The 72,089-nt window shown below is 40.4% G+C and overlaps 3 protein-coding genes across 3 annotated transcripts; all 3 read right to left on the reverse strand.

The window, feature by feature from the left end:
* Nucleotides 1–434: 434 nt before the first annotated feature.
* Nucleotides 435–13,067, reverse strand: tkfc (triokinase/FMN cyclase). Its single transcript, XM_034105603.1, has 17 exons — nucleotides 12,970–13,067; nucleotides 9,025–9,217; nucleotides 8,846–8,950; nucleotides 8,346–8,533; nucleotides 7,706–7,784; nucleotides 6,660–6,749; nucleotides 5,870–5,904; nucleotides 5,701–5,785; nucleotides 5,181–5,270; nucleotides 4,900–5,016; nucleotides 4,036–4,155; nucleotides 3,408–3,545; nucleotides 3,224–3,330; nucleotides 2,723–2,829; nucleotides 2,289–2,322; nucleotides 2,066–2,158; nucleotides 435–1,436 (listed from the first exon to the last, which is right to left on the reverse strand). The coding sequence occupies exons 1-17, from the start codon at nucleotides 12,973–12,975 to the stop codon at nucleotides 1,281–1,283; spliced, it is 1,743 nt and encodes a 580-aa protein (XP_033961494.1). The 5' UTR covers nucleotides 12,976–13,067; the 3' UTR covers nucleotides 435–1,280.
* Nucleotides 13,068–16,859: 3,792 nt separating this feature from the next.
* tmem185 (transmembrane protein 185) lies at nucleotides 16,860–26,808 on the reverse strand. The gene is made up of 7 exons (XM_034106312.2): nucleotides 26,599–26,808; nucleotides 25,400–25,576; nucleotides 23,991–24,198; nucleotides 20,974–21,057; nucleotides 20,448–20,624; nucleotides 19,200–19,323; nucleotides 16,860–17,836 (listed from the first exon to the last, which is right to left on the reverse strand). The coding sequence occupies exons 1-7, from the start codon at nucleotides 26,634–26,636 to the stop codon at nucleotides 17,586–17,588; spliced, it is 1,059 nt and encodes a 352-aa protein (XP_033962203.1). The 5' UTR covers nucleotides 26,637–26,808; the 3' UTR covers nucleotides 16,860–17,585.
* Nucleotides 26,809–29,278: 2,470 nt separating this feature from the next.
* LOC117463865 (myelin-oligodendrocyte glycoprotein-like) lies at nucleotides 29,279–38,962 on the reverse strand. Its single transcript, XM_034106352.2, has 4 exons — nucleotides 38,795–38,962; nucleotides 34,474–34,851; nucleotides 31,599–31,682; nucleotides 29,279–31,126 (listed from the first exon to the last, which is right to left on the reverse strand). Exons 1-4 carry the CDS (start codon nucleotides 38,889–38,891, stop codon nucleotides 30,999–31,001), a joined length of 687 nt encoding a protein of 228 aa, XP_033962243.1. The 5' UTR covers nucleotides 38,892–38,962; the 3' UTR covers nucleotides 29,279–30,998.
* Between the last annotated feature and the right edge of the window lie 33,127 nt (nucleotides 38,963–72,089).

A 72,089-nucleotide genomic window follows, 5' to 3' on the forward strand; every position in this document is an offset into this window, starting at 1 on the left:
TAACCAACACATGCCTAACCCTAAGCCTTACCCTAAACCTTACCAAGTCTTCACCCTGAAATTATTTCCCTGACCTCCATTTTGTCCCCATAAGGGAGGTGAGTCCCCACACGTGACTGTGTAAACAGATCAGGTCCCCACAAGGATAGTAATGCTAATCCACACACAAATGTGGTTTGTTCAAAGTCCAAGAAACACTGCATATACAGTGAGTGAGTGAGTGAGTGAGTGAGTGAGTGAGTGAGTGAGTGAGTGAGTGAGTGAGTGAGTGAGTGAGTGAGTGAGTGAGTGAGTGTGTGTGTGTGTGTGTGTGTGTGTGTCAGGAAGTTGGCGAGACAAATTAAAGTAAGAAAGAAGCGTTGAAAGGGAGAAAAAGATTTGCAGATGTTTTTGTTAAATCATAAAACACACACTTAGTTGTTTATTTACTGTTTATTAGTAATTGTATTCATTAGAATTAACACTGTTGTTTTAAGAAAGTGCATTTGAATTCCATGAACAGCATTTGCTCCACAGAGATTACAAAACATGATAATAAATGTAATGATATTTGACTTTTTTTACTATTTTACACACGTTCATTATGAAGATGGACAACAAACTACCAAGTTGCATCATGGGAAATGTAGGAACTGGTGTTATTTTGTATTTCATTGGTAGTAACAAGGTATGTTAAAGGACTGACTTATACACATATTTTATGTTTCAAAAAGGTCATCTAAATAATAATTAAGATGCATTATAACAATAACTATTTAAGTCTTGCTAAACTTTGATTGTATATACAGCATTTCTGAGCTTGTTAATCACATTTTAAAGGATCATACCAAGGTTTTTAAGATTATTAAATCTTAAATACACAATATTTATATATATCTTTCATTCACTGTGTAAAAGCTATGGAAATGAGCTTGAAAGTGCTTCAGAGACCTCAACATCACAGTATTTGCTCACATAATCCTAGTATTGGCCTGGTGATAGTGATGAAGTAATAATACAGGATTAATACAGATCCATTATTACTACAATTGATTTAATACTTGCCAGACATGATTCTATTTGCAGTATTTCTAAGCTTGTTAAGTAATTGTTAAGGACCACTGGTTTTTTACTAATCTTACATCGCTGCTTTAAGCGAGATGTTCTGTTTATAAAGTACCTTTTTCTCAAGTTCCTGTTCATTCTCTGTTGGAAAGCTATGAAAAATAGCTTTGAATGTGCTTCAGAGAACTCCACATCACTGTATTAGTGATAATCTTCTCCGATACTCTTTGCTGTTTTTACTTCTCCTCCAGGGTCTCCATCACGGTTTTCATGATGGTTGCCACGGCGACGGCTCCGGGGTCGGGCAGCGAGACTCGCTCCGCCGCGATGTAGCTCGCCCGACCTGCCATCGCTGTGAGGTGAAGGGTCGACTCCGCCCCCAAGGACGCTTTCTAGAGAGAGGGACGGAAAAAAGACACGGCATGTAAAAAGTACAAATCAATCTGGTGGCACTGCAGGAAGTCTCTTTTTATTTATTATATCTAATAATTAATATGTTCAAAACTAGCTTTCAGAACCAAGTGCAAAGCCAAAAAAAGGCAGAAATAAACAAATAAAGGAATAATAATAAATAAAAATAGGAAATGAGGTATGGCTTTCTATGTAATCATAATCATCTTTTCTACTGAATACATTTTTGTCGAAGCTCATTATAAAATACACACAACATAGGATTTACTTTCAAATACTTAGATTTGATTTTGTAAAATGTAAAAAATAAGAATATTGTTAAACAAAAAGTCATCCTTATCCATACAAAAATTGCTTTAATTAAAATGTTGCAATCCAAAAGTATATACATCGTACAATAAAGCTTCAGAATGCAGACATTGGATAATATGTTAGATCAAATGTGAATATAATGTTCCACAAAAATCCTAATCATTAGTTTCTACTTGAACATTTTGTTGTAGAAAATCACTTTATGGATACACTAGTAATGGGGAATTTTAAATATGTATTTTTACAGACAGATTTGGGAGAAGGAAGTCTTATAATTAAACATAAATGTGTATGTTACCTTCACAGCATTCTGCAGTACAGCCAGCTGTCCACCGGGTGGAGCTGTTTTCAGCTTCATAAGCTCATCCACAGCAGGACACAAAGCATCCAACTAGCGAGGAGGAAAAGAGATTTAAGAAGCTTTTTAATGACTATCTTGCTGCTGAGGAACGGATAAATAGTATGTCCAGAAAATATGTTTTAAACTAGAAAAGATGCAGAGAAATTAGACGATAACTCACCATCGTTCTGTCTCCAACGTCAGCACCACCATACCTGAAAAGAGTTACAGATGGTTAATCAATTTGCTTTTTGTTGTTGTTGTTTGACCTATCAATTAACTTTATTGTGGTTGTGTTTATTAACGTATTTAATTACAAACATATTGAACACAAGCTTCTAGAGTGCATGGTGAGTTTTAGTTTGGACAAGAAGTTATTTGTGACGTATACTAAGAGGGTTAAAATCCTTAAAACTGAGAAATAAATGTGTTTTCTCGTGAGAAATGATAACCAAAATAAACTAAAATAAATAATTGACTAACTTCTGACATAACATAATAGTGTCTTCAGTACCACAGAGGTGATTATCAGATTATATAATAAGAATATACATACTTTATTGATGTGAAATTGAAAAAATAATGTGTTACAGCAGCATGTAAACAAGGCATTACTTCTTCATGGCCTGTGTCCCAGCATGCATTGCAGTAGCCCAGGCTGCACCGTTGCTCTGCCCTTCGGTCACATGACCTGCTGCCGCCGTCAGGAACAGACTGTACAACTGTAACACACACAAGAAGAAGTGTGTGTGTGTGTGTGTGTGTGTGTGTGTGTGTGTGTGTGTGTGTGTGTGTGTGTGTGTGTGTGTGTGTGTGTGTGTGTGTGTGTGTGTGTGTGTGTGTGTGTGTGTGTGTGAGAGAGGCAGAGTGTTTAATTTCAACTTTATGTCAAAATCTGTTAAAATCTAGATTAATTTATTGATCTCAAATCTGAAAAAACAGTGAAATGAAAATTAAATAGAAAAAATTCAAAAACAGTGAATATATATACACTTCAACAGTAAAAAGATATACATTTATAGAGTATTATCTATCAAATACACAAAAAAATAAGTTATAGAATACACTTAATACGTCAGTTAGCCTTTTTTTTGTAGAATATGTTAGAAAACATACCGCTCCTGAAGACCCGCCCATTTTCTCCTGGACCAATCCAGCGAGGACTGACAACAGTCGCCCAGGGCAACCAGGAACCACATGATCCTTGAGCCACTCCTGAATGGCTGAAAGACCGTTTTAAAACATCTTTATCTCGATTTAAAACACTTGAATGTCATTAAAGCTTCTGTAGATGATGTACCTTTAGCAGCCTGAGCGTGAGTGTTACCGCAATCTCCGTCCCCGGAAGCACGGTCCAACGCATTCAGTTCCTCCTGCTTCTCCAACAGCGTGGAACAAACTTTAACCAACGCTTTACGCATGACGGGACTCAGAGGCCCTGCGGGGAAATAAAAAAAGACAGGCTTAGTTAATAAATCATTTATCCAATTACTCCATGTCATCACTGCAGGTTGTTGTTTCAAATGATCATATAATCATTTAAAACATAATAGTCTTATACTCTGATTGCCTTTTACTCTGTTACACTGTATTTTTAGTCTTGTATGTGTTTAACAGAGACATATGTTAAGGGTTTTCATTTCAGGAGGTAAAAAGGAAGTAAAAGGACAATATGCAAATGTTAAGGACGAGGGGTTTTATGGTTTAATGATGGGATGTAGGACCAGCTGTTTCCTCTCATGGATATATAGTGAGCAGAACTTTGTTATCCTCTGAGGATGAAGTTGCTCTGTTCCTGCATTTGAGATCGATTTCGTATTTTGACTTTCTTTATTACTTTATTAAATATATCAAAAGACAAACTTTGTCCATGAATCATTTATCAGTTTCTCTTAAGAATTTCCTCCAAGGTAACCTTGAATCCTCACCTTCTTTGTGTGTGTGGTCCTGTGGGTGGGGGCTCATCTCTGGAGCTTCTGTGATGAAGCTGCGTCCGCTCACACACACACTGCTGAGGTTCGGCCAGGCGGGGGCGCTGGTCTTAGCATCTATAGGATATACAGTGTACGACAAAATAACAATAAACCTCACAGACATGGAAACAGAAAATGTACAGGTCAAAAACAAGTTAGATTGAAGCCTGGATATACAAAATAATGAAATTAAAGGCGATTTAAATAAAAAAGTTGGCGTTTTTCATGCAAAACTGGCAGAGAATAGTGTTTCAACCATATATATATATCCGAATATTTAACAAACTAAGAAGTTTAAAGATATTTTGAATTTAACAAACTGGGATTGATATTTTTCCCTATTTGTCATTGTATTAAATAAGTATATATATTCTTTTATTTGTAATATTATTAGTAGTATTATTTTATTATTTGTTTTCGGATTTGTCAACTGTTATGTGGTTAATCTTTGTACCTAGATGTGTTTATTTTTGTTATTTATGCTTTGTGTATATGTTCTTAAAATGCAAATAAAAAAATGAATAATAAAAAGTATATAGACACTGGTCATTAGTGAAAGCCCAGTGTGTGCGTGCGTGTGTGTGTGTGTGTGTGTGTGTGTGTGTGTGTGTGTGTGTGTGTGTGTGTGTGTGTGTGTGTGTGTGTGTGTGTGTGTGTGTGTGTGTGTGTGTGTGTGTGTGTGTGTGTGTGTGGCCTAGCATTACTATCCTTGTGGGGACCTACATCTGTGTACACAGTCACATGTGGGGACTGGCTTCCCTTATGGGGACAAAATGGAGGTCCCCATAAGGGCAATCATTAATTTGTGTGTGCGCTCACCAAACAGTCTCAGTGTTTCCTGGTCGACCGTCATCACGGTCAGCGAAACTCCCACCATCTCCAGTGATGTCATAAACGACCCCGACATCACCCTGGCAACCACCACACCGCGACTCTCTGTAACCGTAGAAACACTGGTTATTCAACACATCCTGTATCCATGTTTAGTATTAACGAGAGGTCACAAGGTCAACAAAGGGAATAGAGTGGTGCAGGAATGAGTCCTAAAACCGGGGGAAATTAGCCAGATTTTCTTTAGCACTTCTTGTATCCACGGTTACCCAGACAGACGATGGTTGCTCTGGTAACAACAGCCATCTCCAGACAGGACAACGCTCCGAGGTTGTTCACACACACCACCACACTGTTGCCTGTGTGGAAGAAGAAGAACAAGGAGTGTGAAAAATAAATGTCAGCATGCATTAAAAGTTGTATTACTTCCGATTTGTATTCCATCTTTTATTTCTATGTAAATACTGTTATATATATATTTTTTTTCTTTTCTATTTTATTATATTTTGTATTATTTTTTATATTTTTCTAGTTCTAGATCTGTGTTTTTAATTTGTATGTATGCACCATGACATCAAGTCAAATTCCTCGTACGTGCCAACTTACCTGGTAATAAACCTGTTTCTGATTCTAAATATCATATTCTATTTACGTGTAAAGACTTTTTGCACTATTATTTAATTGAATTTTTGTATTTTATTATATAACTATGTTGCATTGTTGGAGGAGCTCGGGTCAGAAGAATTTCATTGCCATTTTTTGCACTGTAGCTTGATTTGAATAAAATACCTGACTTGAGCGGCAGATGTGATTGGCTCTCATTGTTGGTCATGTGATCTATCATGGTCTTCACCACCTCGTCAGCGGACGCTATCTGATTATGAGGAATAATTAAGACGAATAAGTGAGAATATTAACAGAAAAAGGGTCAAAAGATTCTTATTGTAAACTGACTCACCTTCGATCTCTTGATTCCAGGCTCACCGTGGATCCCTGAAGATAAAAAAAATGTTTAGAAATAACAGAGTTTAATACCATTTATCCCTCTTATTTCAGTTTTGACGCTTTATTTCCCAATTTTCAATGAGTATGTGATGCATTAGCCAGCAGGAAAACAGGCTGCATAGGTTACTTCTCAGGTATCGTCCCAAAATATTGGGACAAAACAATTTCATTCAAAGAGAGCACTAACTGTGAGTAAAAACTAGCCTACTTTTGCAGTAATTAAAACCTCTTATAACTCAATACGAACTTGTCCACCATGGCCTTTCACCCCTAACCTATCACAGTCCCACTACTTCCACTCCTACTTATTACATTTAAAAACATTTATTTTATTATTTGCCCCTTTTGTTTGTTTGTTTACCATGTAAAGTGGCCTTGGGTCCCTTGAAAGGTGCTATACAAATGTAATCTATTATTATGATTATTTGTAAAACACCTAACAGTTTTACACTCTATTTCAAGATGTTAATTAACCTACAGTGGGAGAAGGACATCCAATTGGTACCAACATATTTACTACATTTATATACAGTAAGTAGGGACTATATCAGCAATGAGCACAATATTTGGTAAAGGTATATGGTAAAAAATGGTATATGGTAAAAATATTTGAAAAAATAATGGGTAAAATATCAAATAATAACAATAATAAAAATACAATAAAATAAAGAAAATCAATTAAAATGTCTCTCTTCTTCACATTTCCACCTTTTCTCCTCCTCCATCTCTCCCCCTTTCCTCACCCAACCCAATCTCCATGTCTCCTGGCGGCAGGTCAAAGGAGGGGAGACTGCCGGGGACACTGCATGGAGACAGACTCACCCCCAGAGTCCCTGTAACACACACACACACACTTTTATATCCAACATTAAAGAGGACATTTGTAAACAAAATTTGACTGGCAAGATGGAAACACCACACACAATTTTTTTTTTTTTTAATTAAAACATTCTTTCAAAAATATTATAAATATGATTATTAATAATTAGAAAAATACTATTACAATTATTTTGAAATCTAATAATTATTGTTGTTATGTATTAATTTGTGTTATTATAATTTGTTTTTTATTATTATTAACTAGTATTTATATACTACTATTTATACTTTTATTTTTACAACTTTATTTGTACAACTAATACTTCTAACACTTTGTAGTTTTTCTACTTTAATCCCTAATAAATCCACATGTATTAATAACCTCATGTAGTACCGGTCAGCTCCACAGGGGGCAGCAGAGAGCAGCTCAGATATTCACTGCCTCTGTGGTACACAATAAATATTGCTGTACTTCATATTTATTGTTCACACACACACACACACACACACACACACACACACACCACTTCAGGGGACATTACATTGACTTACATGCAATTCCTGGAGACTTATCCTAACCTTAACCATAACCAACACATGCCTAACTCTAATCCTAACCCTAACCAAGGCTTCACCCTAAAATTAATGATTCCCCTTATGGGGACCTCCATTCTGTCCCCATAAGGGAGGCGAGTCCCCACATGTGACTGTGTAAACAGATGTATGTCCCCACAAGGTTAGTAATGCTAGGCCACACACACACACACACACACACACACACACACACACACACACACACACACACACACACACACACACACACACACACACACACACACACACACACACACACACACACACACACACACACACACCACACACACACACACACACACACACACACACACACACACACACACACACACACACACACACACACACACACACACACAAATTAAAAGAGACTCACCGATCCCCTTCAAAAGCTCCGTCACCTTGGAAACAATCTGGCTCAATGAGCAGCCTTCTTCTGCTAAAGCACCCGCCAGCTGGGAGAAAATGGGAGTGTTTTTTTTAAGAGCATGTAGCATGAGGTGCAACGTTTTCAGAAACAAATAAAGATATATGTGGTCCAGTTGCATGACGGGAAGTAAAACGCTGAAGTAGAACAAGAAACGTAGTTATCCCGGGTAAGTTAGTCAAATCAAATTAAATAGAATACAATTATATTTGTCCACCTGGATATGTGCTTTTGTAAATTGTGTATCTTTAATATGTTGCATATGCCTCTAATTTAATATTTAGCTATTCTTTGTACATCTGTATGTAGTGTACATCTAAAATTCAAATTAAATACAAATAACACAATAAAATGAAATAATAATACAAAAGATTGGTTATAAGAAATACACAGCAAGGAATAAAATAGGTTAAATGATATTAATAAAATATAATGTTTTTATTTTTAACTTCTTATGTTTATATTAATATATTTTATTTTAAATTGGAGCAGAAAACCCAATGTCCCCCAGAAGAATAATGTACTCATTTTAAATTGACCTTGAATTAAGATTATCTCCATGTTGAAGCTTGTTGTTGTGGTGGTTTACCTTGTCTACGAAGATGGTTCCACACAGTCCTCTCCTTCCCGCCTTACTGGGTTGGTTGAAGGCGCAGTCGTCTGCAACTATCACCATGTCGACGTCAACGCCATGGTTACGGGCCTGCTCAGCAGCCAATCCGAAGTTGAGGCGGTCGCCGGTGTAGTTCTTCACGATGAGGAGGACGCCCTGTGCTCCTGAGGAGAGAGAGAGAAATATACTATACTAAATTAGTAGCTGTGTTTCATTTAATTACCCAGTGATGAGAACACACACACACACACACACACACACACACACACACCACACACACACACACACAACACACACACACACACACACACACACACCACACCACACACACACACACACACACACACACACACACACACACACACACCACACACACACACACACACACACACACACACACACACACACACACCACACACACACACACACACACACAATGCCCAGTAAACAAAATAAAAAACTGTGTATTAATTTACCTGCGTTGTGCAAACACAGAATGGCCGCCAGGATGCTGGCAGGAGGAGGAGAAGCAAACACTCCCCCTGCTACAGCTGCTGAGAGCATGCCTACACCAATAAAACCTGCTCACAGGAGAGAGACATTCAATTACATTTAAAAAACATATAAATCTGAGGTAATCACTCCGAGTTCCTACCCCCGTGTGCAGGCTCGTGTCCGGACCCCCCTCCCGACAGCAGAGCCACTTTCCCCCTCAGGAGGTTCAGGTCTGAGCGCAGCAGCACCCTGTGGCCCCCCTCCATCAGAGAGAGGCCCCCGTTGGCCCTCACCAGCCCACACAGAGCCTCGTCCACACAGACCTCTGCAGAGTTGATCAGCTTCTGTTTGGGCTGACACAAACAAACAAGTCAACTGTAATGTCAATCTTTCAGTTTGTGCGTACAGACAGAGAGATCGAAATACCGTTCCCACAATCCCGAATACAAATATATATAAACATATGTATATACCTATATATATATTATACACACAATCAACAGACACATTTATACACATGCACACATTAAGACGTCATTAAAAGCACAACAATCACAATATATACAAAATAACAGTCACTTCAATATCTTTGAGAAATGTACATTAGTGCAAGACTGTCCATAGCAGCGTAACAAGTGTCTGTGTGTGTATGTGTGTGTGTGTGTGTGTGTGTGTGTGTGTGTGTGTGTGTGTGTGTGTGTGTGTGTGTGTGTGGTGTGTGTGTGTGTGTGTGTGTGTGTGTGTGTTGAACTGAAAAGAGACACAAACAAAGGACACACTGGTTCACTGAGAACCTGCACACACTCGTCTGTGTTGGATATGGTGTGTGTGTTACATGTTGTGATCATGGATGTTTCCCCTGTTTTCTGTTATGTGATGTGCTATATGTGAAATGTATGTAGTAACGTGTGTTGTTTGCATTTTACTTTGTATTCCTTTTGCCTATATCTACTTGTCTTTCATCCTTTCTTTATAACTAATGCTGTTGATGTATTTTGATTTTAAAAAGGTGTCAATTATCATATGGCCGGGAGCAACAGCTGGAAATTAGCAATGTTGGCTAAAGATGCCCCATTTACCACGACATAAACGTATAAAACACGTATACAACATATATTATAAGCTATTAATGTCATGTATTAAATCAGAATTATTTATTTATCACGGGGGGAAATTGGGTTTCGTGACAGTTGCGCCTTATGATAATGACATAAAATAGAAGATATTAAATTGAATAAAAAAAACAAGAAGCATAAGAAGTTAAAGTAAAATGTCCAATAAAAAGATAAAATAAAAATGGATATAAACGTGAAACATGAAAGTAGGAATGTACAACAAAATATCAAATTAAATATATAAATATAAGAAGTTAAAGTAAGAATGTGCAATAAAAACGTAAGATAAATATGTTTTGCCCATTGTCCTCTCCAAAAATAGACCACAAATTCACTTTGAAAGTGATATAAAAAAAGATTGAATGTGGTCAACACACAGATCTGTATCCTGCTTGTAAAGTGCCATTTAATTTGAAAAAAGAAAATATAATTTTACTTAAAGTGGACCCATTATGCTATATTGGAAAAATATATGGTAGGGCCATACCTATACAAAACATGTCTGTGACGTTTTTTGCTTAAAATCCCAAACAGATCACCCATTGCAGCCACGCCTCATACTGCTCAAACCCCTCTTTTGCAGCCCTGTTAGAAACGCGGATTTTGGGTCCTTAGCTTGAAAAAAAAAAAAGAGGAGGCGGAGCTAATGCCTGATCAGAATTCTACCGGAGATAAAGTTAAATTCTGCTGTGATAAAACGCCATCCTGTTCTAAACCACATCAAGGATTATTTCTGAAACAGTATGGAGCTCAAATGCTTTTTCTCTTGCAGGTTTATCACAAGGTGAGTTCCTTTCTTTATTTCCTGCTTTTTAAACATGTGCTCTCCAGTACAGGTTAGCTCTGAGTGTTAGCGATGCTAATGTAAACAAAGACGAGATTACGTCCAGGCATTGTTTCTTATAGCAATTTTCTGTGGGTCCGCCGCCGATTTGACATCAGATCGGCAGCAAATCTGTATCCGCTCGTTGTACCCCTGTTTTTAAAAGATTTGGGTACGGAGGAAAAGAGAGAGGGTTTTATTTTCTGATGCTGCGTGAGTTCCCTGACGCACCGGGGACACATTTTTATGGATAAAAGACATCACAAAGTGCATTTTGCATGAGAGGTCCCCTTTAAGATCCTTCAGCCGTTTGAACAAGACTGACAATAACAGAGGAAATGTTGTTGGTGTTGCTGTCCTTTTGTTGCAGGGCTTGTCTATCTGAGTTGCTGTTTAATTTTTGTATTGGCTATACTGCTCATAAAACAGGAACACAATATAGATTCAATAAAACTGTCACAATAATATAATAAAAAAGCGTTACTTATAAAAGTACGTTTTTGTGCTTTCACACAAAAACAGGACACATGGGAGGGGGGGGGGGGCTAGTGGAGCCTCGCAGCGGCGAAACCGTGCTACACTAATTGCGCCAAATAAGCACATAGGTGCGCCGCATTTTCGGCTCAGTTGAGGCACTATGGGCATAGATATGTCTCATAATTATTTGTGTGAACATAAAAAGAATTTGTGTGTAAATATGTGATTTGTAAATGTAAAACACCATCCACAAATGCATTTAAAAGATTTGCAAACTCACAGATACACTTGCAAATGTAAAACGGATCTGCAAATACGCTAAATATTTTTACAAATAAAAAAAAGATCTTTGAATATCTCTTTAACATTTACAACTTTCAATCAGGCATTTGTGAATCCATTTTGTATTTGTCGACCAAAAACGCGCTTGTGGATCTCAAATCCCTGCTCGTGGATCGTCTTTTTAATTTACACACACAGAGTTTTGAGACAAACCTTCCGCCGGTCTCGGCTAAAATCTACTTGTGTCACTCGGTTATTTTCGGAAACCACGTGATGGCCCGCTGATGACGACATTTCCTTATGGTTTTCAAAGTAAGAGAATGATGGTTTGTTTAATGAGCTGTTTTTTTAATATCGGAACATTAGATGCATTCTTTATCACATTCTTTATTTGTGTATTCAGTCAAGCGGGTCAAAGTTACAAAGCACTTCACATCTTATTAATCGGCCTAGTTTTACCTTAAATATATAAGCAGAGGTGGGAGAAATACTCAGATATTGTACTTGAGTAAAAAGTAGAAGTACTCAGATCTTTGAGTAAAAGTAGAAGTACTCAGATCTTTGAGTAAAAGTAGAAGTACTCAGATATTGTACTTGAATAAAAGTAGAAGTACTCAGATCTTGGACTTCAGTAAAAGTAGAAGTACTCAGATATGGTACTAAAGTAAAAGTAGAAGTACTCAGATGTTGTACTTGAGTAAAAGTAGAAGTACTCAGGTCTCGTACTTGAGTAAAAGTAGAAGTACCAGAGTGTAGGAATACTCTGTTACAGTCAAAGTCCTGCATTCAAAAGCTCGGATACAGGAAAGGGGCGGGGTTAGCAACATCTAACCAATCAGAAACGGGCACAAGCTAACTGACAGCTGTGTACGTCATACTCAATACAGTGTTTTCCTGTGATCCAGATGTTGGAAGTACAATTTTGAGGTACTTCTACTTTATATGAGTATTTCCAGTTTATACTACGTTGTACTTATACTCCACAAAAATTCAGAGGTAAATGGTGTACTTTCACTCTAAGAGTTTCATCATTTGGCTTTAAGGTCATTGATCCTTCTTTTATTATTTAACTGTTCAAGGTTATTTAAGTCACTGGTTTACAGGGTGTCTGGACTTTGTTTAAAATACAATTATTTTACTTTATTATATAATTATAAAGTCAAAAGTCAAAGTATCAAACACTTAAATCAACACAAGCTGCACAGTAAACTTGTATCTGCAGCAACAGACTATAAACTGTTTGCTTGTAGCGTTCCTTCAGCTGTTATTATGGGATGGACTTTGATTCTTGGGACAGGTGTGCAGACATGCTAACTGACAGGCTGCAAAAACAAATCACATTTCCAGACTTCTTGCTCGGTGCCTCTCTGTTCTGATGTTTGATAAACTCTTCAGAATGTTTATTTACCTCCATTTCTCCTGTCTTGCTTCCTCTTGCTCCCGACAGCAGGTAGATAATACCGGATTACAAAGAGCAGAGGGAGAAATGTTTCTTCTTTATCTTCTTTTATCAGGGAGAGAGCCATTTGGCAATGATTTGGTGCTTTACCGCCACCTGCTGGACTGGAGTGGGAAGCATAAGCCTGGCATATTAAAGGGTCCATGTCATGCTTTTCCGGTTATTACCCGTCCCCTTGTGTGTTATGAAGGTTTGTATGCATGTAAACGGCCTGCAGAGTCAAAAACCCTCAAAGTACACCCTGTCGGACAGAGTCTATGCTGCCCCAAAACGCCTCGTTGGAGATTTCTCATTTTCCATTGTTTACTTCCTGGGTACTGTGACGTGTGAATACCAGAGGCCACCACCCTCTGCCAGCATTTCACGAAACGAAGCTTCACAAACCTTCCAGCGATTCATGCCGAATATGTACAGAGTAGGGCACTGAAGAACGATGCTGGTCCTACTTTGTTTGGACCAGCGGGAGATTCGTGTACACAACCTGTAAGTATTCATTGTTGTTTGTGTATTTATGATGTTTAAAACAAATAAGGTATCTACCACGACTGTTTAAATGGGTAAACGTTTTTCGGGCTGCTAAGCCATTGACACAGTGCTAACTGGGCTAACTAAGTTGCTAGCGTTTCCATATATCAACTCCAATGTCAGCAGATGGCCTTACATGTATCTCATAGCGGGAGAATATCTGCATTCACACACAAAATACTCATAGACAGTATACTCCGGGTGATTTACCGTACGGTCAGTTGCAAAACTTAATTACATTATAGTTGGTGTTCCCAGCGTGTATGCTACCGAGCTAAAAAATAAGGCTACCAAGAGCTAGACATGAGTTTGCAAGGGAAAACATTGTTTTTATGCCAGCTACAATGAATGACCGAACGTAGCAGACTACCCGTTTAAGATTGCAATTGTAAACATGTTCTTGCTAGCCTAATATGAACCACTAGCTGTTGTTCATAGTAGGTTGGCATATTACACTGAACAACTAGCAAACGTAGATCAGCATATTAATCTAGCTGGCAAGCTAACGAACCTAAAACAACTAAGTTTCGCAGATATTTTGTGATTTGCATTTGATTTCGTCCAGCCAGATCAGGAAACGCGTATCCGGCGGACAACACATGACGGGATCACCACTCTGATGCCTCGTCCTAAAAAGCCCCGGCACCAGCTTACAAAGCTGCGATAGGCAAGATGCCTATAAGGGGAGGAATGGATGATATACCCCCCAGGCGCCGTTAAAATGGCAGCACACTGCTCCTAACACTAGGATGGGTCAAATGTAGAGAAACAATTTCCCCACGGGGATTAATAAAGTATATCAAAATCAAAACATCAAAAATATACATCGTATATGTATATTTACACATTCATTTTGTACATTTCTAAAATAAAGTGGATGGAAATACTTAGTAGCCTTTCTTCCCTGAATTATTTGCTCCTATAACATCGGCTCAAAGCCGAAAAAAGCACTGTGTTAGACATGGGCGGAGCATCTCTGGTGGGTCACTAATCAGAACACGAGCTGACCAATCGGAGCACACTGGGCTCAAAAGGGGGGGGGGGGGGCGGGGGCTCCAACAAGGCGTTTAGGACAGAGAGTGAATACACATACTTTACAGAGATACTGTATGACAAACCAATGTGAGTTTGGAAAATTGCAAAGTATAAATCTATTTTCAATGTATTAGTTTATTAATTATCAGGGCTTTTTTTACATTTTTATAATTTATTTATGTAGGTTCTAAGTTTTTTATTTATGAATGTATTTATTTGTTTCTCCTGTAAAGAAATGTGTTTTGAACAATCTTTTTTTAAAGCAGTTTTTTAAATGATTAAGTCATATATTATGAATTTGCTTTGGCATACTCTATAGACCAGCGGTTCCCAACCTTTATCGACTCAGGGCCCACATAAGAATTAAAAAAAAATGTGCGTCCCGCATTCAACCCATAGACTGCATATATAGATTCAACCATAAACAATACGGAGGCTAAATAAAGTTCTGATTGGTCAATTCAGAACATGTGACACGTTGTAAATCCAGTAGAACAGACCGTTGTCAAGGACTGTAATGACCGTTGCTAAGGAGGATCAAGAAAGAGAAAGGAAAAGAGGTTAAATAAAAAAAATATCTTAATGAAAATGTTTCCACACAAATCATGTTTTGTAAATGATTTGGCAGCAAATATTGAATTTACATTTACACCCTTTAATATTTTATTTGGGCTTTTAGATGAAGACACAAGACGCACAGTTAATAAATACAACTATTCTTCTGGCTAAAATACATATTTTCAAAAGTCAATTTTAGCAGTAATCTTAATTTAAGGTGTTAAGAGTAGATTAAAAATACAATTTATTTTGGAAAACATTGCCACAAAAAATCTAAGGGTGGCTCAACACGCCATGAAATGGGAAATAATGAGCTCTAACGAAGAGTGGGATCAAAGGAACAATACATATGCCATGTTGTGTTTTTGGTGGCATTTGGTCGTCAACCTATTTTTTTTTGAGAAATGTTGAAGTGATCCTACCTTTCTTTATTTCTTCTGTTTTTGTTTAGTTGTTGTCTGAGATGGGAATGTCATCTCCTATATGTTATTGGTATGTCCAGGTTTGTGTCTTTAGCCTGTACAAAAAAAGGAAATTATTTGGTGGCCCACTTGCAATCATTCACGGAGCACTAGGGGTAACCCACAGGTTGGGAACCGCTGCTATAGACAATATCCCAATTGGGATCTTATGGTAACGTTATGTTTGGCTTATTACATGGCTTAGTTGAATACTCGATTCTGATTGGTCAATTGGATGTAGTTGAGTAACAAGTACAAAGATACATAAAATGGAAATAATCCATTCAAGTACAGCAGGTATTTTTGAATGTGTGAGAATTAATTTCCCTGTGAGGGACCTCCTCTTCCTCCTTCAGTAAATGAACCTAATTGCATAGCTTAAAGGTGGGGAAGGTAAGTTTGAGAAACCGGCTCGAGATACACTTGTTATATTCCATGGAATGCTCTGAACATCCCGATAGCAATGAATATCTGAAGTGCTTTGACAACAAATCCATAATAAACATCATCTGTGGAAGCCGTGGCGCTGTAAAAAGCACGACCAATCATCTGAGCCGGCTAAAGTAACTGGATGGCCTACCTGCCTGTCAGCCTTCCATCGGGGCACAAACTGATCTCGTGCCCTCATTGGTCATGTGCGCGTTCGTGTGTGTTGGGGGAGGGGCTCTGTGAGGAAGTGGCAGATTTCTTCCGGCTGTGTATTTTTCAAATTCTAGCGCACTCGAGCTGGTTCCTCCAAAATGACCTACCCCAACTGAATAAACACATAAACTGATGTAACATAATGATGTCATTCTTTCGTAGTTTATTCTAAAATAAATATATAGACAAAACAGCTGAGACTTCTGGGAGTCCCGCAGCTAATACAAGAAGAAAAACCCAGGATTCTGTGGCATTAAAGGAAAGTGTGATGAGGAAATCAGACCAGTTCAATGGAAGAAATTAAAGGACGTCGTCATATCAAAAAAATGTACACACAGCAGTCAGGTTGTGGAAGGAAATCCAAAAAAGTTAAATTGAGGAATTGCTGACAATGTGCAAACGCATACAGGTGTTATATGTACTAGTAAGAAGATTTGGATGTAAATGTATTTAGTTGTTCTTGTGTGAGCCAGGGAAAGCTGTGTAGGATTTGAAATGGTGCACCTAAAGGGGCAATGCAAAGCTTTTTTAATCCTCGACAGTCTGCTATAATAATAATACTGTGAAAGCTGCTAAAGCACGGTAAATCATCCACATAAGAAAACCTAAAAAAAAGGCTTATTTTAAGGTATTTATTTATTCTGTTGACTCTTACAAGTTGAATAAGAATAAAAGGGGGGTGATTGTTCGCAATTTTTTTCTAGTCTTCAACCCTGGGTCCCTAACGTGACATCGTTGGTTATTTACAACAATAAAATAAACAGGAATACAAAAGAAATGTCGGTTCAGACAGGACTCAAGTTGATTAAAAAAGTGCCATTTCTATCATTCTCATCTAAAAGGAGGCTTTTTCAGGTGTGTTTTAAGACAATACTCACACAGAATGATTTAAAGACGAATAATTCTTAACTTGTATACGTGTGTGTGGAAGTATTGAACTAAAACAGACCTGGAAAACATATTTTTTACCTCCACTTCCCTCTTTTTTCTGGTGAGAGACCCCCAATTCAAGCTCTCCAATGGTCCCCATCATGAAGCAAGACAAGCGCCGTCTTTGCTTTCGATTCGCTAACTAAAAAAGTCAAATAAACTAATCCACGTCGATCCGTCGTGTCTCATGAGTAAAAGTTTAAATCCCAGAGAATCTGAAGACTTCCTTCAGGGTCCATATCCTCCACAGATTTAAGCAGGGTGGTCTTAACGTCAAAATATAAGAAGATTCTGGATCCACATTTCCCCCATTTAGGCTCCGATGTGTTGCTCTGGAAAAGAGTTTAGGTAAAGGAGCATCTTCAGGTAAATGTCCTAGCTCCATGAGTCCCAGAAGTGTTCGCTTAAATGAGTTTAGTCGGGCATGTCGATGCAGAGTTTAGGCGGCGGGACGAAGTACTTCCCGGGGCTCTGAGTGATCACCACGCCCGTCTTTTTGTGGAACATGGGGGCGATTTTGGGCGGCGGCTCGGGGACGGGCAGGTCCTCCGCCGCCTCGGGGTCCTCGCTGCGCTGCAGGTCGTAGGACACGTTGCCGTACTCACGCAGGAAGGGGAGGAGCTCCAGCAGGAAGTGGCAGAAGTCCTTACGGATGCCGAACCACCCTGTGGGAAACATCACGACAGGAAGAGTTAACAGAGGGGAAATAATGATATATATATTCAGAGGAGTACAAATACTTCGTTACTGTACTTAAGTACATGTTTCTGGTATCAGTACTTTACTCCACTACTTAATTTTCGGACGACTTTTTACTTTGAGTTCTTTGTACTTTCTACTTCTTACATGTTGAACCCAAATACCTGTACTTTCTACTTCTTACATTTTGAACACAAATACCTGTACTTTCTACTTCTCTCATGTTGAACACAAATACCTGTACTTTCTACTTCTCACATGTTGAACAGCAATACCTGTACTTTCTACTTCTCACATGTTGAACCCAAATACCTGTACTTTCTACTTCTTACATGTTGAACCCAAATACCTGTACTTTCTACTTCTCTCATGTTGAACACAAATACCTGTACTTTCTACTTCTCACATGTTGAACACAAATACCTGTACTTTCTACTTCTCACATGTTGAACACAAATACCTGTACTTTCTACCTCTTACAAGTTGAACCCAAATACCTGTACTTTCTACTTCTCACATGTTGAACTCAAATACCTGTACTTTCTACCTCTACAAGTTGAACCCAAATACCTGTACTTTTCTACTTCTTACATGTTGAACTCAAATACCTGTACTTTCTACTTCTCACATGTTGAACCCAAATACCTGTACTTTCTACTTCTTACATGTTGAACCCAAATACCTGTACTTTCTACTTCTCACATGTTGAACTCAAATACCTGTACTTTCTACTTCTCTCATGTTGAACACAAATACCTGTACTTTCTACTTCTCACATGTTGAACACAAATACCTGTACTTTCTACTTCTCACATGTTGAACACAAATACCTGTACTTTCTACTTCTCACATGTTGAACCCAAATACCTGTACTTTCTACTTCTTACAAGTTGAACCCAAATACCTGTACTTTCTACCTCTTACATGTTGAACCCAAATACCTGTACTTTCTACTTCTTACATGTTGAACTCAAATACCTGTACTTTCTACTTCTCACATGTTGAACCCAAATACCTGTACTTTCTACTTCTCACATGTTGAACCCAAATACCTGTACTTTCTACTTCTTACATGTTGAACCCAAATACCTGTACTTTCTACTTCTCACATGTTGAACTCAAATACCTGTACTTTCTACTTCTTTCTACTACTCTTTAAAGCAGCTGCTAGTTATGGGTACTTTTTACTTAAGTACACTTCAAAGCCTCTTTACTTTGACTTGAGTAAAGAAGTTTAGTCAGTACTTCTACTTTTACCAGAGTATTTTTAAACACGAGTATCTGCACTTCTACTTGAGCAAAGGATGTGTTCTGTCTGTAAACACTCACAGTGGTTTCCTCCCTTCTGACCAAAGGTGGTGGCCATGAGTGTGAGCAGCGAGAGCCACAGAGGCACGAACACACACACGTAGCTCAGGCTGTTGTGGTCGTCCAGCTTGTGCACCAGAAGGATCTGAACAGACGGATAACACGTATTAAACACAAACGCAAAGACATTACAACTCTTTTCTCCTCGTGGTCTGTGGCTCCAGTTTGAACATTTATCTCCAACAGTGTGTATAAAATAGAGAGGTGTTCCACACAGTATTTTAATCACCTAGTTATTTCAGTTATGCATCTAAATAATTAAAGCCGGTTTGTATTATGATATAAGCTGCGTCTTATAAGTTGGGTTATATTTACAGTCTCCTACTGTTCTCATGCAATGCCCCTAAAATAACATTTGAGATGCTTCCCCACCACATTTTCCTTTTGATCAAACCATAATGCTTTCATCATTTCCAGGCCATCTTGTTTGCAATGGAACCTGTTAAGCCGGCGCTACGGGCTTTTTTCTGTGTCTCAGGGCTTCTTAACATTTAACAAACTATGAATGTGTCATACACACTTAACGGGAAGAAACTCAGCTATCAGACAATATGAACCATTTTTTATGCATATATATATATATATATATATATAGGCCTGTACATATTTTAGGCCAGCAGGGAGCAGGCTAAATGGTAAATGGACTGTACTTATATAGGGCTTTATCCAGTCTTTAGACCACTAAGAGCTCTTCACATACTACGAGTCATTCACCCATACACACCTCATTCATGCAGAGCAGTACCTCTTGCTCTAGGGTAGCTAACACACACACACACACACACACACACACACACACACACACACACCACACACACACACACACACACACACACACACACACACACACACACACACACACACACACACACACACACACACACACACACACACACACACACACACACACACACGCTGGGATCGAACCAACAGCCACATACATTTAATTATGAAAGCAATTTACTATATATCCAACTTTTCTATTAAATTATAATCCAATATTTCTAATTTAGTGAGGCAGGCACTAGAACTCGGATTTACTTCTTTAGGCTGAAAACAGTTAAAATAAATACAAATTAAGTGAAAATATTAAATAAATTACAATTTAAAAGAAGAAGAAGTTCTTAGTTGAGGGGAAATTATACATTTTCTCTATTGTGTTATTTTGACAACCTAATGAGACAAACTTTAAAAAAGGTGCCGACTCACCTCGAAGGTGAGCAGAGGGACGACGATGGTCATCCAGCTGATCGCCATGGTGATGTGAGTCCGGCGTTGCTCGGCGATGATGTCGATGGAGCGGAGGAAGAGGACGGACCAGATGATGTAATAAAGGACGACGAGGCAGAGGAAGGACATCAGGATCCACAGCGGGACACACACCACCTGAAGCACACACACCACACACACACACACACACACACACACACACACACACACACACACACACACACACACACACACACACACACACACACACACACCACACACACACACACACACACACACACACACACACACACACACACAACACACACACACACACACACACACACACACACACATTATTAAGTGGCAAAAACAAGATCCCTAAAAGTACCGGTAAAGCACAGTACCTCAATATTGTATTATAGTAAATGTTTCTTGATCTACTTCCTCTGCAGATTGCACCCTCACTGTGAAGCCCAATGAACACTTGTGTAATTGAAGTGTGTGTTTGTGTGTGATATCTCACCAGCCAGGGCCAGGTGATGATCAGGTCCAGCCTCAGAGCGATGAAGATGAACTGGAGAATATTCACTGAACACAACACTTCCAGCTGAGGAGAGGAAGAGGGAGACAACATCAATATAATGGCACTCAACACGGTCATTGTTACAAAGAAAGCACCTTGATCTGGTATGTTCTGCAGTAAGTGGCGGCAGGCGAGCGAGGAAGCAGACATTAAACTGTCAAATGTTGCTTGCATGGAGAAAGTAAAGGGTTGTTGTTTATCTTAACTATTCAATGTTAAAATGAATATAAATGTAAAATGTACAGTGGGAGTTTAAGTCAAACAAATATAACGGCAGGATATTATTGTGCAAGAAATTGATTATTTATATTCATTTTAATATTGAATAATTAACTTCTTGCACAATAATATCCTGCGTTATATTTGTTCTATCCATCTATCTATCCACCTACCTTTCCACCTATCCACCTATCTATATATCCACCTACCTATCTATCTACCTACCTACCTACCTACCTACATATTCACTTATCTATGCATCTACCTACCTACCTACCTACATATCCACTTATCTATCCATCTACCTACCTACCTACATATCCACTTATCTATCTATCTACCTACCTACCTACCTACCTACATATTCACTTATCTATGCATCTACCTACCTACCTACCTACCTACATATCCACTTATCTATCTATCTACCTACCTACCTACATATTCACTTATCTATGCATCTACCTACCTACCTACATATCCACTTATCTATCTATCTACCTACCTACCTACCTACCTACATATTCACTTATCTATCTATCTACCTACCTACCTACATATCCACTTATCTATCTATCTACCTACCTACCTACCTACATATCCACTTATCTATCTATCTACCTACCTACCTACCTATATATCCACTTATCTATCTATCTACCTATATATCCACTTATCTATCTATCTACCTACCTACATATTCACTTATCTATCTATCTACCTACCTACCTACCTACCTACATATCCACTTATCTATCTATCTACCTACCTATATATCCACTTATCTATCTATCTACCTACCTATATATCCACTTATCTATCTATCTACCTACCTATCTACCTATATATCCACTTATCTATCTACCTACCTACATATTCACTTATCTATCTATCTACCTACCTACCTACCTACCTACCTACCTATATATCCATCTACCTATCTATCTACCTACCTACCTACCTACCTACCTACCTACCTACCTACATATTCACTTATCTATCTATCTACCTACCTACCTACCTACCTACCTACCTACCTACATATCCACTTATCTATCTATCTACCTACCTAGCTATCTATATATCCACCTACCAATCTACCTACCTACCTACCTATCTAATAAGCTGCTTCCTGTTGAAAATGAACCTCCCAACTTGCACAAATAAGAACACACTTAAACATATCTAATCAAAACATGCAAAACATATTTATGTATAACTAGTTGTTGATATATCTTTATCGGCACAATAATAGACAGACGGTGTTCAAATCCACAGAGAACTCAATATTCCAACTCGTTAGTAATATAGACTATTCTGCACAATGTCTACTACATTCAATTTTATTTGTATTTACTTGCGCTATTATCTGTTTTATTGTGTTGCACTGTTGGAGGAGCCTGCGACCTAAGATGTTCATTGTCATACCTACAGGGCCGGCTCTAGAGAATTTGCAGCCCGAGGCGAGATTTGAGCTGGCGCCCCAGCCAGAGAATCGTACAATAGAAAATATAAAGATCAATAGAGTATCCCAGGAATACGCTCTGAGCACAAGATGGCGTCTATCAACTTCCGGCGGCTGGGTGTGCGGCCGAGTACTTCCGGTTTGAGTAGAGTTTTGACAGCTTGACAGTTTGTTATGTCACACCGAGAGCAAGAATGAGCGGATTTCGGGGTAAAGAAAAGCGATTGGCCTTCCAGCGGGTAAGAAAGTCGGCACTACATTGCCGTGTGCCCCTTCGGACAAATTCGTCCCGTTATCAGAATACCTGTATTAGTCCCACAGAGGGGACATTTGCAGCGTTGAAGCAGGAAAGAGCCACAGACAGCTTAGTGTTGAATATCTTACATGCGTTAAAAAGTACTAAGTTATAATATAATAAACAATATGCTAAAAAAAAAAGATAAAAAACAAATCAAATCCTGTAGCAGTTCTTAGGATTTAGCAGCCCGGTATATATATATTAGTTATTAAAGATAGCATATGTATATAAGGTATATATTGCACATAGTTTGACGGTATTTAACAGCAGCAAGTTACACAATGTTATAATCGGGAGATAAGTTTCCATTCATTTCGGCAAGCCTGGGCAACGACGATTAAAAGATTTCTTGCTCCCAAACCAATTGTGTATTTCATTACAAAAAGCAGTTATACCATACTATGTTTAGGTACTAATGAATTATATAATTTATTTTGTTAAAGTTTCAGCTATTCTATACATTGTTGTTTCTTTTGATGTGAAATATTATGTATTTAATTTAAATAAAAAGCAATGTTAGTTTTGTTCACAATTTGTTTAGTTAGTTTACATTTTTTTCTCTCCAAAAGAACCGATAAGAGTACCGTTAAAAGACCGGACCGATAAGCGGTATCGATAAAAGTAGTAGTACCGTTAAAACCTTAACGATACCCATCCCTACTTACAGCGCCCATCGTACAGGGCAAATGAAAAGTGTAACAAAGGGTGTTACATTTACTTAATTATGAATATTGTTACATCAAGGCCGAAAATTAGGATGAGCGCCAACGGTCAAAAATGTTTTTCTACCAGATCTGGCACCCTAGGCGAACACCTATAACGCCAGTGCTACGGGCCGGCCCTGCATACCTACCCTGTAGCTATGCACAAAGCCCTGCACAAATGACAATAAAAGCCTTAAAGCCTTGAATCTTGAAATGCAGCCCCAGTTACATGTACAATAAAACTCGTTTTTATCCATTTTGTCCTCGTCACCTCGAGGGAGCGGTCGTGTCTGAACCCCCAAACGCAGGCTGCCACGGAGACGGGCGAAACGAAGAAGAGTGGCATGAAGACGAGGAGCCAGAAGTAGTCTCCTCTGGCCACGCGGTCGCACACCAACACCTCGAACATCAGCAGCAGGACGTGCAGACCCACCGCGATCAGCATGGCTTTGAACTCCACACATGTCTCCCCTTCAGCCCTGAGGGAGGAGATGATAGGGTTCAAATTAAACAAACATACGGAAGACATTTGGGGCTTTTTGGTGGTGTGAGAAGCGTCAAAATCACCACTGTAAGGCCTAAAATAACTAGTTTACAAGACACATATAATAACTAAATGAGACAATGTTGTTTTGAAACTATTCTGTATCTCTTCTATGCATGGTTTTTATGAATCTGTTATTGTGTTCCTTTCGGTTGTCTTCTTATTAAGTGTTAATGATGACGTAAAGCTCTTTGAATTGCCTCTGTATAAACGTACCTTACCTTAAAAGTCCCAGTTCATGCTGACACTAATGATTCCTAAAATGAAATGTAATGCTGCATACTTTCATGATTTAGAAAGCTAACCAAACAGACACTTCCCATAAAGAAGATATTATAAGTATATAATCAACGTCACAAGACTTATGTGGGATTACAGATACTGTCTTTTCAATATGTTGCATTACAGTTAGGGGACATGTTATGTGTTAAGTTGCTTTTTGGGCTGAATCCACAATATTGTCTGTACATAGATTCATATCATACATCCAGCTGTGTATTCTGTATATATTTCTGACTACTAGCACTAGCATGACAGCGGCTATATATAGGTATTATATTAATACAAGCAGAGCCTACTCTAACAGCTGCAAATCGTACAGTGTCACACAAATCTAACATACAGTCAAATAGAAAATTCATATAGAAATAGTAAGAATTCATTATGAACGGGATTTAGTGGAAAAGTCTTGTTTTTTCTGCACATATTTTATTATTCCGAGTATTTTGTAATAGTATACTCTACATTGTTTTTTTGGTATATGTATATTTCATGTAAATAACTTTCTACATGCCGTGTATGTATAATAGGTTTTCATTTTTGGGTGTTTTTCCTTACAATTTGTTTTCATCAACTGTTTATGCATGCACCATATACACCAAGGCAAATTCATCTAATGTGTACATTCTGATTCTGTTAGCATTTAGGTAACTTTAACTACCTTCCTACCTACTGGTGTTGACATGGAAAATAACTAGATGGCGATTGTGCAGGAGCTGCTTGAGTAACTAAATCATTTCTTGTGATGGTTTTTTAGCAGCATGTGTAGCCTTAATGGGATTGAACCACAGTTGCCTTATTAATACCTCACTGCTGACAACTAACCGCCCAATGATGATGTCTGAGAGAGTGCCTACCTGTACTGGGGGTTGTGTGCCCAGACCCCGGTGCCCACAGAGGCCCCGATGATGACCAGCAGCTTCCACAGCCAGATGGGGGTGAACACGGCCCAGTAGCTCCACTGGATGACTCCATCCAGCCTCAGGGAGAGCAGCACGGAGAACAGCAGTAGACACGAGTAGATCAGGAACTTACTGCAGCACAGGGCAGAAGAAAACACTGTGATAAGGACACTAATGTACAAAGTAAAAGCCTATTTGTACCCTTGAGAGGTTTGGAGTTTTCACCGCTTACAGGCATCGAAAGAACACTTGTGTAACATTAATTAAGGTTTTATTTTTTTTGGATGCAATACAACCTAGAAAGGGTGTGTGGAAAGTTTGAGTGGGTTGAACATAAATTCAGGAAAGTAGAGAAGCTTAAATAGGAAAAACTTTCTAAAATTAGAAGGATGGAATAACATAACAGACCAACTTGAAAGCTAGGATAAAGGAGACTGTTGATAGCCTGAATGCAAATAATATAAAAAGGAAAGTATTTTGCATTATGGAAATTAAAATGAGATGGAAAAGAGGTAACCTACCTAGGCTAAAATGTTTCACAACACAAAAGTCTACCAAATATTGAGAAAATCTGACTTAATTCACTGAAACTATTTCTTAAACATATTAAATTGGACTGCATTGGCATCCAACAATGGTACGATTAATATTTCGTGTATTTTGTATTATTATTACAACTTGTGGCTAGTTGCTGAGCAACCCCTTATCAATACTTTATTAATTGTGAAGTATTACCCTGTGTTTTTGTATTGTGTTAGTGTGGATCCGTTGCTCTTGAGGGCCTGTGAAGCTTAATGTGATACCAGAACTGTATGTGCTACTCTATTAACTAAGAATGGATGCTAAAAACACATGCGAGTAATTAAAATAATGCAATTATGCTGCAATTCAAAAAGAAGTGAAGATAGCTTTGCCTAGAAAACCCCAGCTTTAGCTTAGCTAGAATGTTAGCTTGGCCTTATTTAGCCCGATTCGTTTTTTTCGCTTTAGCTACTGTATTTACACTTACTTTATAACAAACATAGCAATCTGTTCATATAGCATACATATGTTTATACAGTTTAACACGTATAAAACACACATCTTCGCGATCTTTTCAGCCAAGCAATGCTAGCTACCGTTAGCTCCACAGTTAGCTAAAGTGCTACAGTTACCTGGGATTGAAGTCCTGAAAGAGTCCTCTTAAATTCATGGTGTAAAAAAGACTGGTTGACTAGCAAACATAAGTTCCCCGTGTTGTTGTTGATGATTCACCGACTTATTTGTGTGCTAAACATGTTAATTTAGGCGGTAGCTGGGGTTTTCTGTTCAGTTTCATTACAGCCCTTTTGCTAGCCCGTGTTTTGTTTTTTTACCCCATCAGAAATCACGTGACCGCGGACGGATATAGCCGAGCTGTGTCCGAGTCTCCGAGAGTTAACGAATTAACCTTTATTTTATTTTTTATTTATTTATTCAAGAACATATATGAACATCTTATAAGTTGAAGTCAGGGGTAGACATTAATTGATTAAAAAAAACATACATCAAATAAATGAATACTTTCAAATCTCGTGACCACTGGCGGGATTTCAAGAACTCATCAGACCAAAAAGAAGAATACATGACAAATGGTTCATCCATGTCAATTACAGTAATTACAAGAATAGATGTGTATCTATCTAAATCTCTATAGTGTCTTCTTACAGGAAACATTGCATGTCAAATCTTGAATAAAACCTCCCTAACTTATTTGTTATGGAGAAAACAATCGTTTCTGATTAATTTGTTCATTAAAGGTAGGTAGGTCATTTTGGAGAAACCAGCTCGAGTGCGCGAGAATTTGAAAATACACAGCCGGAAAAAATCTGCCTCTTCCACAGAGTCCCTCCTCCAACACAAACGAACCCGCACATGAGGGCACGAGATAAATGTGTGCACAGGTGGAAAGCTGACAGGCAGGTAGGCCATCCAGTTATTTTAGCAGCCGGCTAAAATGATTGGTCGTGCTTTTTACAGCGCCACGGCTTCCACAGATGACAATTTTTTATGGATTTTTTGTCAAAGCACAAAGAGCATTCCATGGAATATAACAAAAAGTGTATCTCGAGCCGGTTTCTCAAACTTACCTACCCCACCTTTAAGTGAAGCCCAGAAGAATCACACAACCACAACATACACAACTATTTTTGCCTTTTTATTCATAATATGTGTAATAGTGCTCCTTTAATTAATGAATTCTTGCTAAAAAAAAAATTCAAATTAGGTTTCAAGTCAGCCCAACTTGACGTCAGAACAAGTGAATATCCAGTATACTTATTTATTTATTTTGTTGACGATCCGACCTCCATGCTGCTACTCTAGTTCAAACTGCATCCACCAAACAATATGATTTATCTCGACCTCCCCAAAATCTGACACGGTGTGAGATGTCTGTCGTCATTTCCTGCGATCTTCTTCATGCAGTCAGTCAAAATGAATATTAAGACTATTTATAGGCAAATATGGATGTTACGCGAAGCCCGCAAAAACTGCGCCGCATTTCGAGTTGACTGTGATTTATAAAGGGAAACCGGCGTAGCTGCGTGCGGCACGTTCTACGCCGGTACGCAGTGTTTTATAAATCGAAAATTGTCTGTGCGTATTTGCTTTGTCCTACGGAAGCAACCTTCCCACGTGAATCCTACGCAAGGCTTTATAAATGAGGCCCCAGGCCTCAATTAGACGCCTGTAGCTAGTCCAGAATGCAGCTGCGCGTCTTCTGATTGGACACAAAAAGCGTGACCACATCACCCCAATTCTGGCCTCATTACACTGGCTTCCAATTCGGTTCCGAATTGATTTTAAACTCCTTTTATTTGTTTTCAAAGCCCTAAATGGGCCCAACTCCTCCATCGCCAGAGCTTTAAAGGCCCGGACACACCAAGCCGATTTTGGCCCTCGACGGGCATCAGGCCGGCGATGAGCGTCCTGTCGCCCGACTCAGATTGGTGTGTCCCGCACCGTTGTGTCTTTTCAGCCGTGACGACACATTTTTGGCTGAAAACCACCCGATTCTACATTCGGTAGGCAATCGACCAAAGGCTGTCGGTCCAATAAATCTCTGATTGGCTGTTCAGCTAGCGAATCAGTGCATGAGAAGCGAAACAGAAGTGAGGGACCCAAACAAACGATTAAGAAGGCAAATCTGAGATTTAATTTAACTCCAGCTCTCGACTCAGGTTCGGGAAAGCCCCGTGAGCTTCTCGCTGTAGAGTGAAAATGGAACGCACACGCTATTTGTTGTTTGTTTATATCACGCAGTCTGTTCTTCTTCTCTTGGTTATCACTCTGTCTTCCGGTTGTTGCCTCTTTTGAATGACGAATACACACTACCGCCGCCTGCTGGTAAGGAGAGGTATGGCTGGTAAGGAGAGTTATTGCCACTCACGCATGCGCAGTTCGTTCGGCTGAAGTCTTTGCGGTGTCTTCCAGTGCGACTGTTGGCCAAGACGCAGGAGACGTGAGGCGACGCAACAGTCGGGTCCTGTGTCAGTTCTTTGGTGTCAGCTTGGTGTGTCCCTACCTCAAGGGTGGGTGACCAGCTGTCGCTGATAGTGCCCAATACCAGGCTAAAACCCAGAGGGGACCGACCGAGCCTTCTCAGCTGCCAGCCCAGCCCCCGTTGACAATTCACGTGGGCTGGATGAGATCCGCCGGCTGATTTTTTGTCCCAGTCCTGATTTGATTTGTTATTGAGAAAACAATCATTTCTAATTAATTTGTTCATTAAGTGAAGCCCAGAAGAATCAGACAACCACATCATACACAACTGCCTTTTTATTCATAATATGTATAATAGTGCTGCTTCAATGATTTCATTCTTGGTAAAAAAAAAAAATTAGGTTTCGAGTCAAGTTGACGTCAGAACAAGTAGGTGTGGGTCGGCTAGGTTTTTGTGCCAATGGAAATACGTGTGTGGGGAAAACACTAGTCTGCAGGTGCTTTATAGAATAAGACGAACTGGTTTATCAAGAAAAATGGGTTGTTATAGGAAAAGCAAAAAGCTCTGTTTCCGCTTAATCTGCTATTGTTATAAGAAAATGACTCTGCATCATGGATCATCAACTGCTAACATCCTTATGGAAACATGCAGACTAAAATACTGCAAGTAAAACGAGTAGGCATGTGGAGTCAGACTTTATTTCCATGACTGATGAACAGCTGATGTTCTCTTTTTAGGCGGCAGACAAGCCGATGATTAGGTGCTTTAGTATGAAGGATGAAGGCGACAGCCACAAACTGGTGTGTATGTATGAATCTTCTAGCAAGTAAATGACTGTTTTATAATAAACACATACATAAATACGACAAGGAGGGTTAGATGTACTGTCAGCTTAAAGTATCTTTCCCTCGTTGAGTAAATGGTGGTGGTGACGTGAAGTCATGTGACCGTCCTGTAGTTCCTTTAAAGCACAACATTAGCTAACACTGAACTCCCGCACAGATATTACAACATGATGCAAGCACACTGTTTTTATTTGGCAACTATTATGTGGTCACAAAGGTTATACTTCACTTAAAATGTCGTAACAAATGAACTAGTTTTGAAACAATCTTTTGTCTTGGATAATGATTGAAAAACAGAATAACTTAAATACATCCAAAAATAACTTAAAAGATGAACAATACTTCATTAAACGGAGTGAACAGGTTTAACGCCGTGCTGATTATTTTTACACACAGAGCAAAACACCGCACACAGAAATAACTTTTACAAAATTATGTAAAGTGGAAAAAGTAAACAGATCGCAGTGCTGCTTCTTTGGAACATTTTAGAATACAAATCAGTCATTATTAGAACATTTATAACAACACAATACATAAATTATAAGCTGCCTCACCCTCATGCTACACACACATTGAACATGTATTCAATACTTAAATACCAACTGAAATTAAAGGAGTCATGAACAAGCACTTACTGAAGTGAAGTAAGAATTACTAACGAAGAACTGCTAACAGCGCACTTATATACTAATAAAGGACTGGCTTACCTAAAGCTAGTTGAGTAGCACTTGAAATGTTTGGCTCTTGAAACCTGATGTACTTTATGATTCTGTTTTCTTCAAGGTTGTGTGTTCCGGGTCGAATGTACTTATTGTAAGTCGCTTTGGATAAAAGCGTCAGCTAAATGCAATGTAATGTAACTTTAAGAGAGCATCAAACACGAGAGCAGAGTTCAAATGGACCTTTCTGTGTATGTCCTGCTGAAGCCGCATGATAAAGCTTCTTGGAAATACGCAGATTGCTTGAAATGATCGCCTTTATCATGTTGTGTAAACACTTTCCACATCAGGGTCGAATGTAATTCAACCATATCCTTCTGCAGGCCAGTGTGTCTCGCTGTAGTGGGAGAGGTTCATTTCCGTAGTGCGTATCATGTCTGTGAAGCAAAATCTCTGCTTCACGGCAAATGAATAATAAATAAGTATTCAACTGTCTCCTTTTCACATACAGGAAGAAAGTATATGTTCTTTTCTAGCAGAGGATACTTATCAATTAAATGATAAGTGATTTATACTCAAGTATTAAATTAGATCACGTTGCTTACTTCTGGTTTTTGACATTTTGTTACACCCACTGTTAAAATTACCGTTAACAGGAACACCGAAAGGCAGCTGAAAACCACGACTGGGATCACATTGCTGCGACTGGACACACCTGACAAGAAGAAGAAGAAGAAACAAAGACATATGATTAGAGCTGATCTAATTTATATACAGAGAGAGACTCACAGAGACTCAAAAGAGACTAAGAGGTTGGCTATTTAAGACTTGTGATGGATCCTATTTATGGAGCGTTGACTTCTGAGAAAGGAAGCTGGTGAACGATCTGAGGTTTATTTAGAGTCTGGCTAAAGAGAACCAGGAAGTCACATTGTATGCCACCCCGTATTCTTCCTTACTCCTATATTTGCAAATTAAGCAAATCTGCCTCTATTCAAAACATGGTCAAACACAGAGGCGCTGCACAACTAAAGTTTAACATGGACGTCCCATCTGTTCCTATCTGCCCTATTCCTAATGTGAAAAGGACATTCTAATATCAAAATATGCATTCATTCTTAGGCTTGATTGTAAAAAAATCAGGTTCATATGAATAGATTAGCTCCAAAAAAACAACTTTCTGTCACCTTTATCGGCCGTTTCTTCCTTAGGATCAGGAGTTTGGAGATATCTAGATTGCAGTGGCGTCTCTGTTGTCAGGGAGTTTTGCTCTGGAAAAAAAGATATGTAATTACTTATAACACAGTATTTAAAGGAGACTATAGAGTGGTGCAGAAATAAGTCTTAAAAACCTGTAAAATTAGTTAGCACTTTCGGGTCTCTTGTAACATGAAGTCATGTGACCGTGCTGTAGTTCCCTTATAGCACAACATTAGCCTCCTTTACTGTAGCTTAACGGTGGTGATTTTAAGTCATGTGACCGTGCTGTAGTTCCTTTATAGCCCAACATTAGCCTCCTTTAGCTTCGCGGTGGTGACGTGAAGTCATGTGACCGTCATGTAGTTCCTTTATAGCCCAACATTAGCCTCCTTTAGCTTAACGGTGGTGATTTGAAGTCATGTGACCGTCCTGTAATTCCTTTATAGCCCAACATTAGCCGCCTTTAGCTTAGCGATGGTGACGTGAAGTCATGTGACCGTCCTGTAGTTCCTTTATAGCCCAACATTAGCCGCCTTTAGCTTAGCGGTGGTGACGTGAAGTCATGTGACCGTCCTGTAGTTCCTTTATAGCCCAACATTAGCCGCCTTTAGCTTAACGGTGGTGAGGTGAAGTCATGTGACCGTCCTGTAATTCCTTTATAGCCCAACATTAGCCGCCTTTAGCTTAGCGATGGTGACGTGAAGTCATGTGACCGTGCTGTAGTTCCTTTATAGCCCAACATTAGCCGCCTTTAGCTTAACGGTGGTGAGGTGAAGTCATGTGACCGTCCTGTAGTTCCTTTATAGCCCAACATTAGCCACCTTTAGCTTAGCGATGGTGACGTGAAGTCATGTGACCGTCCTGTAGTTCCTTTATAGCCCAACATTAGCCGCCTTTAGCTTAACGGTGGTGAGGTGAAGTCATGTGACCGTCCTGTAATTCCTTTATAGCCCAACATTAGCCGCCTTTAGCTTAGCGGTGGTGACGTGAAGTCATGTGACCGTGCTGTAGTTCCTTCATAGCTTAACGATAGCTTTTTCCTTCTGAAGATTGCATTTACGCTAAATGTATCATACATGTGTGTTTGCCACAGATCTTATTTTCTGCAATATTCCAAAATCCAATGGAAAAAACCCATTGGCTTTTTTCAAGGGAGCCCTCACTATGCCAACTTCAAAGATACTGAATAAACCTGGTGCAGACCCCAACAACTTTAATAACTACCGTCCCATATCTAACCTACCATTTCTCTCAAGAATCCTGGAAAAAACTGTTGCATCCCAAATCCATACCCACTTGTCTGACAATAGCCTGTACGAACAATTTCAATCTGGTTTTCGCCCCCATCACAGCACAGAAACAGCACTGGTGAAAATCACTAACGACCTCCTCATGGCAGCTGACTCCGGACTATTAACCATCCTCATCCTCCTTGATCTTTGTGCAGCTTTTGACACCATTTCACACAGCATCCTCATTGACAGACTGACCTCCATCGGGATCACTGACACACCCCTCCTCTGGTTTAAATCATACCTCTCTGGCCGCACTCAGTTCATCCAACTCAAAACCTTCAAATCACAGCCACTTCCAGTCACGACCGGTGTTCCCCAGGGCTCTGTCCTGGGGCCTCTTCTTTTTATCATCTATTTACTTCCTCTAGGCTATATCTTCCGTAAACACAACATCCATTTTCATTGCTATGCGGATGACACCCAGCTCTACTTGTCCTCCAAACCAACCACCATCCTCCCTCCATCTTCCCTGTCTGACTGCTTACAGGACATAAAATCCTGGTTTTCCTCAAACTTTCTCAAACTTAACGACAGTAAAACCGAGGTTCTCCTCATTGGCACAAAATCCACCCTAACCAAACCTGACAGTTTTTCAATTACTATAGACAACTCTTCAGTCTCCCCCTCCCCTCAGGTTAAGAGTCTGGGTGTCATCCTCGACGGCACACTTTCATTCAAATCTCACATCAGTAATATCACTCGGTCTGCCTATTTCCATCTACGCAAAATCAACCGCCTCTGCCCGTCCCTTAACCCTAAGACCACCGCCATTCTTGTTCATACCCTGGTCAATTCCCGCATCGACTACTGCAACTCCCTTCTCTTTGGTCTCCCTCTCAAATCCATCCACAGACTTCAACTGGTTCAGAACTCTGCCGCCCGCATCATCACCAGAACCCCCTCCATTAACCACATCACTCCTGTTCTTCAGCAACTTCACTGGCTCCCCGTCAAATTCTGTATCGTTTTTAAGATTCTGCTCCTCACCTTTAAGGCCATCCATAACCTCACTCCTCTGTACCTCTTCGACCTCCTGCACATCAACACACCCATCCGCACACTCAGATCTTCTGCTTCCCTCAGCATCACTGCACCCCCCTTCCGTTTAACCACCATGGGGTCTAGAGCCTTCAGCCGCTCTGCACCCCGCCTCTGGAACTCCCTCCCACCTGACATCCGCAACACTGACACTCTCCCCATTTTCAAATCACGCCTCAAAACATATCTCTTCACACTCGCATATCCACCCTGATCGTTATCCATCACACATCCTCTGTTTTATTTATTTGATTTGTTATATACTGCATTGTCTTGTTTATGTTTCTTATGCTGGTGTTAGGTATTGTGTATCTTGTTTTTATGTGTTTGTACGGCGACAAATAAATGAATTATTATTATTATTAAAGACACGGCATCACTGCACCGATCTATAGTTGTTTCATACGGGGCGACGTAAACCGTTGACATGAAGATGCTTGAGTTAGTGATCTTGTTTTATATTATATTGTGACACTTTCTACATGTGCAAAAATGTTGATAAAATAAAACATGTTAACGTTTAACTCACCAACAACGAAAATAACGATTGCAGACTTTTTTTGACCCTCTAATTTCGGGATGAAGCATCTGAATCTCCCCTCGTCTTCAAGCGTCACGTTGTAGATCTTGAGGGATATGTCTCCTTTCCCCAGGCCCTCTGTGGACAGCAGCGTCCGCCCCACGTACGACGAGATCTTTATATGTGTGACTTCCCTTCTGTCGCGATAAAGATGAACGTAATCCACTCTGCTCAGGCGGTCGTTGGGGTCCGGCTTCAGGTCGGGCCTCGACCACTCAACGGTCAGTCCTGACACATTTATCGGAGGCTCCACGTGGCACGGGAGGATGATGTCATCACCTGGAGCTGCTCTGATTGACTGAAGGGAACCGATCACCTGAGGCTGACCTGAGAAATGGAGGATAAAGTTAAAAAACCTATGGGAAAGATGAGGAGGAGGAGGAGGAGGAGGAGGAGGAGGAGGAGGAGGAGGAGGAGGATTGTGGCACTTCTGCTTATTGAAAGCTTCATATACTTGCAAGATTTTGACTGTTTTCAGTTTGTATGGACCCTGAATCTAACTAGAGCTCTCGTCCATAGAAAAGAATGCGCGCCAGGGAACCTTCGTCCCTGAACAGTAAATTACCTCATGGCGGCTTGTGCTCTGTCATAGACTGGCAACAACAATGCGCCCAAGCTTCCCTCCTTAAGAGAGATAGCAGCGATACCCAAGGCCGTAGACATATGCCGTGAGAGGAGAAGATTATGAACTGTGTCAAAGGTTGAATACCTAGGCAAATTATTCCCCAACACTATGAACCAGTATTCCTCCATCCTGTAAGTGCAAAACGTTTTCTCTTGTATACAAGTGAGCGGAGGACAGTGTCCTATTGCTGTATGTGATGACTACTTCCATTCTTGCAAACAATAAATACATTAATCCTGATTATTGAAAATCAAGCCGGTCTAAACAGCGAGCTTCCCAAGAGCCCATTTTCCCCCCACCCCCATCTCCACATTGTGTGTGTGTGTGTGTGTGTGTGTGTGTGTGTGTGTGTGTGTGTGTGTGTGTGTGTGTGTGTGTGTGTGTGTGTGTGTTTCCATCATGACAGTCACATTTTGTTTACAAAATACCCATGACAGATGTACCAACTGTCATGGGAGAAAAACGTCCTCTTTAACGTTCCTCTTCGGATTTGAATCATGAAAGTCACATTTTGTTTTAAAAACTCTCATCACATGCACCAACTCCATGTGATGTGTGGTGTAAACTCAGTTTGAAATGTCCCATCTTTTTGCCATTTTTACTGATCATAAAATTCCATTGTTGAGGTCTACTAGAATAGATTTACATTATTCAATGTTCCAAAATCACATTGGTTTTCTCATACAGCATCTCTGTCTATTCACTCTCTGTACACGCCTTGTTGGAGATCCTGCCCCCCCCCCCCCCCCCCCCCCGAGCCCAGTGTGCTCTGATTGGTCAGCTGGCCCACTCTGTTCTGATGAGTCCACCACCAGAGAGGCTTCACCCCTGTCTAATAGAGTGCTTTCCCAGCCTTCCCGTTACAGCTGAACATCAGTTTTTTTATGTTTTATAATGACGTCGGTTAGGAACCAGGAAATGACACCAATAATGAGAAACAGATGAGAATGCTGCTTAAAGTCTAAATGCCATGTTAGCGGGACATTACGGAGCTCACGAGTCCGCCCTGTGAGGCACGAAGAGCGGACAGTGTGAGGTGGATTTACTGGTGTAATTTCCCCTCACATTTCAGAGTACTGTCTTAACATGACTGGATTCAAATTTGAAGTGAACCTTTCAGCCTTCCAACAGTAAATGTCTGGCTGGCAGAGGGTGGGCCTATTGTTCTATAGCTGTGTGCCAATTGGTCCAGATTAACTGACGTCAATCTGGACCCGGAAGAAAACAATTGAAAAATAAAAATGTCCAACAAGGCGTTCTGGGGCAGCAGACAGGTCTTCTCTGTGTTAGAGTTTTACTCGCTACAGGGTGTACTTTGAGGGTTTGTGACTCTGCAGACCGTTCACATGCAGAAAAACCTTCATAACAACAAGGGGACAGGTGATAACCAGAAAAGCATGACATGGCACCTTTAAAGGAACTAGATTGACCTCATTGTCTTTGAAACTTAAAAAAAATCAGCAGAACTGTTAAACAATAACACTATTCACTATTCAAGCGGAAAATTAATGTCATCGAGTATGAATGGAAATAGAAAAGTCCCCTGTGTAGCCAAGTATAAAACAACCTTTTATAAGATAAGAAGAGTGCGTCATATAGTTATATATATAACATTACATTGAAAACCTGTATCCTGTGAGATTGAGAGAGAAAAATACACTTCCTGAATTTCATTCATTACTGTAAACGTTATACACATGCCCTTTTGTTTTACTTCAGTTTATTTAAATATAATATAAAAGCAAATCAAAAAACATACTCTTTAACGTTCCTCTTTGGATATAAAACACAAAGCACCAAATGTCTAAATAAATAGACTAAACATGACCCACAAGATTACAGATATGATGGTGACAACAGGCGCTTTTCCCCGGAACTTTTATTTCCTGGAACTATCTAGTAAATCGCATTCACACATATAAGTCCCTGAGGGAGCTGCTGACGTCACTTCTTCTTCTTCTGCTTTGGGTTTACTGGCAGGCCGCAAAGAACTTCACGGCGTATACTGCCACCCGAAGTCCCCGGCCGGAAATCCCCGGAGTTGGGGAAGGCGATTTACACGGAAGGCTTCAGTAGAAGCTGCTGGGACTCCCAGCAGCTTCTACTGAAGCCTTCCGTGTAAATCGCCAGAACGCCAACACCTCCTCATCTCCACCGCTCCCATGTTTTCTTTGTGTTGCCATAAGTTATTCTCTCTCTGTTGGTGCGCGGGGCTAATGCTAATGCTAATAAGAGCAAATAAAATGGCCGCTTCACAAACACTTTTCAGAGTTTTACGGGGCGTGGTTTGCAATCCGCCCAGCCAATCAGAAATTAGAACCTTTCCTTTCCAGGAAAGTACCTGCTCTCTAGCAGGGACTAAAAAGGGGTGAAAAGGGTCGCAAAAAAAAGTTTGAGTTCCAGATATTTTTGGTGTGAATGCAAAATCCCAGGAACTATCGGAACTATTCCTGGGAAAAGTAAGCCGGGGTTAAAGCGCCTATTGTTTACTAAGTGGTGGAAGTATATTTACTCAAGTACTGTACTTAAGTACAATGTTGAGGTACTTATACTTAACTTGAGTATTTCCATTTTATGCTACTTTGTACTTCTACTCCACTACAGTTCAGAGGTTGCACAATGACTACTTGTACTTTTGGTACTTTAACTATATTTTGATGCTGATACTTTTCTAATTTTACTTGAGTAACATTTTGAATGCAGGACTATTACTGTAACAGACTATTCCTATACTCTGGTACTTCTACTTTCACCCAAGTACAAGATCTGAGTACCTTTAAAGTGGAAAAGTATTATCATCAAAATATAGTGAAAGTAGCGACAGTAAAAGTAGTCGTTGTGCAGATTGGTCCATTTCAGAATAATATATATGATGTGTTTTATAATGATTGATCATGAAAGTGTTCTCAAAGCTGGTGAAGGTGCAGCTAGTCTGAAGTACTTTGTAGACTGCAGGGTAGCTGGTGAAGGTGCAGCTAGTCTGAATGGTTTTGTAGACTGCAGGGTAGCTGGTGGATTTACTCCAGGTGGAACTAAAGTCTGATTCAACACTTGATTATATTTCACATCATTCATCCACATCTGTGAAGTAACTAAAGGGATTAAATACATGTAATGGAGTAAAAGTACACTATTTACCTCTGAACTGTAGTGGAGTAGAAGTAGAAAAAAACAGAAATACTCAAGTACAAATATATCAACATTCTAAGTACAGTATGAGTAAATGTACTTACTTTACACCTCTGTATTTAAGTAACTATACCATAAGGGACGTGTTTTTTTTTTTTTAATTACTTCAGTTACAGCTTCTTAAATGTGAAGATTTCAAATAGTTGTTGTTGTTGTTGTTGTTGTTGTTGTTGTTGTTGTTGTTGCAATGACTACTTTAACTTGTTAAGTACATTTTCCTAATCGTACTTAAATACTTTTGCTTAAGGAACATTCTCGATGCAGTATTTCTAATTAAAATTGATTATTTATTTTGTTTGACAGTATTATTGCTTTTAATCAAACAAAGAATCGGAATACTTTTCCACCATCGTTTACATTACTGAAGAAGATAAAATAGTTTACTACAATGTAATGTTTCTTTAAAGATGAATATCGCTTGCTTTTAACACTACAGAAACACATTGTTGATCTTACCGGCAGCAGCTGGTGAAAAAAGCCAAAGAACGACGAAGATAAAGCGTAATTTTACAGGCGAGGGTGAAACACTGTAGAACAGCCCATCACAGTCCATAATAATGTGTGTAATAATCCTGCAGACAGACAGAAAAAAACCCACAGACTTTACTGATGTATAATGCTTTACTGGCAGAGCATTTTAAACAAAGACCAGGAAAAATAGGGAGTTTCCCATATACGTCATGGCAACGCCCCCAAGTCTGTTACAACGGTTAAACACGGATTTCTAATTTCTCCCATATTTTTTTAAAGGTGAATATCTTTGAAGCGACCCTCCCCCGAAACTCTCAATAAACGCCTGGCTCTTAAAGAAAATATCGATCTATGGATATATTCCTCCTGAAGCCAAAAGAGATGAGGTAACATCAGTTGATTTAATACCACACATGGCAGCAGAGCAGACCGTGCAGTAAACTAGCTCCGGTCATTTATTTCTGGTCATAATAATTTGTTATGTTAATTCCATTCAAAACAGATATAATTAATTCCTTCACTTGCAGTGCAAACATTAAACCAAAGTAATGCGTTGTTATTAATATTTATAAGCTAGTAGTTTAATAGTAATGTTCTCCTTAAGGGTTAGATATACATAATAGCATCAAAGCAGTAACAACGCAAAAACCTTGTTGTCCCACATGTTGCTTGTTGTCACCTGATCACCCTAGCGCTATACAGGAGTGGAGTGCACCAGATGGGCGTAAAAAAGTAGGGCTTAACTCTAACGTCGGGTTTAGCTACGTCCGACGTAGTGATTAGAATTTACACCGAGTGCACCAAGCCTGACTAGTCTCGGGCGTAGCTGCGCCTGGTCTTAAGATGCGCGTCCACGTGAATACACGCGAAACAGTCATTGTTGCCACAAAGAAAAAAAAGTTGAGAAAGAAATGCTGGAGGGCCAATGAAACTTGTCTTATAGCCCGACATGCAGTTGTGCGATGAACATTAATCATGTCTCCCACAGTATTTTTGAAAGGCCCCGTTCGCGTAGAATCTGAGCGCAATCAGCACCTGCAAGGTTGGGGAGAGCGCAGCGTTTGGGTCTGATCCGTGCTGGAGTTGAGGGGAGATCTCCTCTATTAAATCAGAAAGGGCTTGTCTGCCGAAACGAAACCTCTCTATCAGTTCACTGTCTGAATAGATGTCCAGTGGGTTTGTTCGATCACGGACGACTCTTTCTCTTCTTAATGCCCTTTCATTGTTAAACATGGAAACAAGACGCCCTGCCATCGTTAATATCCTTCTTGCCTGTTTTACGTTACTATGGATCAGGGCCGTATTCACCATATACATTGGGGGGGGGACATCCCCCCCAATATTCAGATACACTCAAAATGTCCCCCCCAATAAATAGTAAAAAAAAAAAAAGTTTTTATTTTTTTATTTAAATAAAATTGCTATTCTATGACTTCTTTCAGTTGGTTATCTGTATACTTGAAAATCTATATTTTCTGTTATTGTGAGCTTCACCAAAATGGTTTCTTTTCATATGTAAATTGTTTCCTTATTTTGTACCCGCGGGTGTATTTCGCTGTTGCACGTCTGAGTCCACCTTCAGTTAGCTTGATGCTCCAAGCAGGTCAGTCATGTTTTAATTTGCCCTCCATCAGTTCTGGTATCTTTTCTAGTTAGCCCTAAAGTAATCTATATTATTTTATTTCGTAATGGTAATGTTAATGAACCCTCCGGTTTAGCTTCTTTGTGTAAGTAACTTGTAGTTCTGATGTTAAAAAACGAACTTTTCAGGAATAGTAGCTAACTAGCTGTGGGCTAGCTGGTTTCAGTTGTTAGCCAGGGTTTGGCGGGCTAGTGTCAGTAGCCTATATAATATAGATATCAATATAGATGTTTTTAAAGTAAATTCAGATTGAACATAGTAAAAAAATGTAAATGATAGTGTCCGTGCAAAAAATAAACCATTACTTATTGTGAAAACCACCCTTGAATGATGGGATAGTAGACTAAAAGCTTTAGGAATCCAAACTATAACATATAATAAGTACCCTGTATCAAGATTGATGCAAAACAAGTATTTCCAAGGCACACCTTTATATGATCATTATAGTTATACAAAATATGAGAATAACAGAATAACAGGTATGAAATCATTCCAACTCATACTACAGTTTAAAAAGGGAGTGATTTGTAAAATATGCATAAAGAAAATGTAAATCTCTTCAGTTCTGTTTCACATGGGTGTTGTTGAGATGTATCCATAGATTTAGTCCCTAATGTTGCTCTCAAAGTGCACTAGATTGATGCTTTTAACTTCAACATTTAAAAAAAAAATCTTCCCGGGGGAGCGTGCCCCCGGACCCCCCTAGAGGAGGTTAGGTCCCCCACCCGCCCACACCCCCCGTCAAATTGTCCCACCCACATTGAGGATGCTTCCTACACCCATGCCTGAGACACAGTTTTGTGACTATTGTTGTGTTTTGCGCCCACGAGCAGGGGCATGGGGTTTAACAGGTTTTAAAGTATCCAATATGTTAGTGATTTTTATGTATTTTCCTTTAGAATGGCAGGAAATTAGTATTCAAATTTGTATTACATTTTTGGTCCCCCCCAATGTTGACTCCATGAATACGGCCCTGCTATGGATACTAGTCTGTCTTTCCGATTTACGCCTGCTCCATACTAGGCGAGCAATATATAAACTCCCCAAACAGGCGAAAACCTACCAGTTTCACCCACTGTCTCTGCCACCTCCCTCCATGCCTGGTTCCTCCGGTTTGTATCCCGGTAGGTGAAGAGGGTCTGGTCATACAAAACCGGGTGATTTGCTACAGCGATAATTAGTTTCTCCTCCATCTTTTTTTTGAAATATAGAAATGAACGGCGGGATATCTCTCCCAGCTTAGACGCGGTTTGATTGGCTACGGCTTGAGCTGTCAGATTTTCAGAAACGGGATTTGATTGGCTGGCGCTGGCTACTCCGGCGTCTCCGGCGTCAGAAGTTGAACATTGTTTTGGCACAATACAGAAGTACATACAAACAGACACCATTTTTGCCAAACAGAAGTGTACACATTTTAAAAAGGTAAGCTACATCCTTATATGCTCCCAGCAACACACTGAACGTCAACTTTGCCTCCTTTTTACACTCACCCCTACTTTAGTGGGAACAATGAGTCTGCGTCTTTGATGCACACACGGCCAGATCATCCTCTGGCTGCAGCCTTGACCAGCACTTGCTTTTGATCAAAGTCAATGCGGAAAAGCCGCACTCACACAGGTAGGTGGAGGTGAAGGGAATGAGCACTTTGACAGCCTTTTCTTCCCCTCCGCCCAACCAGCTGTCTGCGGCACATTGAGGGGGGCCACGCTGGGGCACGCCGGGGCACGCCGTGTCCGAGCGGCCCTGCACCCTGATGAAGCCCGATTACGTATTACATGATCAGAATAAAGGTGAAAAAATCAGACCACCAGTTTATAGAAATAACCTCAGCTTTCACATCTTTACGAGCATCTTAGTTGAGCATTTTATTTAAAAGAAAAATAGAAGTCAAGATGCCAAACACAGATTTTAGATGCAGTTGCATGTTTGCTAGGTTTTATTTAATAAATTCAAAGTAGTTGTCCTCTATTCTTGGCATTTAATGATCCGTCTGTCAGTCATCTTTTATGAGAAGAGGTTACCATTTGGTTTATATTTGGAATAAAAATGTGTTGATACCACAAATGTCACTGTGTAATACCTGTCTAAGTTTGACATATAACGATAAGGGGAGGTACACACACTCACATGAACAGGCAGGCTGTGCTGAAAAAGGAAAGTTAGAGAAAAAGCTTCCTGATAGGGCACAAGGTTTTTTTCCCCACAGCATTTCCTTGGTATCGATGCCAGAATAATATCTACCAGTGAATTCATTTGTGTCACATGACAGAGGAAGAGACAGGTAGCCTACTTTTTATGTTTCATATTCTGGTGAGGTTGGTATTGATTTGGTGACGTCCAAGACAGGACATTGAGGTACTGTAACATCAGCAACATCTGGATGAATGTGAAAGCTTTAAGAAATAAAAGTTAGGGGACGTTTTTTTGGTTGATACCACTTCCATGGCTGGTTATAGATTCACACGAACACATCAGTGGTGTCTATCTTGTCATCTAACTCTCAGCATAAAAAAGGTAAAATAACTTTAATCTCCACTCACAGGAATAGTTGACCTAATATAGAGGATTTATGTATTTCAATTGCAAATACAATTTCCATCCATTTGGATTACATAGTTGTTACATACATTGACCAATAAACTCTATGAATTGCAAATACATAATAACTATGTCTACAACCTTATTATCAATACATCCAATGTGTTTCAAATACATTAGAACCAGGCTTATGTATTCGATATAAATAAAGCCTATGCATTTCTTGCGTAATTCAATGGAAAATCGTCCAAACGGCACCATACTTCATATGATGGCTAATGGTCCGGCGCTCAACAGCTCTACGGCAATTATGGGATGTCAGTCACCATACAGTATGCCGTTTCCATGGCAACGCATGCCTCTTAAGTCAAAGGAAAATGGTCCAAACTGCATCAGACTTCAGATGACAGTTAATGGTCCGGCCCTCAACAGCTCTTTGTCAATTATGGGATCATGCCTTTGCCATGGCGACAGATCCCTCTCCATGAAACATGGTGTTGTCGTAATTCAATGGAAAATCCTCCAAACAGCACCAGACTTCAGACTATCATTAATGGTCCGGCCCTCAACAGCTCTATGTCAATTATGGGGTGTCATCATATACCGTTTCCATGGCAACGTATCCCTCGCCATAAAACACAATGTTGTCTTAAGTCAATGGAAAATGGTCCAAACTGCACCAGACTTCAGATGACAGTTAATGGTACGGCCCTGAACACCTCAATATGATAATTGATAATTGATAATTGATAATTGCTATGGCAACGCATCCCTCGTCGTTAAGCACGATATTGCTATAACTCCTGTGTAAATGGTAAAAAAGTGTTCAAATGTTACATGTGTGCTAACCGTCAAGCCCTCGAGACATATATGTGTCAGTTTTGATATTTCGTCAAAACTGACATAGTTTTGCTATGGTAACAAAATGGTCGCCGTGAAACACGGTTTTCTCAAAACTCCAGTTAACATGCTCCAGACGGCACAGAACTTCACAGGTTTGATAACGATGCAGCCCTCAACACAATTCCGTGGCTATGGCAATAGATCACTCGCCATCAAACACAATGTTTATGATACTGCTGTAACTCCTAAATACATTGTCCGATCGGCCTGAAATTTCCCACGATTGCCAACGGCCGAGTCCTCGAGACATCTGCCTGCCGTCGACGTGAGGACAACAGCCTGCGGAGCGTCGAAGACCCGCTCAACGCTGCTTGCAGCTTTAATTATTATTATACTGACAGGTATCAGATCTTGCTGTGTAAAATAATCTTCCTGGGAGGTGTCACTTGTAATGTATTTTGTGTGGTCTACAGTGAATGTATTCCTGACAGCAACAGATGATAAGAATCAAAGGTTAGGATTCCATAGAAAATGCATGCGTGTCATTTTTGACCCACTTATGGAAGCTTGGGGTAGTAACACAAAATCTACAATTTCTTAAAATGTATAACATTTAAATTTAAAATGTGAATGGCATGATATCCAAAACGTGTTTGTTGAGGAATATCTGGAAAATAAAATGATAAAAAAATGTAATTACAAAGATACTTTAAGAAAACCACCTCACCGGGAAAAAAAAGACCCACTCATGCATCTCGGGGTTAAATAAAGTTTAAAGTGACAATTCAAAGTGTACAGATGGATTTTGTGTGTGTCAGCTGAACCACCAGAGGGCCTCTTTGCACAGAGCATCAGCTCGGAGAACAGATATTATCTTAAAGTTCCTACAGAACATTCATGTAGTGGTTTTATAAATCATAGTGAATATTAAAAAAACTCCCTTAATTAGAGGATATTGTTTACTCAGGACAGTTATCTATAGACAGTTAACTATATTTTGATGATAATACTTTTCTACTTGTGTGAGGCACGAAGAGCGGACAGTGTGAGGTGGATTTACTGGTGTAATTTCCCCTCACATTTCAGAGTACTGTCTTAACATGACTGGATTCAAATTTGAAGTGAACCTTTCAGCCTTCCAACAGTAAATGTCTGGCTGGCAGAGGGTGGGCCTATTGTTCTATAGCTGTGTGCCAATTGGTCCAGATTAACTGACGTCAATCTGGACCCGGAAGAAAACAATTGAAAAATAAAAATGTCCAACAAGGCGTTCTGGGGCAGCAGACAGGTCTTCTCTGTGTTAGAGTTTTACTCGCTACAGGGTGTACTTTGAGGGTTTGTGACTCTGCAGACCGTTCACATGCAGAAAAACCTTCATAACAACAAGGGGACAGGTGATAACCAGAAAAGCATGACATGGCACCTTTAAAGGAACTAGATTGACCTCATTGTCTTTGAAACTTAAAAAAAATCAGCAGAACTGTTAAACAATAACACTATTCACTATTCAAGCGGAAAATTAATGTCATCGAGTATGAATGGAAATAGAAAAGTCCCCTGTGTAGCCAAGTATAAAACAACCTTTTATAAGATAAGAAGAGTGCGTCATATAGTTATATATATAACATTACATTGAAAACCTGTATCCTGTGAGATTGAGAGAGAAAAATACACTTCCTGAATTTCATTCATTACTGTAAACGTTATACACATGCCCTTTTGTTTTACTTCAGTTTATTTAAATATAATATAAAAGCAAATCAAAAAACATACTCTTTAACGTTCCTCTTTGGATATAAAACACAAAGCACCAAATGTCTAAATAAATAGACTAAACATGACCCACAAGATTACAGATATGATGGTGACAACAGGCGCTTTTCCCCGGAACTTTTATTTCCTGGAACTATCTAGTAAATCGCATTCACACATATAAGTCCCTGAGGGAGCTGCTGACGTCACTTCTTCTTCTTCTGCTTTGGGTTTACTGGCAGGCCGCAAAGAACTTCACGGCGTATACTGCCACCCGAAGTCCCCGGCCGGAAGTCCCCGGCCGGAAGTCCCCGGAGTTGGGGAAGGCGATTTACACGGAAGGCTTCAGTAGAAGCTGCTGGGACTCCCAGCAGCTTCTACTGAAGCCTTCCGTGTAAATCGCCAGAACGCCAACACCTCCTCATCTCCACCGCTCCCATGTTTTCTTTGTGTTGCCATAAGTTATTCTCTCTCTGTTGGTGCGCGGGGCTAATGCTAATGCTAATAAGAGCAAATAAAATGGCCGCTTCACAAACACTTTTCAGAGTTTTACGGGGCGTGGTTTGCAATCCGCCCAGCCAATCAGAAATTAGAACCTTTCCTTTCCAGGAAAGTACCTGCTCTCTAGCAGGGACTAAAAAGGGGTGAAAAGGGTCGCAAAAAAAAGTTTGAGTTCCAGATATTTTTGGTGTGAATGCAAAATCCCAGGAACTATCGGAACTATTCCTGGGAAAAGTAAGCCGGGGTTAAAGCGCCTATTGTTTACTAAGTGGTGGAAGTATATTTACTCAAGTACTGTACTTAAGTACAATGTTGAGGTACTTATACTTAACTTGAGTATTTCCATTTTATGCTACTTTGTACTTCTACTCCACTACAGTTCAGAGGTTGCACAATGACTACTTGTACTTTTGGTACTTTAACTATATTTTGATGCTGATACTTTTCTAATTTTACTTGAGTAACATTTTGAATGCAGGACTATTACTGTAACAGACTATTCCTATACTCTGGTACTTCTACTTTCACCCAAGTACAAGATCTGAGTACCTTTAAAGTGGAAAAGTATTATCATCAAAATATAGTGAAAGTAGCGACAGTAAAAGTAGTCGTTGTGCAGATTGGTCCATTTCAGAATAATATATATGATGTGTTTTATAATGATTGATCATGAAAGTGTTCTCAAAGCTGGTGAAGGTGCAGCTAGTCTGAAGTACTTTGTAGACTGCAGGGTAGCTGGTGAAGGTGCAGCTAGTCTGAAGTACTTTGTAGACTGCAGGGTAGCTGGTGAAGGTGCAGCTAGTCTGAATGGTTTTGTAGACTGCAGGGTAGCTGGTGGATTTACTCCAGGTGGAACTAAAGTCTGATTCAACACTTGATTATATTTCACATCATTCATCCACATCTGTGAAGTAACTAAAGGGATTAAATACATGTAATGGAGTAAAAGTACACTATTTACCTCTGAACTGTAGTGGAGTAGAAGTAGAAAAAAACAGAAATACTCAAGTACAAATATATCAACATTCTAAGTACAGTATGAGTAAATGTACTTACTTTACACCTCTGTATTTAAGTAACTATACCATAAGGGACGTGTTTTTTTTTTTTTTAATTACTTCAGTTACAGCTTCTTAAATGTGAAGATTTCAAATAGTTGTTGTTGTTGTTGTTGTTGTTGTTGTTGTTGTTGTTGCAATGACTACTTTAACTTGTTAAGTACATTTTCCTAATCGTACTTAAATACTTTTGCTTAAGGAACATTCTCGATGCAGTATTTCTAATTAAAATTGATTATTTATTTTGTTTGACAGTATTATTGCTTTTAATCAAACAAAGAATCGGAATACTTTTCCACCATCGTTTACATTACTGAAGAAGATAACATAGTTTACTACAATGTAATGTTTCTTTAAAGATGAATATCGCTTGCTTTTAACACTACAGAAACACATTGTTGATCTTACCGGCAGCAGCTGGTGAAAAAAGCCAAAGAACGACGAAGATAAAGCGTAATTTTACAGGCGAGGGTGAAACACTGTAGAACAGCCCATCACAGTCCATAATAATGTGTGTAATAATCCTGCAGACAGACAGAAAAAAACCCACAGACTTTACTGATGTATAATGCTTTACTGGCAGAGCATTTTAAACAAAGACCAGGAAAAATAGGGAGTTTCCCATATACGTCATGGCAACGCCCCCAAGTCTGTTACAACGGTTAAACACGGATTTCTAATTTCTCCCATATTTTTTTAAAGGTGAATATCTTTGAAGCGACCCTCCCCCGAAACTCTCAATAAACGCCTGGCTCTTAAAGAAAATATCGATCTATGGATATATTCCTCCTGAAGCCAAAAGAGATGAGGTAACATCAGTTGATTTAATACCACACATGGCAGCAGAGCAGACCGTGCAGTAAACTAGCTCCGGTCATTTATTTCTGGTCATAATAATTTGTTATGTTAATTCCATTCAAAACAGATATAATTAATTCCTTCACTTGCAGTGCAAACATTAAACCAAAGTAATGCGTTGTTATTAATATTTATAAGCTAGTAGTTTAATAGTAATGTTCTCCTTAAGGGTTAGATATACATAATAGCATCAAAGCAGTAACAACGCAAAAACCTTGTTGTCCCACATGTTGCTTGTTGTCACCTGATCACCCTAGCGCTATACAGGAGTGGAGTGCACCAGATGGGCGTAAAAAAGTAGGGCTTAACTCTAACGTCGGGTTTAGCTACGTCCGACGTAGTGATTAGAATTTACACCGAGTGCACCAAGCCTGACTAGTCTCGGGCGTAGCTGCGCCTGGTCTTAAGATGCGCGTCCACGTGAATACACGCGAAACAGTCATTGTTGCCACAAAGAAAAAAAAGTTGAGAAAGAAATGCTGGAGGGCCAATGAAACTTGTCTTATAGCCCGACATGCAGTTGTGCGATGAACATTAATCATGTCTCCCACAGTATTTTTGAAAGGCCCCGTTCGCGTAGAATCTGAGCGCAATCAGCACCTGCAAGGTTGGGGAGAGCGCAGCGTTTGGGTCTGATCCGTGCTGGAGTTGAGGGGAGATCTCCTCTATTAAATCAGAAAGGGCTTGTCTGCCGAAACGAAACCTCTCTATCAGTTCACTGTCTGAATAGATGTCCAGTGGGTTTGTTCGATCACGGACGACTCTTTCTCTTCTTAATGCCCTTTCATTGTTAAACATGGAAACAAGACGCCCTGCCATCGTTAATATCCTTCTTGCCTGTTTTACGTTACTATGGATCAGGGCCGTATTCACCATATACATTGGGGGGGGGGACATCCCCCCCAATATTCAGATACACTCAAAATGTCCCCCCCAATAAATAGTAAAAAAAAAAAAAGTTTTTATTTTTTTATTTAAATAAAATTGCTATTCTATGACTTCTTTCAGTTGGTTATCTGTATACTTGAAAATCTATATTTTCTGTTATTGTGAGCTTCACCAAAATGGTTTCTTTTCATATGTAAATTGTTTCCTTATTTTGTACCCGCGGGTGTATTTCGCTGTTGCACGTCTGAGTCCACCTTCAGTTAGCTTGATGCTCCAAGCAGGTCAGTCATGTTTTAATTTGCCCTCCATCAGTTCTGGTATCTTTTCTAGTTAGCCCTAAAGTAATCTATATTATTTTATTTCGTAATGGTAATGTTAATGAACCCTCCGGTTTAGCTTCTTTGTGTAAGTAACTTGTAGTTCTGATGTTAAAAAACGAACTTTTCAGGAATAGTAGCTAACTAGCTGTGGGCTAGCTGGTTTCAGTTGTTAGCCAGGGTTTGGCGGGCTAGTGTCAGTAGCCTATATAATATAGATATCAATATAGATGTTTTTAAAGTAAATTCAGATTGAACATAGTAAAAAAATGTAAATGATAGTGTCCGTGCAAAAAATAAACCATTACTTATTGTGAAAACCACCCTTGAATGATGGGATAGTAGACTAAAAGCTTTAGGAATCCAAACTATAACATATAATAAGTACCCTGTATCAAGATTGATGCAAAACAAGTATTTCCAAGGCACACCTTTATATGATCATTATAGTTATACAAAATATGAGAATAACAGAATAACAGGTATGAAATCATTCCAACTCATACTACAGTTTAAAAAGGGAGTGATTTGTAAAATATGCATAAAGAAAATGTAAATCTCTTCAGTTCTGTTTCACATGGGTGTTGTTGAGATGTATCCATAGATTTAGTCCCTAATGTTGCTCTCAAAGTGCACTAGATTGATGCTTTTAACTTCAACATTTAAAAAAAAAATCTTCCCGGGGGAGCGTGCCCCCGGACCCCCCTAGAGGAGGTTAGGTCCCCCACCCGCCCACACCCCCCCGTCAAATTGTCCCACCCACATTGAGGATGCTTCCTACACCCATGCCTGAGACACAGTTTTGTGACTATTGTTGTGTTTTGCGCCCACGAGCAGGGGCATGGGGTTTAACAGGTTTTAAAGTATCCAATATGTTAGTGATTTTTATGTATTTTCCTTTAGAATGGCAGGAAATTAGTATTCAAATTTGTATTACATTTTTGGTCCCCCCCAATGTTGACTCCATGAATACGGCCCTGCTATGGATACTAGTCTGTCTTTCCGATTTACGCCTGCTCCATACTAGGCGAGCAATATATAAACTCCCCAAACAGGCGAAAACCTACCAGTTTCACCCACTGTCTCTGCCACCTCCCTCCATGCCTGGTTCCTCCGGTTTGTATCCCGGTAGGTGAAGAGGGTCTGGTCATACAAAACCGGGTGATTTGCTACAGCGATAATTAGTTTCTCCTCCATCTTTTTTTTGAAATATAGAAATGAACGGCGGGATATCTCTCCCAGCTTAGACGCGGTTTGATTGGCTACGGCTTGAGCTGTCAGATTTCAGAAACGGGATTTGATTGGCTGGCGCTGGCTACTCCGGCGTCTCCGGCGTCAGAAGTTGAACATTGTTTTGGCACAATACAGAAGTACATACAAACAGACACCATTTTTGCCAAACAGAAGTGTACACATTTTAAAAAGGTAAGCTACATCCTTATATGCTCCCAGCAACACACTGAACGTCAACTTTGCCTCCTTTTTACACTCACCCCTACTTTAGTGGGAACAATGAGTCTGCGTCTTTGATGCACACACGGCCAGATCATCCTCTGGCTGCAGCCTTGACCAGCACTTGCTTTTGATCAAAGTCAATGCGGAAAAGCCGCACTCACACAGGTAGGTGGAGGTGAAGGGAATGAGCACTTTGACAGCCTTTTCTTCCCCTCCGCCCAACCAGCTGTCTGCGGCACATTGAGGGGGGCCACGCTGGGGCACGCCGGGGCACGCCGTGTCCGAGCGGCCCTGCACCCTGATGAAGCCCGATTACGTATTACATGATCAGAATAAAGGTGAAAAAATCAGACCACCAGTTTATAGAAATAACCTCAGCTTTCACATCTTTACGAGCATCTTAGTTGAGCATTTTATTTAAAAGAAAAATAGAAGTCAAGATGCCAAACACAGATTTTAGATGCAGTTGCATGTTTGCTAGGTTTTATTTAATAAATTCAAAGTAGTTGTCCTCTATTCTTGGCATTTAATGATCCGTCTGTCAGTCATCTTTTATGAGAAGAGGTTACCATTTGGTTTATATTTGGAATAAAAATGTGTTGATACCACAAATGTCACTGTGTAATACCTGTCTAAGTTTTACATATAACGATAAGGGGAGGTACACACACTCACATGAACAGGCAGGCTGTGCTGAAAAAGGAAAGTTAGAGAAAAAGCTTCCTGATAGGGCACAAGGTTTTTTTCCCCACAGCATTTCCTTGGTATCGATGCCAGAATAATATCTACCAGTGAATTCATTTGTGTCACATGACAGAGGAAGAGACAGGTAGCCTACTTTTTATGTTTCATATTCTGGTGAGGTTGGTATTGATTTGGTGACGTCCAAGACAGGACATTGAGGTACTGTAACATCAGCAACATCTGGATGAATGTGAAAGCTTTAAGAAATAAAAGTTAGGGGACGTTTTTTTGGTTGATACCACTTCCATGGCTGGTTATAGATTCACACGAACACATCAGTGGTGTCTATCTTGTCATCTAACTCTCAGCATAAAAAAGGTAAAATAACTTTAATCTCCACTCACAGGAATAGTTGACCTAATATAGAGGATTTATGTATTTCAATTGCAAATACAATTTCCATCCATTTGGATTACATAGTTGTTACATACATTGACCAATAAACTCTATGAATTGCAAATACATAATAACTATGTCTACAACCTTATTATCAATACATCCAATGTGTTTCAAATACATTAGAACCAGGCTTATGTATTCGATATAAATAAAGCCTATGCATTTCTTGCGTAATTCAATGGAAAATCGTCCAAACGGCACCATACTTCATATGATGGCTAATGGTCCGGCGCTCAACAGCTCTACGGCAATTATGGGATGTCAGTCACCATACAGTATGCCGTTTCCATGGCAACGCATGCCTCTTAAGTCAAAGGAAAATGGTCCAAACTGCATCAGACTTCAGATGACAGTTAATGGTCCGGCCCTCAACAGCTCTTTGTCAATTATGGGATCATGCCTTTGCCATGGCGACAGATCCCTCTCCATGAAACATGGTGTTGTCGTAATTCAATGGAAAATCCTCCAAACAGCACCAGACTTCAGACTATCATTAATGGTCCGGCCCTCAACAGCTCTATGTCAATTATGGGGTGTCATCATATACCGTTTCCATGGCAACGTATCCCTCGCCATAAAACACAATGTTGTCTTAAGTCAATGGAAAATGGTCCAAACTGCACCAGACTTCAGATGACAGTTAATGGTACGGCCCTGAACACCTCAATATGATAATTGATAATTGATAATTGATAATTGCTATGGCAACGCATCCCTCGTCGTTAAGCACGATATTGCTATAACTCCTGTGTAAATGGTAAAAAAGTGTTCAAATGTTACATGTGTGCTAACCGTCAAGCCCTCGAGACATATATGTGTCAGTTTTGATATTTCGTCAAAACTGACATAGTTTTGCTATGGTAACAAAATGGTCGCCGTGAAACACGGTTTTCTCAAAACTCCAGTTAACATGCTCCAGACGGCACAGAACTTCACAGGTTTGATAACGATGCAGCCCTCAACACAATTCCGTGGCTATGGCAATAGATCACTCGCCATCAAACACAATGTTTATGATACTGCTGTAACTCCTAAATACATTGTCCGATCGGCCTGAAATTTCCCACGATTGCCAACGGCCGAGTCCTCGAGACATCTGCCTGCCGTCGACGTGAGGACAACAGCCTGCGGAGCGTCGAAGACCCGCTCAACGCTGCTTGCAGCTTTAATTATTATTATACTGACAGGTATCAGATCTTGCTGTGTAAAATAATCTTCCTGGGAGGTGTCACTTGTAATGTATTTTGTGTGGTCTACAGTGAATGTATTCCTGACAGCAACAGATGATAAGAATCAAAGGTTAGGATTCCATAGAAAATGCATGCGTGTCATTTTTGACCCACTTATGGAAGCTTGGGGTAGTAACACAAAATCTACAATTTCTTAAAATGTATAACATTTAAATTTAAAATGTGAATGGCATGATATCCAAAACGTGTTTGTTGAGGAATATCTGGAAAATAAAATGATAAAAAAATGTAATTACAAAGATACTTTAAGAAAACCACCTCACCGGGAAAAAAAAGACCCACTCATGCATCTCGGGGTTAAATAAAGTTTAAAGTGACAATTCAAAGTGTACAGATGGATTTTGTGTGTGTCAGCTGAACCACCAGAGGGCCTCTTTGCACAGAGCATCAGCTCGGAGAACAGATATTATCTTAAAGTTCCTACAGAACATTCATGTAGTGGTTTTATAAATCATAGTGAATATTAAAAAAACTCCCTTAATTAGAGGATATTGTTTACTCAGGACAGTTATCTATAGACAGTTAACTATATATTGATGATAATACTTTTCTACTTGTGTGAGGCACGAAGAGCGGACAGTGTGAGGTGGATTTACTGGTGTAATTTCCCCTCACATTTCAGAGTACTGTCTTAACATGACTGGATTCAAATTTGAAGTGAACCTTTCAGCCTTCCAACAGTAAATATCTGGCTGGCAGAGGGTGGGCCTATTGTTCTATAGCTGTGTGCCAATTGGTCCAGATTAACTGACGTCAATCTGGACCCGGAAGAAAACAATTGAAAAATAAAAATGTCCAACAAGGCGTTCTGGGGCAGCAGACAGGTCTTCTCTGTGTTAGAGTTTTACTCGCTACAGGGTGTACTTTGAGGGTTTGTGACTCTGCAGACCGTTCACATGCAGAAAAACCTTCATAACAACAAGGGGACAGGTGATAACCAGAAAAGCATGACATGGCACCTTTAAAGGAACTAGATTGACCTCATTGTCTTTGAAACTTAAAAAAAATCAGCAGAACTGTTAAACAATAACACTATTCACTATTCAAGCGGAAAATTAATGTCATCGAGTATGAATGGAAATAGAAAAGTCCCCTGTGTAGCCAAGTATAAAACAACCTTTTATAAGATAAGAAGAGTGCGTCATATAGTTATATATATAACATTACATTGAAAACCTGTATCCTGTGAGATTGAGAGAGAAAAATACACTTCCTGAATTTCATTCATTACTGTAAACGTTATACACATGCCCTTTTGTTTTACTTCAGTTTATTTAAATATAATATAAAAGCAAATCAAAAAACATACTCTTTAACGTTCCTCTTTGGATATAAAACACAAAGCACCAAATGTCTAAATAAATAGACTAAACATGACCCACAAGATTACAGATATGATGGTGACAACAGGCGCTTTTCCCCGGAACTTTTATTTCCTGGAACTATCTAGTAAATCGCATTCACACATATAAGTCCCTGAGGGAGCCGCTGACGTCACTTCTTCTTCTTCTGCTTTGGGTTTACTGGCAGGCCGCAAAGAACTTCACGGCGTATACTGCCACCCGAAGTCCCCGGAGTTGGGGAAGGCGATTTACACGGAAGGCTTCAGTAGAAGCTGCTGGGACTCCCAGCAGCTTCTACTGAAGCCTTCCGTGTAAATCGCCAGAACGCCAACACCTCCTCATCTCCACCGCTCCCATGTTTTCTTTGTGTTGCCATAAGTTATTCTCTCTCTGTTGGTGCGCGGGGCTAATGCTAATGCTAATAAGAGCAAATAAAATGGCCGCTTCACAAACACTTTTCAGAGTTTTACGGGGCGTGGTTTGCAATCCGCCCAGCCAATCAGAAATTAGAACCTTTCCTTTCCAGGAAAGTACCTGCTCTCTAGCAGGGACTAAAAAGGGGTGAAAAGGGTCGCAAAAAAAAGTTTGAGTTCCAGATATTTTTGGTGTGAATGCAAAATCCCAGGAACTATCGGAACTATTCCTGGGAAAAGTAAGCCGGGGTTAAAGCGCCTATTGTTTACTAAGTGGTGGAAGTATATTTACTCAAGTACTGTACTTAAGTACAATGTTGAGGTACTTATACTTAACTTGAGTATTTCCATTTTATGCTACTTTGTACTTCTACTCCACTACAGTTCAGAGGTTGCACAATGACTACTTGTACTTTTGGTACTTTAACTATATTTTGATGCTGATACTTTTCTAATTTTACTTGAGTAACATTTTGAATGCAGGACTATTACTGTAACAGACTATTCCTATACTCTGGTACTTCTACTTTCACCCAAGTACAAGATCTGAGTACCTTTAAAGTGGAAAAGTATTATCATCAAAATATAGTGAAAGTAGCGACAGTAAAAGTAGTCGTTGTGCAGATTGGTCCATTTCAGAATAATATATATGATGTGTTTTATAATGATTGATCATGAAAGTGTTCTCCAAGCTGGTGAAGGTGCAGCTAGTCTGAAGTACTTTGTAGACTGCAGGGTAGCTGGTGAAGGTGCAGCTAGTCTGAAGTACTTTGTAGACTGCAGGGTAGCTGGTGAAGGTGTAGCTAGTCTGAATGGTTTTGTAGACTGCAGGGTAGCTGGTGGATTTACTCCAGGTGGAACTAAAGTCTGATTCAACACTTGATTATATTTCACATCATTCATCCACATCTGTGAAGTAACTAAAGGGATTAAATACATGTAATGGAGTAAAAGTACACTATTTACCTCTGAACTGTAGTGGAGTAGAAGTAGAAAAAAACAGAAATACTCAAGTACAAATATATCAACATTCTAAGTACAGTATGAGTAAATGTACTTACTTTACACCTCTGTATTTAAGTAACTATACCATAAGGGACGTGTTTTTTTTTTTTTTTAATTACTTCAGTTACAGCTTCTTAAATGTGAAGATTTCAAATAGTTGTTGTTGTTGTTGTTGTTGCAATGACTACTTTAACTTGTTAAGTACATTTTCCTAATCGTACTTAAATACTTTTGCTTAAGGAACATTCTCGATGCAGTATTTCTAATTAAAATTGATTATTTATTTTGTTTGACAGTATTATTGCTTTTAATCAAACAAAGAATCGGAATACTTTTCCACCATCGTTTACATTACTGAAGAAGATAACATAGTTTACTACAATGTAATGTTTCTTTAAAGATGAATATCGCTTGCTTTTAACACTACAGAAACACATTGTTGATCTTACCGGCAGCAGCTGGTGAAAAAAGCCAAAGAACGACGAAGATAAAGCGTAATTTTACAGGCGAGGGTGAAACACTGTAGAACAGCCCATCACAGTCCATAATAATGTGTGTAATAATCCTGCAGACAGACAGAAAAAAACCCACAGACTTTACTGATGTATAATGCTTTACTGGCAGAGCATTTTAAACAAAGACCAGGTAAAATAGGGAGTTTCCCATATACGTCATGGCAACGCCCCCAAGTCTGTTACAACGGTTAAACACGGATTTCTAATTTCTCCCATATTTTTTTAAAGGTGAATATCTTTGAAGCGACCCTCCCCCGAAACTCTCAATAAACGCCTGGCTCTTAAAGAAAATATCGATCTATGGATATATTCCTCCTGAAGCCAAAAGAGATGAGGTAACATCAGTTGATTTAATACCACACATGGCAGCAGAGCAGACCGTGCAGTAAACTAGCTCCGGTCATTTATTTCTGGTCATAATAATTTGTTATGTTAATTCCATTCAAAACAGATATAATTAATTCCTTCACTTGCAGTGCAAACATTAAACCAAAGTAATGCGTTGTTATTAATATTTATAAGCTAGTAGTTTAATAGTAATGTTCTCCTTAAGGGTTAGATATACATAATAGCATCAAAGCAGTAACAACGCAAAAACCTTGTTGTCCCACATGTTGCTTGTTGTCACCTGATCACCCTAGCGCTATACAGGAGTGGAGTGCACCAGATGGGCGTAAAAAAGTAGGGCTTAACTCTAACGTCGGGTTTAGCTACGTCCGACGTAGTGATTAGAATTTACACCGAGTGCACCAAGCCTGACTAGTCTCGGGCGTAGCTGCGCCTGGTCTTAAGATGCGCGTCCACGTGAATACACGCGAAACAGTCATTGTTGCCACAAAGAAAAAAAAGTTGAGAAAGAAATGCTGGAGGGCCAATGAAACTTGTCTTATAGCCCGACATGCAGTTGTGCGATGAACATTAATCATGTCTCCCACAGTATTTTTGAAAGGCCCCGTTCGCGTAGAATCTGAGCGCAATCAGCACCTGCAAGGTTGGGGAGAGCGCAGCGTTTGGGTCTGATCCGTGCTGGAGTTGAGGGGAGATCTCCTCTATTAAATCAGAAAGGGCTTGTCTGCCGAAACGAAACCTCTCTATCAGTTCACTGTCTGAATAGATGTCCAGTGGGTTTGTTCGATCACGGACGACTCTTTCTCTTCTTAATGCCCTTTCATTGTTAAACATGGAAACAAGACGCCCTGCCATCGTTAATATCCTTCTTGCCTGTTTTACGTTACTATGGATCAGGGCCGTATTCACCATATACATTGGGGGGGGGGACATCCCCCCCAATATTCAGATACACTCAAAATGTCCCCCCCAATAAATAGTAAAAAAAAAAAAAGTTTTTATTTTTTTATTTAAATAAAATTGCTATTCTATGACTTCTTTCAGTTGGTTATCTGTATACTTGAAAATCTATATTTTCTGTTATTGTGAGCTTCACCAAAATGGTTTCTTTTCATATGTAAATTGTTTCCTTATTTTGTACCCGCGGGTGTATTTCGCTGTTGCACGTCTGAGTCCACCTTCAGTTAGCTTGATGCTCCAAGCAGGTCAGTCATGTTTTAATTTGCCCTCCATCAGTTCTGGTATCTTTTCTAGTTAGCCCTAAAGTAATCTATATTATTTTATTTCGTAATGGTAATGTTAATGAACCCTCCGGTTTAGCTTATTTGTGTAAGTAACTTGTAGTTCTGATGTTAAAAAACGAACTTTTCAGGAATAGTAGCTAACTAGCTGTGGGCTAGCTGGTTTCAGTTGTTAGCCAGGGTTTGGCGGGCTAGTGTCAGTAGCCTATATAATATAGATATCAATATAGATGTTTTTAAAGTAAATTCAGATTGAACATAGTAAAAAAATGTAAATGATAGTGTCCGTGCAAAAAATAAACCATTACTTATTGTGAAAACCACCCTTGAATGATGGGATAGTAGACTAAAAGCTTTAGGAATCCAAACTATAACATATAATAAGTACCCTGTATCAAGATTGATGCAAAACAAGTATTTCCAAGGCACACCTTTATATGATCATTATAGTTATACAAAATATGAGAATAACAGAATAACAGGTATGAAATCATTCCAACTCATACTACAGTTTAAAAAGGGAGTGATTTGTAAAATATGCATAAAGAAAATGTAAATCTCTTCAGTTCTGTTTCACATGGGTGTTGTTGAGATGTATCCATAGATTTAGTCCCTAATGTTGCTCTCAAAGTGCACTAGATTGATGCTTTTAACTTCAACATTTAAAAAAAAAATCTTCCCGGGGGAGCGTGCCCCCGGACCCCCCTAGAGGAGGTTAGGTCCCCCACCCGCCCACACCCCCCGTCAAATTGTCCCACCCACATTGAGGATGCTTCCTACACCCATGCCTGAGACACAGTTTTGTGACTATTGTTGTGTTTTGCGCCCACGAGCAGGGGCATGGGGTTTAACAGGTTTTAAAGTATCCAATATGTTAGTGATTTTTATGTATTTTCCTTTAGAATGGCAGGAAATTAGTATTCAAATTTGTATTACATTTTTGGTCCCCCCCAATGTTGACTCCATGAATACGGCCCTGCTATGGATACTAGTCTGTCTTTCCGATTTACGCCTGCTCCATACTAGGCGAGCAATATATAAACTCCCCAAACAGGCGAAAACCTACCAGTTTCACCCACTGTCTCTGCCACCTCCCTCCATGCCTGGTTCCTCCGGTTTGTATCCCGGTAGGTGAAGAGGGTCTGGTCATACAAAACCGGGTGATTTGCTACAGCGATAATTAGTTTCTCCTCCATCTTTTTTTTGAAATATAGAAATGAACGGCGGGATATCTCTCCCAGCTTAGACGCGGTTTGATTGGCTACGGCTTGAGCTGTCAGATTTTCAGAAACGGGATTTGATTGGCTGGCGCTGGCTACTCCGGCGTCTCCGGCGTCAGAAGTTGAACATTGTTTTGGCACAATACAGAAGTACATACAAACAGACACCATTTTTGCCAAACAGAAGTGTACACATTTTAAAAAGGTAAGCTACATCCTTATATGCTCCCAGCAACACACTGAACGTCAACTTTGCCTCCTTTTTACACTCACCCCTACTTTAGTGGGAACAATGAGTCTGCGTCTTTGATGCACACACGGCCAGATCATCCTCTGGCTGCAGCCTTGACCAGCACTTGCTTTTGATCAAAGTCAATGCGGAAAAGCCGCACTCACACAGGTAGGTGGAGGTGAAGGGAATGAGCACTTTGACAGCCTTTTCTTCCCCTCCGCCCAACCAGCTGTCTGCGGCACATTGAGGGGGGCCACGCTGGGGCACGCCGGGGCACGCCGTGTCCGAGCGGCCCTGCACCCTGATGAAGCCCGATTACGTATTACATGATCAGAATAAAGGTGAAAAAATCAGACCACCAGTTTATAGAAATAACCTCAGCTTTCACATCTTTACGAGCATCTTAGTTGAGCATTTTATTTAAAAGAAAAATAGAAGTCAAGATGCCAAACACAGATTTTAGATGCAGTTGCATGTTTGCTAGGTTTTATTTAATAAATTCAAAGTAGTTGTCCTCTATTCTTGGCATTTAATGATCCGTCTGTCAGTCATCTTTTATGAGAAGAGGTTACCATTTGGTTTATATTTGGAATAAAGATGTGTTGATACCACAAATGTCACTGTGTAATACCTGTCTAAGTTTTACATATAACGATAAGGGGAGGTACACACACTCACATGAACAGGCAGGCTGTGCTGAAAAAGGAAAGTTAGAGAAAAAGCTTCCTGATAGGGCACAAGGTTTTTTTCCCCACAGCATTTCCTTGGTATCGATGCCAGAATAATATCTACCAGTGAATTCATTTGTGTCACATGACAGAGGAAGAGACAGGTAGCCTACTTTTTATGTTTCATATTCTGGTGAGGTTGGTATTGATTTGGTGACGTCCAAGACAGGACATTGAGGTACTGTAACATCAGCAACATCTGGATGAATGTGAAAGCTTTAAGAAATAAAAGTTAGGGGACGTTTTTTTGGTTGATACCACTTCCATGGCTGGTTATAGATTCACACGAACACATCAGTGGTGTCTATCTTGTCATCTAACTCTCAGCATAAAAAAGGTAAAATAACTTTAATCTCCACTCACAGGAATAGTTGACCTAATATAGAGGATTTATGTATTTCAATTGCAAATACAATTTCCATCCATTTGGATTACATAGTTGTTACATACATTGACCAATAAACTCTATGAATTGCAAATACATAATAACTATGTCTACAACCTTATTATCAATACATCCAATGTGTTTCAAATACATTAGAACCAGGCTTATGTATTCGATATAAATAAAGCCTATGCATTTCTTGCGTAATTCAATGGAAAATCGTCCAAACGGCACCATACTTCATATGATGGCTAATGGTCCGGCGCTCAACAGCTCTACGGCAATTATGGGATGTCAGTCACCATACAGTATGCCGTTTCCATGGCAACGCATGCCTCTTAAGTCAAAGGAAAATGGTCCAAACTGCATCAGACTTCAGATGACAGTTAATGGTCCGGCCCTCAACAGCTCTTTGTCAATTATGGGATCATGCCTTTGCCATGGCGACAGATCCCTCTCCATGAAACATGGTGTTGTCGTAATTCAATGGAAAATCCTCCAAACAGCACCAGACTTCAGACTATCATTAATGGTCCGGCCCTCAACAGCTCTATGTCAATTATGGGGTGTCATCATATACCGTTTCCATGGCAACGTATCCCTCGCCATAAAACACAATGTTGTCTTAAGTCAATGGAAAATGGTCCAAACTGCACCAGACTTCAGATGACAGTTAATGGTACGGCCCTGAACACCTCAATATGATAATTGATAATTGATAATTGCTATGGCAACGCATCCCTCGTCGTTAAGCACGATATTGCTATAACTCCTGTGTAAATGGTAAAAAAGTGTTCAAATGTTACATGTGTGCTAACCGTCAAGCCCTCGAGACATATATGTGTCAGTTTTGATATTTCGTCAAAACTGACATAGTTTTGCTATGGTAACAAAATGGTCGCCGTGAAACACGGTTTTCTCAAAACTCCAGTTAACATGCTCCAGACGGCACAGAACTTCACAGGTTTGATAACGATGCAGCCCTCAACACAATTCCGTGGCTATGGCAATAGATCACTCGCCATCAAACACAATGTTTATGATACTGCTGTAACTCCTAAATACATTGTCCGATCGGCCTGAAATTTCTCACGATTGCCAACGGCCGAGTCCTCGAGACATCTGCCTGCCGTCGACGTGAGGACAACAGCCTGCGGAGCGTCGAAGACCCGCTCAACGCTGCTTGCAGCTTTAATTATTATTATACTGACAGGTATCAGATCTTGCTGTGTAAAATAATCTTCCTGGGAGGTGTCACTTGTAATGTATTTTGTGTGGTCTACAGTGAATGTATTCCTGACAGCAACAGATGATAAGAATCAAAGGTTAGGATTCCATAGAAAATGCATGCGTGTCATTTTTGACCCACTTATGGAAGCTTGGGGTAGTAACACAAAATCTACAATTTCTTAAAATGTATAACATTTAAATTTAAAATGTGAATGGCATGATATCCAAAACGTGTTTGTTGAGGAATATCTGGAAAATAAAATGATAAAAAAATGTAATTACAAAGATACTTTAAGAAAACCACCTCACCGGGAAAAAAAAGACCCACTCATGCATCTCGGGGTTAAATAAAGTTTAAAGTGACAATTCAAAGTGTACAGATGGATTTTGTGTGTGTCAGCTGAACCACCAGAGGGCCTCTTTGCACAGAGCATCAGCTCGGAGAACAGATATTATCTTAAAGTTCCTACAGAACATTCATGTAGTGGTTTTATAAATCATAGTGAATATTAAAAAAACTCCCTTAATTAGAGGATATTGTTTACTCAGGACAGTTATCTATAGACAGTTAACTATATTTTGATGATAATACTTTTCTACTTTTACTTGAGGAACATTTTGATTGCAGGACTTTTACTGTAACAGAGTATTCATACACTCTGGTACGTCTACTTTTACTCAAGTACAAGATCTGAGTACTTCTTCTAATACAAGTACCTCAACATTGTAGGCCTACTTGAGTAGTACTTGAGTAAATGTACTATGTACTTTCCACCACTGAGTAAACAATGCCACTATCATATCTGTTCAGTCTGTTTATTTAGACATTTGGTGCTTTGTGTTTTATATCCTGCAACTGAAGTAATTAACAATGGTATAGTTACTTAAATACAGAGATGTAAAGTAGTACATTTACTCAGGCTACTGTACTTACATATAGATATTTGTACTTGCTACTTTGTACTTCTACCCCACTACTGGAGAAAATGGAAGAGGAAGTGTGTGTGTGTGTGTGTGTGTGTGTGTGTGTGTGTGTGTGTGTGTGTGTGTGTGTGTGTGTGTGTGTGTGTGTGTGTGTGTGTGGATTTCGTTGGTATATGGACATCATCATGCCATATGTCTTGTTGTGGTATGGCCCATTGTCATTACTCATTGTCATTGTGAGGACTATTCCACTCCGCAACGATCTTAAACACAACAAGATGTTGACATTTGACACATAGACGGATCATATGACGCTCCGCTCCCATTGACGTAAGCAGGAAGGTATGTAGATGTATGAGATTTGAGCAGCAGCTGGATTCATTATGGGTGTTTTAACGGACCGTGAAGCTACAGTTTCAGACGCTCAATATATCCAGTTCAATCTCAAAAGCCTGATTGATCTACTACAGGAATTCAGTTATGATGTTTTCTCGCCATGCCTCTTCCTCTGCTCCTAGTTTCTGCCCTGGTTTTTTGCCAACCTGATCTCACCAGAATGCGTGACTCCACCACGACTCCTTAACACTGCATTGCATGGTGGACTCACGAACTTTGTTACATTTACGTGTCGGCACCACGCAAACAACCCCTATGTAAAGTGAATGAGGCTCCTTTGTCGTGGTGCACACACGCATTTCTACAACGTCCTGCAGTGAGCTTTTATTCTATAAAACGTTTTTAAAATCTACTTTATAGCTTTTAGTAACTCGCGGGAGGCTTCTTTTATTTTATTTGTATTCATAATTTAAATTTTTCATCAGAATGTATTCATTATTTACGATCTTTTGTTCTCAAAAAACAGTGCATTGTGTGTAATACAACTGTGATTTTTATTAAATTAGTTAGTTTTTAAGGAAGGCCAGAGCTTCAGCTGTGTCATATAGATTGTTCCCTTTAGTTAACGTTTTTTAAAAGAACATTATATTCCGATTTGATCCTGTCCCCTTTATTGTATTACGGAGAGCAATGTGAGCAATGTGATTCCCATTGGATAACGGAGAATTTTACACCCGGAAGTAAGTATTCTCTTTACTGTCGATTGATTTTAAAAAACACCAGATTATCCTTGTTGATTACACAACATTGATTGGTTTAAATTGTGTGCAATGCTTTTGTAATTTTCCCCTTCGATTCGGAGAAACAAATATGTGTTCAGTTTAGGATGGCCGAAGACACTACACTACCCAGAATCATCAGCTATCGTTTGGGACTACACCATGTGCTTTGCTTGACAAACCCCGTGATTTGTCCTCAAGCTCTGTGATTGGATGTTGGAGTGGCAGTGCGCGAAGTGTACGCTGAGCGACAAACAGCATTTTGAAATGGAATGAAACTGTTAGGAATGGATGAAGCAGGTAGGACTCAAATGCAGAATAACGAAAAGCGAGCTTTATTAAAATATATAAAGCTATGGCCAAACAAGGCAGAATCCAAAATATCTAACACCAACGAGCAGCACAAGGAACACAGACCGTGGAATGACATGGAGGGGAAACAATGAACCGACATGGAACACAGGGGAAGACTAGACTAAATACACAGAACAAGACACAGCTGGGCAGGGGAGGAGAAACACAAGGACAACAGGTGAACACAATCGGGTAATCAGGGAGGGAAACAGACAGAAAGCAGACAGGCAGGAAACGGGGATGAACACTTTACACAATAAAACAGGAAACCCAAAGACAAGAAAAACACCAACACAGACAAAACTACAAACGTGACATAACATGAGAATCGTGACAGAACCCCCCCCTCAAGGGACGGATCCCAGACGTCCCAAAAAAAGGTCCAGCAGGGTGGGTGGAGGGGGACCGGAGGGAGGACACATAACTATGGCCAAGAAAGGGTGGGTGGAGGGGGTCTGGAGGACGGGTCTCGGGCGGACGGCCCGGGGGAAAGGCAGAGACCAAGGAGGGGGTCTCGGGCGGAAGGCCCGGGAGCAAGGCAGAGACCAAGGACGGGGTCTCGGGCGGAAGGCCCGGGGGGCAAGGCAGAGACCAAGGAGGGGGTCTCGGGTGGACGGCCTGGGGGCAAGGCAAAGTTAAAAAAGGGGCGAAGGCCACAGCGGGCAAACTCAAGGGGCCGAGCATGAGGGCAAAAGCAGCGGCAGGAAGCGTCAGGGGGCCGGGCCCGAGGACGAAGACCGCGGCACTCAGGGGGCCGGGTTCGAGGGAGAAGACCGCGGCTCTCAGGGGGCCGGGCTCTCAGGGGGCCGGGCTCGAGGGCGAAGACCAGACAGCTCCGGAGGCCGGGCAGGACCCGGTGTCGGCCGAACAGGAACCGGAGCCAGTGGGACAGGCTTCGGCAGGTTCCCCCACGGAAGAGGACCAGTAGTTGGCAGGACCCCCGGTGAGACAGGTGATGGTGGGGCCTCCAACGGAACAGGACAAGGGGTTGGCAGGACCCCCGGCAGGAGAGTTGTCGGCGGGACCCCCAGAGGAACAGGACATAGGATTGGCAGGACCCCCGGCAGGAGAGCAGTCGGCGGGACCTCCAACGGCACAGGACATAGGGTTGGCAGGACCCCTGGCAGAAGAGTAGTTGGCAGGACCCCCGGCAGGAGAGTAGTCGGCGGGACCTCCAACGGGACAGGACAAGGAGCTGGCAGGACCCCCGGCAGAAGAGCAGTCGGCGGGGCCTCCAACGGCACAGGACAAAGGGTTGGCAGGACCCCCGGCAGGAGAGCAGTCGGTGGGACCTCCAACGAGATGGGACAAGGAGCTGGCAGGACCCCCGGCAGGAGAGCAGACGGCGGGACCTCCAACGGGACGGGACAAAGGGTTGGCAGGACCCCCGGCAGGAGAGTAGTCGGCAGGGCCTCCAACGGCACAGGACATAGGATTGGCAGGACCCCCGGCAGGAGAGTAGACGGCGGGACCTCCAACGAGACAGGACAAGAAGCTGGCAGGACCCCCGGCAGGAGAGTAGACGGCGGGACCTCCAACGGGACAGACATACGATTGGTAGGACCCCCGGCAGAGGAGTAGTCGACGGGGCCTCCAACGGGACAGGACATGGAGTTGGCAGGACCCCCAGCGGAACCTCCAACGGACCAGGACATTGGGTAGGGACTTGAGACGTGACTCGAGAGGGGAACTAGAGACGGAACTCCAGAAGGGACTAGAGGAGAGACTAGAGGAGGAACAAGAGGAGGGACTAGAGGAGGAACTAGAGGAGGGAACTCGAGAGGGGACTTGAGAGGGGAACTAGAGAGGGGACTAGAGCAGGGACTAGAGCAGGGACTAAAGGAGGGACTAGAGGAGGGACCTCGAGAGGGAATTCGAGAGGGGACTGGAGAAGTGACTAGAGGCGGGACTTGAGTAGGAACTAGAGATGGAACTCGAGAGGTAACTGGAGAGGGGACTCGAGAGGGAACTAGAGAAGGGACTAGAGGAGGGACTGGAGAAGGGACTAGGGAAGGGACTAGAGAAGGGACTTGGGAAGGGACTAGAGAGGTGACTAAAAGGGGGACTGGAGAAGGGACTAGGGAAGTGACTAGAGGAGGGACTTGAGAAAGGAATTGAGTAGGGACTAGAGAAGGGATTAGAGAAGGGACTATGGCAGCTGGGACCAGGACTGGGGCCGGAACCATGGCTGCTGGGGCCGGAACCATGGCTGCTGGGGCCGGCACTGGAGCCGGAGCCGCTGGAGTACGGGCTGGAATCCTGGCCTTGCATCTTCCAGAGACCTTTTGGAGGCTCCGTGGACCTCCAAACGCCAGACGGGTTCCTGAGAAAAGGTCTGAGGTTGGAACTGGAGCCGCTGGAACCGGAACAGAGGCCTGGACCATGGCTGTGTGGGCCAGGTAATCGAGCAAGGAAACATAGCTCTGCGGGCCGGTACTGGTGCATGGATCCATGGCTGTGGAAACCGGAACTGAAGCCGGGATCATGGCTGTTGGAGCACGGGCTGGAATCCTGGCCCTGCGTCTCCTAGAGGCTTTTTGGAGACTCTGTGGACCTTCAACAGGACAGTAGTTGGATCCCAGGAAAGGGTTAGAAGCTTGTGCCAATTCTTCAGGGCTACTTGAAAAGGTTTGTAGCCACTCCGGCAACAAGCTCCTAAGCCAGGGCTTGCGAGCAACCTCCCGGCGTGCCTCCTTCAAAGCAGCCTCTTTACCCCGTCTAGATGAGGCATTCTTCCAGGTGTAAAAAATGTACTCCAGAGAATACCCAAGACATTCCGCCTGTGGGGCCAAAACATTGAAATCTGCTGAGTCCAAATTTGGTCGGTTCATTCTGTTAGGAATGGGTGAAGCAGGTAGGACTCAAATGCAGAAAAACGAAAAGCGAGCTTTATTAAAATATATAAAGCTGTGGCCAAACAAGGCAGAATCCAAAATATCTAACACCAACGAGCAGCACAAGGAACACAGACCGTGGAAAGACATGGAGGGGAAACAATGAACCGACATGGAACACAGGGGAAGACTAGACTAAATACACAGAAGGGTAATCACAGAACAAGACACAGCTGGGCAGGGGAGGAGAAACACAAGGACAAAGTAGTGCAAGTCAATACAAAAAGAAAAATAGTAAAAAGTGAAATAGTGCAATAAGAGTCTATACAAGGGATTGGAATATGATATATTAGACAAATCATTTCTAAGTAGCAGCCAGATTAATGCTATGGATGTTATTTCAAAGTTCAGGTGTTTAATAGTCTTATGGCCTGTGGGATGAAACTGTCCCTGAGTCTGGTGGTTTTGGTCCGGATGTAAGATAAGATAAGATAAGATAAGATGATCCCAATTTGGGACATTGTTGTTGTTGCAGCAGCATAAAAGACAAGGCATTTTACAATAAAACAAAACTACAAATAAACAAGAATAGAAAATAAGAAAATAGAAAATATACGTGTTGAAATAGAAAATATACATAGAGATATTATATATGCAAATATACATATTTAAAAATATATGACAATGGAATATGGAATATCAAATATTGAACAGATTATATATGTGTAAAATGTACAGCGAGGTTGTATTACAAGAGAAACTATGGAGCAGAGAGTTCTCTTCCAGCCAGAGGTGATTTATTGGACAGAGTTATTGCAGTGGGCAGGAATGTGTTCCTGTATCGGTCCATGTGACAGCGGAGCTGCAGCAGTCTGTTGGAGAAGGAGCTCCGTTGACTGTCCAGCTGCAGGTGGAGAGGATGGGTGGGGTTATCCATGATGGACAACAGCCTGTTCAGTGTCCTCCTCTCCACCACAGCTTCAAAGGGGTCCAGCTTGATGCCGATGACAGACCCAGCTTTCCTGATCAGTTTATTGATCCTGCTGGTGTCACCGGCTCTTATGTTGCCCATCCAGCAGACTGCAGCGAAGAAGAGTGCACTGGCCACAACAGACTAGAAGATCTCCAGCATCTTGCTGCACACATGGAGATCTCAGCTTCCTCAGGACATAGAGTCTGCTCATCCCCTTCTTGTACACAGCGTCAGTGTTGATCCTCCAGTTCAGCCCATAAGTGCACTCCCAGGTAATAGTCCTCCACAACAAACACATCCTCTCCTAGAATGCGGCTGTTGTGCCAGATGGCAGCAGACAGAACAGTTTGTGGCTGGGGTGATGGGGGTCTTTTATAATCCTGAGGGTTTTCTTTAAGGTTAACCTGGTATTTTTACTCCACTACATTTATTTTAGTTACTTTACAGATTCTGATTAATGATGTGAAATATAAACAACCCTTAAAGCAGACTTTAGTTACACCTAAGTAAAATTCAGGGAAGGTGATTGTCAAGTGCCAATAATCAGGAGAGATATTTGATTGGAGGACTGGCTTATCTAAAGCCAGTTGAGTAGCACTTGAAATGTTTTGGCTCTATGAAACCTGATGTACTTATATGATTCTGTTTTCTTCAAGGTTGTATTTTGTTGGTCAAAGTCGCTTTGGATAAAAGCGTCAGCTAAATGCAATGTAATGTAATTTAATGATTGTTGGTGCTTGAGAAGACTAAATATGTATCTGCAGATCCCTATAAAGTATATACATTACTCGTTATTCTATACAAATAGTTAATATTAAAAACTGTATATGAATGCTATTTTGGACATCCCTTTTCAAGATTTCAATAATACTCTAAACGTGTAATAACGTGCTTTAACCAGTAGGTGCTTTGGGTTAAAAAGCTGTCAAGTTTACAGTGTTAACAAAATAAAATATACTGCTGTTTCTGGTTTAGTTTACGATGGATATATTTAGTTATTGTTTTGATATTTGTAACACAAAAGCGATGTAAAAAACCCACAGCAACACAGAAAAGATGGTCTTAACATGAACCAGCGGTCTAGTAGTTAATAAAAAACAATAATATCAAAACAAATTATTACTACTAACTTTATTGTGAAATTAAAACAAAACGGTAAAAGAATAGTTTCCGGTCTATTCTGAGCCCGATCTCTGTAGATAAATACAAATAAAGAACTATGACAGATGTGTAATATTTAATGCAGCCAAACCATTTATTACAATGCATTCATGTGATGACTTTCAAAGAGTAAAGCAAGCACTGCTGAATAAAGTATGATTTATCTTTTACGAAACGTTTTTTTCATATGGAATGCAGTTGGAGGTCAACCAATCACAGAGCTTGAGGCAACGCGGAACAATAGCTGAGGATTATGGGTAGTGTAGTGTCTTCGGCCATCCTAAACTGAACACATATTTGTTTCTCCTAATCGAAGAGGAACATTACAAAAGCATTGTACACAATTTAAACCAACCAATGTTGTGCAATCAACAAGGATAATCTGGTGTTTTTGAGTTGATGAGTAGTGCAGATATCACTGTAAAATCAATCGACAGTAAAGAGAATGCTTACTTCCGGGTGTAAAATCCTGCGTTATCCAATGGGAATGGATGCTCACATTGCTCTCCGTAATACAATAAAGGGGACATGATCAAATCGGAATATAATGTTCTTTTAAAAAACGTTAACTAAAGGGAACAATCTATTTGACACAGCTGAAGCTCTGGCCTTCCTTAAAAACAAACTAATGTAATAAAAATCACAGTTGTATTACACACAATGCACTGTTTTTTGAGAACAAAAATTCGTAACTAATGCACCATAATACATTCTGACGAAAAATAAAGAAGCCTCCCGTGAGTTACTACAAGCTATAAAGTAGATTTAAAAAACGTTTTATAGAATAAAAGCTCACTGCAGGATGTGGTAGAAATGCGTGTGTGCACCACGACAAAGGAGACTCATTCACTTTACATTGGGGTTGTTTGCGTGGTGCAGACACGTAAATGTAACAAAGTTCGTGACTCCACCACGCAATGCGGTGTTAAGGAGTCGTGGTGGAGTCATGCATTCTGGTGAGATCAGGTTGTATTATTTCCACATATTTCTCTCCATTCTTCCTTCTGGCAACGGTATCGCAGTTTCTCGTCTCTCCCGTTTTTGTGCTTAGTGCGTACGCATGGGTTAGAGTTTGCGTGGAGGACCGCACGTTTTCCCGTCAAGTTAGTATTTTATAAATCTCAAAAATTGCGTAGAAACTGGCGTACGCCATTTTTTGAGCGTATATCCCTTTATAAATGAGGCCCCAGATCTGTTGTATGATGCCGGTAGCGGAGGTAAGGCACACACACCAAATGTTCAGGAAATGGTTAATACAGCGAAAATCAAAGCTGACGAAAGCTCTTGGTTTGATATGTTTTCTCCCCCAGACAACATGGACATTAGAAACATTTTTTCAAAGAAGAGCAAAGTAAGTCATCAGCTGGTAGCAGTTAATCAGTTAACAGTGATGGCGGCGGCGTCTCACTTCTGGAGAGGAGTTTCATCTTTATGTCATGATAGAGAGATACAAATACTGAATAGTTTAGATGAGAAAAGGCATCGAAATGCCAGGTTACTAGTATTTATCACGTAAACAGGGAACATGAATAACCCGATCTCTCTGTGCTCATGTAAACACCATGATGTCCATATGATCATAACATGTCCATGTATAGATGCAGTCAGTATGTTTTACTGCCTCAGTTCGATAAGAGATTATTTTCTGAGTTCTTTAACTTAGGTATACTCTCTCTCAAAATGGTAATGTGCATTATGTTTTACTTATACTTCTTATCATTCAGAAGCTTGTTGTGTGTGTTTATGTTTTACTGAGTGCTTATAGGCAATTTCCATTCCAGTATTCAGTTAACTATTTATTTTCTGTGCACATTACATAGACTAGCTAATATTCTACCTACTGCTTGGGACTTTGAGTCTTCAAAATGTCCAATGTCACAGACTGGGACTTACTTTAGAGTCAGTTGTATTTACATTCAGTATGACTTGTTATGATTCAATGTGAAAGAGTATACTGCTCAATAAATAATGATCACTTCACCACCTCTCTTGACATCTAGGCGCTTGAGAGTGAGTCAGAGGCAGAACACAGGGACAGTGGAGAGAGGTCCATTGCTGAGGTGAGTGATGAAAGGGAAATGACAATTTAGAGTAAATTATGATGTGGACTCTCATCCCAGAATTGTAAGGAAATCAGTGGGGATATTGAACAGGAAACATTTCAGTCAAGGGGCATCATATGACCAATATAGACAGAAGAGCAACATTTATTTGAACATTGTGACGACCCCTGCCTTGCCGATGTGCTTACATCCCACTTAGGTGGATCTGAGGTTTTGGCATCTTATGCTCCATTTATACGAGACGGCTTGGTGTCATTGGTAGGTAGTAATGTCAGAGTTCCAATCAAAATCTTGCGAGACACAGGGGCTTTTGACTCCTATATTGTTGACTCTGTTTTGCCTCTGTCTTATGAAAGTGACACTGGTGATAACCTTCTGAGTTGGGTAATGGGATTAAAAGTTCTTCCTATTCATAGGATGTATATTGACTGTGGTCTTGTTAAGGGTGAGGTGGCTGTTGGTGTACGTCCAGCTTTGCCAATCGAGGGGATACAGTTCATCCTGGGCAACGGTTTGGCAGGGAGCAGAGTCTGGACTGATGTTCCCCCTGTGCTTTTAGTGACTGGCGGTCCGATTGAGTCAAGGTCTGAGGAGAGCTCTACAGTGTTGGCAGACGTCACATCCTCTTGTGTGATCACTCGTGCTATGGACAAAAACATGTTTAGAAACCAGAAGACCAAGCATTGTCCCACTAGTCAAAGTGGTCGTGGCGGCGGTGGCGTTGATGGTGGTCGTGGCGGCGGCAGCAGGGGTCGAGGAAGAGGCAAGGAAATGTCCTGCTATCGGTGTGGAGACCAAGGACACATGGCTCGTGACTGTGGGCATGCCATCGGCCGGAAGTGCTATTCCTGCGGTGGGCTTGGTCACATCCAGAGACGTTGCAGTAGGGTGAAATGTTACAGGTGTGGCGACATTGGCCACGTTGCGGTGCATTGCAGTAAAGCCAGTGAA

This window comes from Pseudochaenichthys georgianus, chromosome 18 (genome assembly GCF_902827115.2).
Source record: "Pseudochaenichthys georgianus chromosome 18, fPseGeo1.2, whole genome shotgun sequence".
NCBI classification, from domain to species: domain Eukaryota; kingdom Metazoa; phylum Chordata; class Actinopteri; order Perciformes; family Channichthyidae; genus Pseudochaenichthys; species Pseudochaenichthys georgianus.

Excerpts from the sequence above, each read along its gene's own strand:
- tkfc (XM_034105603.1), bottom strand. Across the intron at positions 5,271-5,700 it reads ACATCTGCCGCTCAAGTCAG|GCAACAGTGTGGTGGTGTGT; the intron begins GTATTTTATTCA and ends TCTTCCACACAG. Across the intron at positions 1,437-2,065 it reads TACTGCAGAATGCTGTGAAG|AAAGCGTCCTTGGGGGCGGA; the intron begins GTAACATACACA and ends CCCTCTCTCTAG.
- tmem185 (XM_034106312.2), bottom strand. The coding sequence starts at position 26,636 with ATGAATTTAAGAGGACTCTTTCAGGACTTCAATCCCAG. Across the intron at positions 19,324-20,447 it reads TCCCTCTGCTCACCTTCGAG|ATCCTTCTGGTGCACAAGCT; the intron begins GTGAGTCGGCAC and ends CCGTCTGTTCAG. Across the intron at positions 17,837-19,199 it reads TCAGAAGGGAGGAAACCACT|GGTGGTTCGGCATCCGTAAG; the intron begins GTGAGTGTTTAC and ends TGTTTCCCACAG.
- LOC117463865 (XM_034106352.2), bottom strand. The coding sequence starts at position 38,891 with ATGGACTGTGATGGGCTGTTCTACAGTGTTTCACCCTCGCCTGTAAAA. Across the intron at positions 31,683-34,473 it reads AATCGTTATTTTCGTTGTTG|AGCAAAACTCCCTGACAACA; the intron begins GTGAGTTAAACG and ends CTTTTTTTCCAG. Across the intron at positions 31,127-31,598 it reads GGAAGAAACGGCCGATAAAG|GTGTGTCCAGTCGCAGCAAT; the intron begins GTGACAGAAAGT and ends TCTTCTTGTCAG.